Raw genomic sequence first — 52182 nt, forward strand, 5'->3', positions numbered from 1 at the left:
TTTGCTATTGTAAACAAACTAGCCGTCCATTGTCTAAGGAACATCACAAAATGCTCCAGGTCACTCAAAGGCTGCATAATTAAAAATAATAAAAATGGAGAGGGTGGCTCAGCAGTTAAGAGCACTGGCTGCTCTTCTAGAGGTCCTGAGTTCAATTCCCAGCAACCACATGGTGGCTCACAACCATCTATAATAAGATAAGGTGCCCTCTTTTGGCGTGCAGGTGTACATGCAGATAAAGCACTCACACATAAAATAATAATAATAACAACAATAATAATAAATCTTTAAAAGATAGAAAACATGGAAAAGATAAAATTATAAATAACTATAGTGATAAAGATAATACTTACCGGATGGAAACTCTCAGTGCAGTGAATGAATATGAAACATCAAATAGAAATCTAAACCTGAATCCTACAGTGATTCCAGCAGCTTCCAGAAAAATAAACAAAAACAAACAAACAAACAAACAAAACACCTCTGTGCAAAGAGGATGTCAACAGGATGGCCCCAGTTTGAGCATGGAGACAGGGCATTGCCCATAAGCAATCAGTAAAATCATCATCACTCTAGAAGGCTTCTCAGTCAAAGGCTCAACCAAGGACAGTGGTGAGAGAAACACTTTCAGATCAGTTCTCTAAAACCCACCTTCCACTGACCTGTTTCAGGGAAACTAACGCATTGTGTACCCTGGCAAAATGTAACAGTTCATGTATGCATAGCACGTCTGCATAACACTTCGTGGACCAGACACCACTCAAAGTTCTTTACAAACTGCACCACAGTCCTGGGACGCAGACACCATTGTTACTGCCATTTTCCCAATGAAGTTGGGCCCAGAAATGTCAGGTAGTCTGCTCATAGCTTAGCAAGGGGTGGGAGGAGCCAGAATGAAGCCAGAATAGAGGGAAGGGGGCTAGGAAGCCTGGTCATATAGAAAGCGCTCTTCCAGAGTGGTTCCCAGCACCACCTGGTGGCTCACAACTGTCTGTGACTCCATTTGTGAGGAATCCAACACCTCCCGGCCTCCTCAGACAGCAGACATGCACATGGTGCGCAGACAAACGTGCAGGCAAAACATGCATGCTCGTAGAAAGCAACAGATAAATATGTTTTAATCAATAAAGAGGAGAGCAGAGATCAGGAAAGGAGGCCGGGGAGGCCGGGAAGGCCGGGAAGTGGTGGCAGGCACAGCCCAGAGCTGCTCAGCATGGCCATCGATTCTGGAGCTGGAGGATGTGGGACCCGATTTCTAAATCGTCACACACACCTGACTCTTGGGACAATAAGGTTGTACAACATGTGACGGACTGGCGGGGAGTCATTATACGCTGTGTCTCTCTATAGTTATGGCACAATTATGTAAAGGCTGATCACCTACTTTGTAAATAAAGGTTATTGTATGTAATGGGGGCAGAAGGAAGACAGAGTAAAAAAGGGTATGTTCTCAGCAGGATGTAAAATTAAATGGAAAGACAATTGAAAACGTATAAAATCAATTCAAGAATTTCCTAAAGGCATTCTTTAGCGAAAGGGGTAAGTTACAGGTGTTCTTAATGTTTTTGTCTTTAGAATGTGGATTTGGGTGTTGAAGAAAAGGAAATTTTAAGTAGCACCCAACTCTTTTAAGTTATACTAATATAGATAAGGTTCTGTTACTTTTTCAATTAGGCACAAGGAAAAAAAGGACAAACGAAGTTTGGAAGATAACCACCAACTGCAGATGAATGAGGCACAACCTGCCTTAGGTCCCAAAAACCCAGAAATGCTAGTGACTTTTGAAGTTGCTCCAAATGATGGAGAGATGGCACAGCTGTTCTGAACACTTGCTGCTCTTCCAGAGGACCTGAGATCGGTTCCCAGCACCCGACTCCATCTCCAGGGATTTGCTATCTCTGCTTCCATGGGCACTTGCGTTCATTCACAGGCACATTACCACATGCACATCTACATGCTTATACGCAGTTAAAAATAAATCTTTTTTTTTAAAGTTACTTAAACATAGGATGTGACTTGAAATATTGCAAATGATGAGGATTTTAAAAGCTTAAAGCGTAGCCAAGTGTGTTGGCACACATGCTTAATCCCAGCACTTGGGAGGCAGAGGCAGGTGAATCCCGGTGAATTCAAGGCCAGCCTGATCTACATAGTGAGATCTCCGTATTTCTTTTAGGATATTTGTTTCATTCAGATCAGCTGTAGTCAAATGCATATAGCCTATGGTTTCTTGTGTTCAAAATCAGAAGAGAAGTTGTCACCTGTGGATTATAAGAGACAAATGAGGGTTAAGTTCTTTTAGACCTCTTATTTTTATAACAATATTATATATGTTTTTATAATAAGAAGAAAGTTAATGGGAGATATTTAAGGCCTTAGTTATATATTTGGATTTTAAGACTAGAATCAATTACTTTTCATAAATTTATTTATTTTTATGTGTGTGTTTTGCCGGCATGTGTGTATGTGTGTCATGTACATACCTAGTGCCTACAGAGGTCAGAATAGGTCTTTAGATCCCTGGAACTGGAGTTATAAACAGTTGTGAGCATCCATTGGGTACTGGGAACCAAACTCAGGTTTGGTTCTGGAAGAGGAATAGTTGTTCTGACCTGCTAATCCACCTCTCCAACCCCTCAAATACTTTTGATAAAAACAAAATTTTAATTAAAAGGAAAGCATTGAAAAAACAATTTTACAACCCTGTGCTGCTCTTACGGAGGACCCACACTTGGTTCCCAGCACCCACACTGGCCACACGTAACTCCAGCTCCAGAAGACCCCTTATCCTCTACAGGCACTGTACTCATGATTGCAAATGCTGTTCTTATTTCCTCAGATATTGGGGGTTGAGATAAGGGCCATACCCAAGCTGTATGAATACATGGCTTGGGCTGAGGCCAGACCGTTTCTGTCTATCTCTCAGCCTAGGCCTGGAAGCTTCTAACCTCTGTACAATCTAATCTTCTGCAAGCCCAGACCTTGAAGGCTTGAGCTTCCAGTCTCTGTCTGCTAACCTAGAATGTTTCAGACTCTGAGACTTACTGCTGAATAAGCTCACCCTTTCTAGGTCTTTCTGAACTCTGGCTGGCTGGTTCAACTCAACGGTTCTGGCTCAAACTCCTATCCAAGATGACTGATTCAATCTGGCTTCTCTCATCTTCTCACTGAATTGCTCTGCTTGGGAACCTACCTCTGAACTCCACAAACTGAACTGCACTGACTGCATGGACTGAACAGAACTGACTCAACTGCCCTCAGCTGAACTCAGTTCTCCTCCTCCTCCCTGACCTGCTCTTAAGTAACCTCTCTTTCCTGCTCTGTTCTCTTGAGAGTTGGGCGTATTCTATCACTGACTCAAATCTTCCTGATTCAACACTTTGCCTTCCCCTCAATTAGAGGTCACTTTCAAACACAGCTGCTTCCTTCTATAAACTAATATTACTTTCCATTGTTTGAGATTAAAGGTGTGTACTAAGGTGTGTCTTCATTCCAGCCAGATCACATAGACCTAGGAGGTCTTTAGAAGTCATCCCCCACCACAATAGCTATGTTGCTGGATTAAAGTTACCCTACACATAATTAGAAATACAAAGAAATGTTTTTTTAAAAAACTACAACAAAAAGGAAACATCCCTAAGTCATACAAGAATATTTGTTATCGATAAGTGGGTAAAATCCAGTATAACACATTTCAAAAGAATTTACTTTCCTAATTTTGCAGTACTGCAACTCTTCTCAAACAAACTCAAAATCAACACGCTGAGGGCTGGAAATCTGTTGCCTAGAAACTGCCCATTGTGATGGGAGGAGATTACATGATAACATAAAATGGAAAGAAACAGGACCGCCCGTCTGCCGGCCAAAGGAGGGGGAGGGACAATGATAATGTCCTTGGAGTACAGAGAACCGGAGGAAGTTTGCTGAGGGCCCCACACACTCTCATTCTGTGAGCTCTCTGCTCCAGAGAATTCTGGGAATTTCACATCATGGGGTGACTTGATTGAACCTTTTTTCCTTACTCATAATTTCCTTAAATGGCAAAAATGCCTGCGGGCTGTCAACGTTTAACCCAGGTGACCTCATTTGTGTCTCCAAAGGTTCTCTGAGTACTTAACAATGCATTATCACCTCACCTCATCCCATTACAACAGGTTTGAAGAAAATTACATTTCCCGAGATGGAACGTTAGGTGAATCGCAGCTGCAAAGAGCCACGAAGAATGAGGTCTGCAGCCCAACACCCACAGCACACACACACACACACAGGTAAGAAACCCACTCTCAACACAAAGAGAGGCTGTGTCTGTGTGTTACAGACACCCAGCACCAACGAGTGCCCTGGACGGGATCACGACTACCCATTCCAAAGTGTCATGCAGACCTCCGGGCACCCCCTCCCCCAGGTACCCCACAAACCACCACACAACAGCATAGCCCAAAGTCAGCTCGAGACTTTGAAAACAATTGCTGCAATCTGGGGAATCTCTGGAGCCATGATGCTGCCTGGAATGGAGTGGAATGGAGGAAGGAAGCTCTAAGGCCCCTTGCCAAGCCCATGCCAATGAACAAAGGTTGGGAAGATGCTTGGACCAGGCCTGGAATAGATCCTCTGTGCAGTGGTTCTCAACTTGTGGGTCAAGACCCCCAAAGACCATCATAAAATATAGGTATTTACATTACAGTTCACAACGGTGGCAGAATTACAGTGGTGAAGCAGCAACAAAGTAACTTTATGTGGAAAAGGGGGAGGGGCTTGGAACAGGCTGAAAAAAAAGGTCTATAAAAATAGTAATTTCATGGTTGGGGGTGAGGGCGGTCACCATGCCATGAGACACTGTTTTAAAGGGTCACAGCCTTAGGAAGGTTGAGCTCTGGGGTCTTTGTGCAGGAGGGGTCAGCAGTGACAACCCATGGGGTCCCAGATGAAGACTCAGAGGAACCCCCACGGACACTGGAAACCCCAGAGGGAACATGCCATGTGTCAAAACCCGGCAGCAGTTTTGGGGTGTCAGCTGTAACAGCCCCGGGAAAAACTGCTCTCCAGCTGGATGACCTGAGTCTTCGCCCATCTGTCTCATCTACTGTCCCTGGGATTGTCATCCTAGGCTACAGCTGGTTGGTCTAGACAGGTCTAGGTGGCCCTGTTGCCAGAGTAGGGCGCCCAGGCCTACACCAGCCCTGAGGGAGTGGCATTTGGGTGTGAATGTCACCCCACTCTACAGCCTCCCTTGAATACAGTTGCTCTCTATTCTTTCTTGATTTGGTGGGAAGGAAGCCAGAGTGGGTCGTCAAGGACTTACAGCAGCTGGAGCTGGCTGGAGACTCTCTGAGCATCTGGTTTCCCGGCTATTCGGCTCTGCACGTAAACAGCAGGCCTCTGAAGTGCCACCTCCAGCCCCAGGGTCCTGCCACCTCTACAGAACGAAATTCTGTTGCGCTGTAAATGTTTATTCATCAAACATTGATGAGGCCTGCTGGCACCCAAGCAAAACGCTACAGGAAAGAACAAAGATGAAACCCAGAGACCTGACAAAAACCCGCTTATCAGCTAAATTCAGTCACCTGATACTTATCTGTGTGCACGATGCATAAACTCTGCATCTTACTTAAATTACCTGCTGGCCATTCTCTTTTTAAAAGAGGATGGTTGATGGGATTTCCTGCAGCGGGAGCCCCTGGGAACCCAACGCTGACAATCACAGGAGTCTTCACAGCCTGGGGTTGTAGAACTCACTCCTCACCTGGTTCCTCTTATGGAATTATGGGTGGTGAGCCTCCAAGCCCCTTGATAACATTTCACACTTTTAAAAAAGAAGAAAGAAAAAAAGGAAGGAAACAAAGCACAAATAATTTAATTTCTCTGGCAGATGCCAATCTACAGGCGTGGGGAAATGTCCAGGTCTTTTAGCAGAAGGCTCACCTGCATATGTAAAGTAGCGGGGCTGGAGAGATGCTCAGGGGCTGAGAGCAGGCAGAGGATGCAGTTCAGTTCCTGGCCACTTCCATCTGCCTGGTACAACCTCCTGGAAGTCCAGCTCCAGGGGATATGACGTCCTCTTCTGGCCCCCATGAGCACTGCACACGTGTACAAGCTCACACACAGGCACACATAATTAAAATAAAATCTTAAGAAATAAAAATTTAAAAATGCTGGAAGCACTGAGCTGCTGCTGGGGGAAAGGGGCCTTGTGCCTATCAGAATAAAGTTTACCTCAAACCTAATTAGGCTTAATCTTCAGTAGGTACTTGCTCATCATCTTGGGTCTCGTTTCCTGGGTCTCTTTTGTTTTAAGTGTATGGGTGTTTTGCCTGCATGTGTGTCTGTGCAGCTCGTATTTGCAGTGCCTGTGTATATTAGAAGACAGCAGGTCCCCTGGAACTGGAGTTACAGAGAGTAGCAAACTGCCATGTAGGTGCTGGGAATCAAACCAGCATCCTAAGGAAGAGCAGCCAGTGCTTCAACTGCTGAGCCATCTCTTCACCCCTGAAGGGTTGGTTTCTTTTGGCTCCTGTTTTGGAGATTTCAGCCCAGGGTCCATTGGCCCCATTGCTTCGGGACCCATGGCAAACCAGAACATCAGAGCTAAAACACACGCAGAAACTAAAAGCTTGCTGACCGCTGGAGAGAGACCAGTTTCCCACAATCCCCTTCAAGGGCGTGTCTGATGACCTAACGACCTCCCTAGGTCTTAGCTGTTGTACCACCTCCCAATAACATGCAGCTAGGAACAAGGCCTCTTTACTCAGGAGGTTTTGGGGGACAACCCCAAATGGTGCAGGCCATAAAGTGTGCTTCGTTCCCACTGGGTGCTGCTCTTCAGATTTAGAAAGCCCCTCGGATGCCTTTCCCTCCACAGCTCTTCTCCTTGCACCCACAACTGCTAACACACAGCTGTTCCACCTGCCTGGCAAGATGCTTGCTCCTGCCTCCTGTCACATCACCCTCACTTGTCTCCTTAAGAGTTAACTGCTTAGATCCCAGCCACGCTCTCAATTCACACATTTTCAAGGGAAGGAAACCAATTCCCAGAAGGCAATGCTTCCCCAAGGTAACACAAACAATCAATTAGTGACGTCTTCCCTCCTCCCAGTGCTGGTTTCACAGCCAGCGTTAGCTTGAGCATCAAGTACCTTACGGTGCTTTAGGATCCTTAGGTCTGACCATCCCATTCTCCCGACCTCCTATCAGAAGGTCAGCACCACATGCAGGGAGCCTGGCCGTGGCCAACCCTCCTCACTGCCATTTCATTTTGGCTTCTCAGCCACGTTGCCCCAGAACTCAGATAAGGAAAATGACTATGAAACAAGATGACCTTTCCAGGTCATCTGAGGGAAACCAGGGCCCAAACACAAGACAGGAATTGAACCGGAGGCTATGGAGAAATGTTGCTTACTGGCTGGCTCCCTCTGCCTTGCTGGGTTTGCTTTCTTATGCCTCTCTGGGGATGGCTGCCGCTCACGGTGACTGGGCCCGGTACATCAGATAGCAATGAAGAAGCCATGTCACACAGACATGTCCACAAGGCAGCCTGATGGAGGTTGTTGTCAGGGGAGGGTTCCTCTTCCCAGGGGACTCTTGCTCAACAAAAGCTCACCAGACAGACCACAGTCTGTTGTCAGAGTGCTCGGATCTGTGTCACCCATTTTGTGCTATCTGAGCAGACACGGGGCATCCCTCAGTCGTCAACGCTGAGCATCTAGATTTGAGACTAGGAAAGGCCACCTAATCCCTCTCTTCTCTGTTTCATACTACTGAGGAATTAAACACCCACACCCCTCCCTGCCGTGCAGGATAGACTCCGTGGCTTCAAGACTGGGAACACTATGCCTCTCACCTCTCACTAATGTGCCAAAGAGGAAGAAAACGAGTTTATCACAGTTTGTTAAAACTGCCTCATTAACACATGCATCGATGGGTAAATTAAGGGTAGAGAGACTGAGATAGGGCAGCTGTCCATATGCTCCCAGTGAAAGGCAACTGTGTGCAGGATCAGAAATGCTGTGCCTCCCAACACAAATGTACCCAATAATGGAAACTCCTGTTCATCAGAGTCCGCACTCCCCCGGGCAGGGGTGACTGAGTTTAGAACCCAATCCACAAAATTATAGTCTCCTCTGGCCTAAATCAATCTCTTTCTCCCTCTCTCTCCCCCCTCTCTCTCCCTCCCCAAGTGCTCGGGTGACACCCACACAGCACTAGGCCCTGCCATCTTTAAGCAAGTTCTTTCAGATCACTCAGTCTCTTTGAGATAAACACTCCTCCCCTTAGGTCCCCATAATTTTCCGGGACCCCCTGTAAGTAAGATGGTATCTGGGGTGTATGACCACATAGCAGTGGGGTGTGGGGCCTCAATTCCAGCATGAGTATGGGGGTGAAGTGGTATGTAGCTGAGCTCTTCCGGCCCCAGGGCACTTAGGATCTGCAGGTGACTTTAGGAAGGTTCTCATGGCTAGATTAAGAGAGCAGGCCCTTTCTGTGAGTGCTGCTGACATGCTGTGAGGAGTCCTCCTGGTCATCCCTGGCCTACCACCCACCCCACAGCTGTTTATCTGCTGCCATAGCGTGGGTAGTGGCTTACAGTGCTTCCACGAGAGAGGTCTGGCCTTGCTGGCTGTAGCCGTCCGTCCATCTAGGACCCACAGCCCACCTTCTCCACGCCGCGGTATGGGTGTGACATCAGTTCTCTGAGAACCTAGACACTCGGGAAGCAAGGCCATGTTCCCAAATGCTTCAGGAGCCTCCATGCTCTCTAGCTGCTCAGTCCCCTATTCTACTGCAAACCCAGCATTGGCACATGCCCTGACCCTTCCGGCTCAGGTCCTCAGCAGAGCGCCAAGCCCCTCAGCCCTCATCCTCCAGTGCCCTCTGACCTCTTGCTTGGCTGTAATGGCAGGAAGCAGGGGAGTGCTGATAAGAGGGGAACTTATCGAGATGCCTGAGAAAAGCACGGGGCTCAGGGTGTCCTGACCGAGCCACAGCCATCCCTTTCCATTGAGGATCAGCTGGCTGCGCATGTGCAGGCCCCAGGCTTCCGGCAGGGCTTTCTTCCGCTGCGGAGCTTTCCCTAAATAAGGTGGTTTGTGGGATGTCTAAGGAGCTGTGCTTCCCCAGGCCGGAGAGGGGGCTCTGTGGTTAAGGACCTAAACTCAGGTCTCAGTACCCCACCCGGCAAATCGCCGTTGTCTGTAACTCCAACTGCAGGAAGTCAGCTGCCCCCTCCAGGCCTCGGAGGGCACTGCTCACGAGCGGTACACATCCACTCAAGCAAAACACCCATGCACACAAAACAAAATGATCTTTAGGGAAGCTCCCAGCACCCTCCAGGATGTAAAAGACCTGATCACACACCTCCCCCACTCCCCGCACCCCGCAGGAAAACCTTTCCTGCTTCTTCCTTCTTGCCTTCCACCTCTCTCCCTCTCACTACTGTGTCTGTCTCCTTCTCTCCCCCCTCCACGTTTTGACACCCTCTCTCACCTCTCTCCTAAAAAGCCCTCGACAGGAAGAGGTTGCCCCTTGTCTGCAGCAAGCCCCCCCCCCCCCATCCTTATGCGTCTGCCTGGGCGCTCTAGGCTCACCAGTGCTTTCTGAGCAAGCCCCGGGCTCCCTGGCAGCCATCTTGGTGGCACCTCCCCAGTGATATTTGCCCCAGGTCCACAGTCGCCTGACGTTGAACTAGTACCGTTCCACGCCGTAGTCACTCGGAGGCCAAGGTCAGGGCAGCAGCTCCTGAGTGTACTGCCCTGCCAGTCCTCGGGAACTGTCTCCTCAGCGATAACAGCGGCTTCCTGAAACTCAAAACTGGTCCCCGGTGCTAACAAGATTGTCATAGAAATAGAACCTCTGCTTAGCAGAAACCATGGGCAAACCACTTCTGTTTCCAGCTGAGGTGTGATGCCCCTGGCTAACACTGTCCCTGCCACCCGCCATGATCGCCTGCCTGGTCTCAAAAGTTACACCATCTGGGGAGGGGGTGTGAACAAAGTAAGGCTGTCCCACCTCTAGTCAGCTCTGTCTGTGAAAGTTCCCTCTGCCAATCCCACCCTGTCTCGGAGCAGCCATACTGAAGGTCTCCACCAGCCGGATGACAACTTCGGCTTTTGGGTCAGGCACTCCCCCCCCACACACACACACACACATACCCTTCGAGACAAGAAATTCACTATGAGGTGTCAGCCAAAGTCATCCCCAGAAACTTCTCAGATTCTGCTGGGAGAGTTCACATTACACACACACACACACACACACACACACACCACCACCACCACCCCTAAGGCATAGGAAAGCTACAAGTGCCAGGTGAGGCAAGATGTCCCAAAAACTTCAGAGACAGAACAACATTCGGGACCCAGAATCATTTTTAAACAGCGACCCTTCTTGTTAGTTATGCCCGTTACACAAGCCAGCGCATAGTCGCGCATTCAAATCTGCCGGGTTTATAAACCATGCGCTTCGTTTCCTAGCCGAGACCGGGAGGTCGGTATTTGATAACACGTTCAGTGTGGCTCTGTGGTCAGAACCACAAACCACGCGGTAATGCACTGGCAAACGCTATCTTTTATTTTACAAGCACACACTGTTCTCCGTGTCCCAAACGGGGAAATAACTGGCAAGGGTAACAGTGAGGGAGCAAATTGCTCTGTCGTCTGTAACAGGTGGGTCCCGGCTCTGGACGGTGACAGCCTGTTGATGTGACAGACTCTATGGTGCTTGACATTTGCTGTCAACTCGACAGAACCTGGAGTCTCTATGAGACACGCCTCTGGGTGTGTCTATGAGGGAGTTTCCAGAAAGGTTAACAGAGGAGAGAAGGCCCAACCTGAACCTGGGCTGCACTGGGAGCTCTGAGGACAAGCAGGACGTGAGCTGAATGCCGCCATTCCTGTCTCTCTGCTTCCTGACTGCAGATATGCTGTGGCTGCTCGCTTCACACACCAACCCCCAGGTCTTCCCACCATCCATCCTAGCCTCCATGGCTGCCTCCTGGATGGTTTAAAGGGTTGTGGGCTCCAGATTCCTGGGTCAGGAAAGTTGCCCACAAAGCCTCCCGTTTTCCCCATACCCATCAAGGAAGACGTGGGAGAAAGACAAGTGTGGGCTGGAGAGCTGGCTCAGCAGTTAAGAGCTGCTCTTCCCAAGGACCCAGCTTCAGTTCCAAGCACAGTTCACAACTGTCTGCAGCTTCAAGTGTGTTGCTGACCTAAGTCTGGAAGCAGCACCATCTTCTAATGTTCTAGATGTCTCTGGACCACCATGAACATGGCTAGAAGGAGCCCAGGCACCTAGAACATTTGCCACAGGCACGGTCCTTGCTTCATTCTGCCCATTCCCCAGAAGGTGGTACCAAGACTCTGCAGGTCACCACGGAGACAGGGTCCCTCTTGCCTTTCTCGGTGAGGAGAGCAGGAAAGAGCCATACAGAAGGGGAGGGAATGAAAGAGGAGAAGGGGAACAGAGTGTGCAAGACAGGCGATGGAAGAAAAAGTACAAGCTGCCCGCTCCTCCCTGTCGCCCTGTCATTAAAGGTGCTCCTGAGGCCATGAGGCCATGCAGCCGGCTGCAGGACTGCCGGATCTGTTGGACGCAGCCACTTGGAGTCACAACTCAGCCCACAAGAAGATTCATCGTCAATTAAACGCCAACCTGGCCTTTGAAAATCCTTATTTCTGGAAGAGTGAACTGGCTTGCTGTGACTAATGACTTCCAATAAGCTTCAAAGCCTCGGGACCAGCGGCCAGACGTGCGAGAACGTCCAGCAAGGTATGTAATGAAGATGTCATACAGACGGCATCACGTCCTCCTGAGCCACAGACTCGAGACGAACAAGCGCCAGCCTACGCCATGGCTGACCTCAGAACTGGCCCCTAGGAGCAGGGACAATGGGTAACAGTTTTTGTCCAGGGTGTCCATGGGGAACCTTGCACAAGGCAGAGTGTGGAGTGAGGTGGGGTCTCGAGTGAGGGGTGGGGGGTGGCAGCTACGGATGGCTGACAGCAAGCCCAGGGGAGGCAGCTTCCAACAGTTCCTAGACCCTGTTCCCACTTTAACACGTCTACAGGTGAGTCCCAGCTTCGCCCGAGAAAAGCCAGAGATGGGCAAAAGAGACAGCAAGTGCAGCTTGCTTGCTTGCTTTGCTTCCTTTTAATTATTTTTAAGTGTGTGTGTATGAGAGAGAACGTGTGAGTGTATGTCTGTATGAGTGTGTGAATGTGTGACAGAGAGTGTGTGAGTGTGTGAGGGTGTGTGTGAGAGTATGTGTGACTGTATGTGAGTGTGTGTGTGTGTGTATCTGTGTGTGTGTGTAGTGGGGGTAGATACTAAATTCAGGTCCTCTACAAGAGCAGTGCAGGCTCATGAGATTACACACTGAAACAAAGAAAAAATAAAAGTGATACTTGGGTGACTCCAGGCCTCCCCCTAAATCCACTCCCGTTTAACCCAAGTCTGCCAATAGTTGAAAAGCAGGACAGTGGCACCCCCTTCCCAATGGCTAGATCCTGGTTGTGAGTAGCTATGGCTCCTCTAACCACTGTCACTTGGACTTCCTTCCCCTTCTAGACAATGGTGAAACAGTACGGCAGAAGAAAAAAACAAAACAAAACACAAACAAACAAACCCCATCCAACTGCTCACCGTTGGTAGGGCAGCCCCAGGAGTTCCGCCCCCTTGGACAGCTGGCTGGGGTACCACCTGTTCCCCACCAAAGGTTTTGAGACTCCCAAGGGATGAGCAAACTAAGAAAGCCTTAAAAGACAAACCTTAGTCCCTGGGTCTCCTCACCTAGCCAGAACATTGGCAGTTCCATTTACCTTCATAGTAAACAAATCACCCAATGAAACACACAACCCCCACCCCTGTAAAACCCTTAACCCTGTAAGGTTAATACCAAATCAAGAAAAAAGTACATCCTCATCACCACAAAGATGGGGTCCATTTGCTGTCTTTGCACAATGGGTTAAGGAAAAGGGAATCATTCCACAATGTCTGTCCGAGGAATCTGAGCTCTGTCCTTTGTGTATAACGTCAGAATAGGGTTGCAATGAGATCAGGAGAGAGATGTGTTTACAGAAAACAGGAGGGAGGGAGGAGTGTCCACAAGCAAAGCCTTCATGGCCACTTCTCCTTGCTGGCTCTCTTGACACTGGACTGGGCTTTGGGCTTCACGGGTTTGGCCTTCTTGTGTTTGGATGCCTTGACTGCCTTGGCTTTGACAATCTTGGGGTTTGGGGCATGGCAGCCGGCTTCTTCTTGGCCTTCTTGATGGTGTGGCTTTGGGTTTCTTGCTTGGACTTTGGAGGAAAGCCTTCTTGGGCTTGGCTGCCTTCCTTGGAGTGGCGTTTTCTTGACTTCTTGGTCTTCTTGAAAGCCACCGACCTCTTGGACTCATCACCCTTGGCCAGCCTGCAGGAGCCTGAGGCACCCCTTCCTTTGGTTTGCTTGTGAACAGCGGTGGTCACCAGGTGCTTGATGGACAACTTGATCCGGAGTCGGCGTTCTCACCCACCTTGTGGTAGCTCTTGGTGCACTTTTAGATAGACTGGAGCAAGGAGCCGACGCAGTTTTCTCTACCTGGACGGCAGCCACGAGCATGTCCGAACACTTGGGGTAGTCCATGGACTTCTTGGCAGCCTTGGCCTGCTTGGGCTTCGATTCAGGGGTGGACATGGAGTTCTCAGTCATGGTGGCCAGCCTGCTCCAGCTGTTCAAGGAGACTTCCGAAGGGCCAGCCCCCAGGGGAGGCTGGACAGAGCCTGCCTTGGGATGGGCTCTCCCACTGGACTAGCAGGCCAGACCAAAGTACAGCTGCCAGTGACAGGAGCATCAAATGGTTCCTGTCCTTTCCAGCCTGGGTGCGGGCTGCTCTGCAGGGCCCAGCCCCCACAATCCTGTCACCAGCTCTGTGTCTCAAAAACATTATTCTTAATTTTTAAAGCCAGTCACAAATTATGCTGTACTATTCTAACTTTATAAAAATGTCTCGAACAGAATTGTTTGAAGAGACAGAGAACAGTTTAGTGCTCTAGGGCCAGCAAGACACAAGCCACTTGGAAGCAGCACCAAGCCTTGTTCTGGATTGGAAAAAAAAATGTGCTGTAGTAGCTGCTGGTGGTCACACGACCGTGAGTTCACGAAAGACGTGGGGGTTCATAATTTAAGTGGGGCCATCTTCCAGAATGTATCTCAATGAAACACTCAGCCTTGGGGAGAAAAGGAAAGAAAAAGAACCCGCATGGGAGGTCTGACACACACACACACACACACACACACCAGCTCAGGAGTCCTGGAAGTCATCTCTCTAACTCAGGGGACCTCCAGCCACGCCCTTGAACACACACACCTCCGCATCTGAACACAGACCCCTCCCTAACTGCTTCCCAACCAGAGAGTCTGAGAAGCGCTTTCCCTGCACACACCCTCCTCCCCCCACCATAACCGATGTCGTGGACACAGCCTGAGCCCACGGCAACATTTGGAGCCCTCACCGACTCTTGTTGAAAAGCCACTCACTTTACTCCTCTAGTCATAAACTATATTTGCAGAAAATGCTGGTCAGTGTGAATTTTTAATTTTCCTCTCTTTCATACACACCCACAATTCAATGATCAAATTATTAAGCTGCCTGTAATCAAAGATAAAGAGGGGTGTGTGTGTGTGTGTGTGCTCGTGTGTGTGCTCAGCCAGAGATCAGCCTCAGTGTCATTGTTCAAACACCATCAATCTTGGTTGTTTGAGACAGTCTCTCACTGGCCTGGAATTGCCAAGCAGGCTAGGCTAGATAGCCAACAGGCCCCAGGGGTCCGGCTGTCCCGCCTCCGCAGTGTGTGGATTGCTAGTGCAGGCCAGCCTTGTGTACACACCTGGGGATTGGACTCGGGCGCTGCTGACGCAGCAAGCGCTGAGCTCTCTCCACAGCCCCCAGATGGCAAGTTCTAAAGCCCTTTAACAGCTCCTGGTGAAAGTGTGCTCTTATGGCCTGCAGATGGACCTCAAGAAGGCTAATCACTAAGAGACCTTCACTGGAGAAAGGGAGGGAAGGAGGGCTCTGAGTGTTGATGGGAGGGGGGGAAGGGGAGGGAGGGCTGTGAATATGGAGGGTGTGAAGGGGAGGGAGGGCTCTGAGGGTGAAGGGTGAGAAGGGTGAGGGAGGGAGGGCTCTGAGTGTGGAGGGCGACAAGGGGGAGAGCTGTGAGTGTGGAGGGGAGCAGTGTCCACATTCTACAGTGCTCAGAGCTCAAGCACAGCTCCCAGGGACTCGTCTCAAGCACGGCACTGTCTCCACTGAAACAGAAATGGAAGTGTGGGTGAGTAGACTCCACAGAGGTGGGGAAAGGAAACAGGCTACAGAAGAGAGATTCAGCAAGGAAAGGGAAGACAGAAAAAGAGCCCTTGGCCATACGATGCCAGTCACGGCAGGGGTGTCAGTCAAAGCCTGCTCCCACGCTCACTGGCTTCACTAGCTGCATGACTGTCACTGTGAAGGCCCAGATTCCAGGGCAGGGATGGTACTTGCTACTCAAGGTGATGGGGCATCCAGCTTCTAGGATGATCAAAAGCACAGGCCACTTGTGCGTGCTAGGCTAGTGTACTGCCAGTGAGCTATCTGCCAGGACACGTATATACACAGAGATAAAATATGTACACATATCTCAAATACGAATCTATCCCAAGGACAAAATCAGGGAGTTCAATGTCCTCTAGCCAGCACTCTCCTAAACCACAAGCCGTGGCTTTCTCTCAAGCTAGTTAGTCTCCTCTATCATGAAACTTCTCGCTTGGGGTGCCTCATCTGATTCCAGATGGACCACGGACTGCATGTGGACCCAAGAGTCATCTGCAGGATTAACTCACATGTCTAGTGGCTGCACCAGGAAACACAGTGGCATCCTGCACATTTGTCTTCAAGCAGCTTCTCCTTATGGCTAGGCTGGGACAGAATGAAGCAGCTGAAAACAGCAGGTGGGGTGCAGCATGGTGTTCCCAAGGTAACCTAGCTGTTGTGTCCCCTCTGGGTTCCCTGAAGAAAGCATAACCACAGGGCCAGCAGAGGCTGCAAGGCTGCCTGTGACTTGGAAGCAGGATGGTGTCATTTCTGTCCTATTCTGTTGGCCACGGGCCAGCCTAGCTCAGACACGGCAGTGAAAAGTTTTCTACCTGCAGTCGGGAATGGTCTGAATCTGTAGGGAAAGGAACAGCTTACAGATTAACTGCCATTCCTTCCTCTCGTTTCTTTCTAGAACATTAAGTACAGCACAGAGGATGAAGGTAATAGCTGATTGTCTTAAATGTCTTATTGATTCATTTATTTTTTATTTAATGTGCATCTTTTGCCTGCTGCTTATGTCTGTGCACCCTGTCCATGCAGTGCCCAAGGCGGCCAGAAGAGGGTGTCAGATTCCCAGAGACTGGAGTTACAGGTGGTTGGGAGCCACACCATGTGTGTCCCAGGAATCAAACCCAGGTCCTCTGCAAGAGCATCAGGGCTCTTGGCCACCGAGCAGTCTCTCCAGCCCCTGTTTGTATTCAAATTTTAAACTTCATTATTCTACAAATAACATTCATTCATTTCTTCAAATTAGCATATAAACCTAAATAAATAAAAAATATAATAAGTGAATCATCATCATACTGGGCTGAGTACCCACGGGGTTCACATCCACCTGGTAGGGAGCATGCAGACACAGCTGTTGAGCTGTCTCTCCTTTGGCTAGCAGCTCCACCCAGGGTCCCCGTCAGCATTGCTCACGTGAGCTGCAGCGCCCGCTCCCAGATGTCACGTGGACACAGGTCTTAGGCCTTGAGTGGGTTGGAGGAGGCGAACAATTGGAGCAGATGGAGGCTGTGGAGGAAACAATGGCCACCCTGTTTGCTAAGGTGACTGAAGGCACAAACGGGGTAGCCTGTGTGGGCTCAGCCCCCACACACTGACGTCCACGACGATAGCTAACCAGATACAGAACGTTACACCGTGTCTCCAGACTCACAGGATGAATGCTGCATGCTCCTCTCCTCCACAGCTTACTCCTGACCATCAGGGGCCGGTGGCCTTGTTCCCATTCCCCTGATACCAAAATGAGCAAGAATGGACAGCTGGGAGCCCTCCCTCAGCTCCTTGTCAAACAGCCCCAGCTTCACTGCCTGTAATAACAAATGAAAGCTACAATCCTTTGTAGTGATTAGTTTTTGAAGATTTATTTACCTTCATTGCGTGCTCGTGAGCGGTTTTCTGCAGGGATATATGTGTACCAAATCCTGTCTGATGCTCATAGAAGTTAGAACAAACAAGGTTTGTCGGATCACCTGGAACTGGACATACAGATTGTTGTGAGCCACCACGTGGGTGCTAGGAACCAATTGTAGGTCCTCTGGAAGAGCAACCAGTGCTCTTGAACTCTGAGCCGTCTCTCCAGGCCCAAAGTTAGAATTCTTTATGATATAAAAGCTATGGCAGCCCCAGCTCCTACCTACTTTGGCCTGCAAGGTCAGGGTGTCGGAGGTAGTTCTCCTGCCACTCTTCCCATGCCCCATGGAACGATTTCTCACTCTGCGGGGCTGACTTGCTGGCTGGCAGCATCCTGGGCACGGGGAAGGTTTCTGCTGCTGCTGCTGCTCCTCCTGCTGCAGCTCCCGAGCACTTTAAGGTCCCTGGACCTGCTTTGCATCTGTTCTTTTTTACTGTCTCATTATGGCACCCTCAGGATGGATCCTTCGAACTTTTGACAATGAATGAAAAAGAGCTAGGCAGGAGAGACAGTCCTCCATGGCACAAGCTGAATTCCCACCCTACTAGGGGTGGCCTCAAAGAGCCTTCTGTTAGGAGCTGAAGGGTTGAACAGAAGTTAGATTTCCCCTGCTCTTGGTTTGGCTTCTAAACAGTTATCTGGGCCTAGATCCTGACTCCTTTTGAGACCGATTGACAGTGGCAACGTCCCAAACAAGACAGTATCTCCAGAGACTTCTCTCTATTCCTCCGTAACTCCCCTGAAAGATCCAGTCTGGGGTGCTACCTTAGCCCAACTCTGCTGAGCAGAGCTGTCCTATCCACACTACTGCACATGGCCATTAACTCAGTAAGAAGCACACAGACGTTGGATTCTTTAATTTTTAAAAATGTATTTCTTTGCGTGAGTTTTTGTTCTCATGCTTATCTATCGGCCACGTGCATGCAATGCTCACAACTACCAGAAGAGGGCGATGGATCCCAGGGGCCTAGAGCTTCAGACAGTTCTGAGCCACCAGGTAGGTGCCAGGAAGTTCAGAATCCAGGTCCCATGGAAAAGCTCCAAGTGCTCTTAACCACCGAACCATCTCTCCAGCCCAAAGATACTGGAGTTCTTACAAGAAAAATAACAATTCCTGTGGCTGCTACTACTGCTGCTGATGATGATGATGACGCCCAGGAAGTGTGTGCTCCCTCACGGCCTCCACCACACCTCTCACCCTTGGGGATCCAGGCCTGGGCCCTCAGGTAAGCCCTCAGCACTCACACTTTCCACAAGGACAAAGACCGCACTGTTGCTTCCTTACTACAGACTCCTAGCACTGGTTTGTCCATGGCAGATGGCATTTCTCATTATGAGCTTAAAATGCAAACAAATATATTCTAACCTGGCAGCATGCCGATTCTCAGGAGCTGGTGTCAGGGAAGAGGCAAACTCCCCAGCTGATGGCAAACCCTGCTACAGAAAGATGACGCCGTGCACGAGGGAGCCTACAGATCCGGTCTTCTTGTGTCTGACAGAGCATACAGCCCGGGCACACAGGCATGCTTCCTAGGAACACTTGCCTCAGGCTTCCCCAGGTCTTTCTGTCTTGTTTGTTTAACAGTGTGGCTCAAGTTTATCTCTAGCTCTTGCCAGCCTGGGTCCTGGATCCAGGTCCTTCTGAAAGCAAAAGAAAAGCCATACTCAAAAAAAAAAAAAAAAAAAAAAATCATGCCCTCTGTGTATTTGGGGGAGGTAGGGGACACAGTAAGGAAACCGCCAACAGGATTGCTCCATTGTTTGGGAAGGTTTTCATTGAGAGATAGAAAGAGCAGCCAAAGGCATCTGGAAGAGTCCAGAGCAAAGAGAGAAATTAGACTAAACATGGCCAGCACATGGCCAGGGCTATCTGCAAGAGAAGAGAGAATAAGCAGAAACAGAGAACTGAGAAAACAGAAAAATGAGACCAGCAGAAGCAGAGGGGAAAACGATGCATGCCATTAATCTTACCACTTGGGAGGCAGAGGCAGGCAGATCTCTGAGTTCAAGGCCAGCCTGGTCTATGAGTAAAAAAAAAAAAAAAAAAAAAAAAGAGAAATAAAAAGGATGACATCACTGCTCCTAGGTATGGTGGAGGATACGGTTTATTGTAGATATGAGGGAGAGCAGAGAAAGGGGCAGAGACAGAGAAATCTGGATGAGTCTAGAGTGGACATGCCCAGCAAACTGAACCAGGCCGTGTGAGGAGAGGGAGGAAGGCAGAGGGAAACCAAGAAGTCAGGCAGCCAAAGGGCAAAAAGAGGCAAAAAGGGCTGGCGTAGCTAAAATGGCTGGATTATACAGCTGGAGGAAGGACAGCCCAGCCTCTGGGCTGGAGGGGGCAAGCAGTTTGGGCAAACCAGGAGGACCCTGTAACAATTAGGAACTGAGCCATGCTGGGAGAACCCAGCAGCCAGAGTCTGCTTTGATATGTGAGTTGGCATCTCAGCCAGTTGTCCTGAATTTGAGGCCTAACAGTTCACAGAGAGAGTTCCAAGACAGCCAGTGCTACATAGAGAAAGCTGCCTAGAAAAAAACAAAACCAGGGAGATAGAGGGGGAGGGAGAGGGAGAGCGAGAGTATAGTGGTGCTTTCTTGACCTGCCAGCGTTGGAAACCCCTGATGCCAAGGTTGTAGTCCTCTATGCCTGGAAAGCCCTAAACTTCAGGTAAAATAGGTTTACTCCTTTCATTGGCTAAGGTTTCCTCTTCTCTGCAAAGGGAGCCCCGATCCCCACACTCTCTAGCTGAGGAATGTCAAGTGGTCCTTAGGGAATTTACGGGTTCAACTCCTTTTCTCCTGATAAGAACCTGTTCAGCCAGGAGACAAAAAGCGAAAGAAAGAAAGAAAAAAAAAATAGACATGCGGATTCCTGGAATGCCTCTCCATGTAAATGAGGCATCTCAGAACTTTAGGCTATCAGCCAATGGTCTATACTCACCCTGGAACTCTCTAGCTGGTCCTTAATGCTCTATATAGCCTTCATTCATCCTGAATAAAATTGATCTGCCTCCCTGAAGCTGGTCCTGAAAGTCCTCATTTTTGTACTCACCAGGCTTCCAAACATCCCTTCAGCTGCCCCTGCTCCCTTTGCACTCAGGGTCCAACAATAACTGACAATCCCTCTCTCAGCCGGGAAGTCCTGCTTTTCCTTTCCTGCCATCAGATCTTGAGTAAGCCAATCAAAAGGAAGTGAGAAAGAGTGTTTACAAAATATAAGACGAGAGATGAACCGCAAGAACAACAATATCCAAGTCTGGACAGTACTCAGCTCTCTGCTGGCTTAGCAAGCAACCACTGAATATACAAAGACAATCTTCACAGGGTGCACAAAAGATTGTCCAACAGGAGAGAAAAGAGAGGGAGGAGAGGAGAGGAGAGGAAAGGGGAGGTGGGGGGAGGGGAGAGGAGAGGAGAGGGGAGGAGAGGGGAGGGGAGGGAAGAGGAGAAGAGGAGAAAGAGAACTGGGAAGAGGGAGGCCTAGGAAGGTGAGAAGACTAGAATGGACTTTGAAATGTTCAACAGACACTTGTCCCAGGGTTGCCTGGAGGCTGGTGCATGCTTAATATGCAACCACCTGTAGTCATCACCTGTTGTCCCATCTTCCAGAGGTAGGGAAATGACTTCTTTTGCAGATAGGAACCACTTGTACAGTTTCCTGTGGCATGCTGGCTTTAGTCTAATGAGCAGAAATCCCTTTATCATCCAGCTTGAGCTCATTTCTGGATACATGGACTCTCTTCTGGAGTTTGGGTGGATTGGAGTTTCCTTTGGATCTGACAGTGGCCCTAAGTAAAAGTGTGTCAGAAACAAAGGCAAATCTAAGCACTGTGGAGCATGCTCATAGTCATGTGGTCATTGGAAAGCCAAGGCAGGAGAATAACAGAAATAGAGGGTCTGGAGATGGCTCAGCAGTTGAAAACACTCACTGCTCTTCTAGAGGACTGAAGTTCACTTCCCAGCACCCACATGGCAGCTCACACTGTCTGAAACTCCAGTTCTAGGGGATCTGATGCCCTCTCTTGGTCTCCATGGGCACCAGGCACACGTGTGGGAAACATCCATACACATAAAATAAAAGATTAAAAGCAAAACAAAAACCACAATAATAAAACACCTTGCCTGGGCTCCCATGTAAATTTCATAGTCTCTTAGTTTAACTCACCAGAGACAGCAGTCATTCTTTCTTCACTATCCATGTTTTTCCATAAAAGAAAAAAGGATTCAGCCTCCACTTTGGACTACTTCAGCAAGTTTGTGACCAGAGAGCACTCAGACACAGTTTATAACCAATTGAAAGTTTTTATTCCCGCCAGCTTGGACTACACACAGGTATTTGGGGACCCATGTCACCTGAGCATTTAGACCAATGGGTTTTTAAAGGCAAAAGCCCAGGTATCTTGCTCTGAAGCGGGGGCGGGGGGTTCGCACAAGCAGGCCATTGAACAAAAGCTAAGATAAGTTAGCTGGAACATCTTGACCTCCAGTTCCTAGAATAGAGCTGGGTAATTTTCGACAGGGCTGCCCATCAAGGAGGTCAGATTCCAGTTAAACCTAAAATGGCCTCAGCAAGAACCCCTGCACTGTCTTGCCCTGTCAGTTTCTTATCAAGTAAAATACATACTTCCTGTACAGACTAGTAATTGTACACGTTAACATTTATCCAAGAGAAATGAAAGCAAATGTCCACACAAAATCACACACACATACATACACACACTCATGCACACATACTCACACACACATACACACTTTCACACACATACATACATATGCACTCACATAGGCACACAAACATACACACACACACATATATATATACACACTCTCACACACATATACATACACACACGTGCGTGCACTCACACACACACATATACATGCACATTCAGAACAATTATACTTAGAATAACCAAAATTGGAAATAAAAGAACTAACAGCCCCAGGACATTGGGGCCATAGGACAGGGCAGCAGTGAAAGGAACCAGCTGCTGCTCTGTAGGGATAAGTCTGAGAGCAGCGTGCTAAGGGAAGAGGCCAGCCCTAAGAGGACACACCCTGGAGGAATCCGCCTGTGTACAGTACAAAAACCAAAGCCACTGACAGTGACCACAATCCAAACCACGGCTGCTTTTCTGGACACCAGGGGTGGGAGGTTGGGGGGACAGGATGCTCTCTGGGGTAATGGAAATGTCTCATGTCTCAGTGGAGATGGAGGCGGTGTGGGAAAACACGCTGGTCGAAACTCAGCCAATTATGTTCCTAAAATCTGGACATCCCACTGTGCCTAGAAATTATGCCTAGGTTGGGGAGACGGACAAAGAAGCAGCCCCGTGAAGGAGAGCAAGAACAGTGGTCTGTAGTGTCCATCACAATCAGAGCTCCAGGTTAGGTCCTTGTGTTTCTGTGAGGTTTTATTACCATGACATTAGTGCCACCTCTAGACAGGCGATGCCGAACAGAGCAGAGGCAGCCCTGCAGAAAGAACACTTCCTGAGGATGTTTTAAGGCACAATTTTCAGTCTTGAGAGAAACCCAGCAGCTTTCCTCACGAGGAGAGCTAGGAGGATACACGGGGGAGTGGGAGTCACGAGGCAGTGCGTGTCCCAGCCAGTGCCAGGTGCTCAGAGCCCAACCTCACCAGGTGAAGCCATGTCCCCTCTGCTGGCAACAGCAGGAGACATGCAACACTGGATGAAGAGTCCCTCGGTAATTGATGTGGTTGGAAATACAGTGTTCCAAACACCCTGAAGCCGAAAGCTGTGCCAACAAAAGCAAAGGTGGCTGTCCCCCTACTCTGTGCAAATGACACAACTGTTAAAGGACAGACGGCAGCCTTTTTGGCCCTCCCGGGTGCTGTCAGTGCTCTGGCTTGCTTCCTTCTACCTGCTTTTCCATTTCAAATTCATCCTCAATCAAACTGACGGTTTCAAGGTTTCCACGTGACCCCCGGCCTATTTCATCTCTTACTGGTTTTGCCATTTTCACACAAAATTAGCAAAGCAAAAGTAATAGATGATTTGTAAAGACATCACGGAACGTTCTGGAAAGCCAAAATAAGGGACGCTCTGGCTTGTTTAGCAGATTTGTCTCCTTGAATGAGAACATGCGCACGTGTGCTGTTTAATTGTCGCATTTAGATGGTGTCTGGTGGGGAGGGGACACCTGGTAACGAAACACAAAGATGCCTTCTAAGTTCTACTTAGGCTAAATTAACCACATGGCCAACAGAAAGGGTGCTGCCTTTTCCTTAAATACATATATATATATTAGCAGAGATGCCAGCTAAATAAATTCTGTTTAGTGGGAAATGAATTATGTAAATGCAATTTATACCATTAATTCAGCTTGTAAATTTAATCCACTCAGACACAGGAAGGTCTTCGTGCAATGAATATTTCTGAGGCTGTTTAATATGTTAAAATAAATATTGAACAGCTGACAGAAAAACATGTTCCCCACATCACAAAAGCTGTTTTGAAACAATAATTTAAATGCCTGCTGACTATTTACAATCGTGAGTTTTTAACTCTTGGAGAATTTAGATTCCCTCCCTGAGATATACTCAGTGTGCCAGCGGTCCATGCGGCAGGAAGCAAGAACACCTACGGTTCATAAGGGCCGTGGCGTGCACTGGGCGGAGGGAGCACTGGGTGAAAAATAGGTCTGTTTCATGCCACCCAGAGTCAGAAAGAGAGCACATGTATTGAGGGCTTATGTGCTTCCCTAACGCATGTGTCATTCCCCATTGGCCCAGATGAAGGATTTACAATATTAAATATCTAAATATGAATTAGAAGTGGAGCCATGTAGAAGCTCTTTATTTAAATGTAAACAAGACTTAAAGTGATTATATTATATATATAATCATGACCAAAGAATATGAAACAAAAATTGCTTGTTTTGATCTTTGGGGGGGAAAAAGGTGGGGGGAGGGCTTAACAGTTTGGATTTGAAAGCCCCCTAGCTGGGAGACACAGGGGATACTGGGCTCCAATGAGAAGACCTCACTCTAGGTCCTTTCCATTGAGACCTTTGCTGTGGTGCTCAGGGGGTGCTGGGACAGTGAGGCAGAGCCTCTATGAACAGCTTGGCCACGAGTCCTCATGGTTCCCAAGTTTCCGTCACTGTGCAGCCTTAGCACGGAGACACCCAGAAAAGGTAGGACCTGATTTTCTCATCTATGACTTAGAGCGTGTGCAGAGGCCAGGCAGCCTGGTGCCCGGCATTGGTGGGTGAAATCCACCCTCCTTCTCTTCCCCCCTGGAGGAGGATCATTCTCACAGCTTTATTCTCCAATGCTTTGACTGCTAAGTTCACAGAGAATGGAAAGGGGGCTCGTGGGGAAGTAGCTGCCATTGAGTCAGCTATCTGCTGGCAGTCCAGCAGCGGCTCTTATCTAGGTTTCCCAAGTTCCATTATGTTCTCTCAAGGGCACAGTAGCCTGGTAGGGCTCCTGGCTGCCCTAGTAGCAGAGATGAGGACACCGTGGCACTACCAGTCCTGGCTCAAAAGAACAGCCCTCTCCACCCACGGGACGTTCCCAGCACTCACTGCTCAGAGCTTAGATAAAGAGGTTAAAGAAAAAATAACTTCAGTATAAATGACAAAGATAATATTTATCTTGAAATGCATGGGAGCTTTAAAATGGATCAGACTTAGCGGGGAACCAACGAAAACAGTCAACATGAAAGTAAATTTTAAAAGGATGAGCAGTAGCTAAGATCCTTGGCTGCTGCCTAGTTCTGGTTTTCAGTTGCTTAACATCTGGCACGTCCAAACACCATACTTTACGCACGGGTGTCCATTGCTCACTGTGTGTGGCTGTTCAGGGTGTGTACTGGACAACTCAGGGACAGTTCACAGATGGCAATGGGAACTCTAGAACAGAGAGTGAGGTACAGACGGCAGAGACGAATGTCCCAAATCCTGGGTTCCCGAGGAGCCATCAGAACCTGGAACACTGTACTTGCTAACACTTACACTTACTAACACAAGCAACAGTTAGTAAGCTGAGGACTCAAAGCCCAAATTTTCCTAAATCCCAAAATTCCTTTAACTGGGAGTTATAGGATCCAGTTTCTAAACGGCGATCAAATGTACAGAGGGCCAGCCTCCTGGCGAACCTGGCTGCTCTGCTGGGAGGCAGACCCAACGCTGTGGGCCGTGGAGAGTGCAGCAAAAGCTTACTCCTGACCCACAGACACTCTCCAGGGGGAGAGCAGGCCTCACGCTGCCCCTCCCCCAATGCTGAAGCCGGAAATGTGCTTGTTGAGCCCGCCACAGCCCCCTGTGAGACTAGCAGAGAGGTCCTAGGGACCACAGGAAGTATGGAGGAGGGGCTGTCTCATCAGGGCTGTGTGGCCCTGAGAGGGAGCAGGGACCAGCTGAACAGGTCACCATGGAGGAACCCTGGTTCTTCCACCAAGGTGGCAGGAAAAGCTCAGGCTAATCCAGGACTCCTGCCCAGCAGCAGCGCCAGGCAAGACCAGGGGCTGACTGGAAAGCTTGGGGTCTGGGCATGGTGGGAGGGAATGTGAGCCTAGTGCAGGTGGGGATGTTCCAAACAGGGAATGGATGGACGAGCAAAGACTTCTCAGGGCCCAGAACGGGACTGCAGTATAAGCACTTGGATTCTCAGCCTCAGTTTCACTGCTTCTGCTGCCTAAATCTCGAGCCCTAAAAAGCACACACATACACACACATATACACACATACATACATACACACATATGCACACACATACACACACTTGTAGCTCTCTGCCTTGCCCAGTGCTTTGGCAACTAACTGTACCGGCTTTGTCTGATGCTCTACCTCAGCCCCTTGTGGACTTTCCTGCTGGACACACAGGCTCCAACACCCACACTTGTCCTCACTTATCTGGTCCCCTTCTCTGACTCTTAGAAAGAAACACTAGACTGCCTAGGAAGAGGCCCAGCAGATATGGCACGGCTCCCTGGCAGTCAGAGAAGCTGTATCTTCTGGCACGTCCCCGCCTGTGTCCAGCTGCCCACAGGAGGACTAGCTTGAAACTCTGCTCACTGCCTGCCTTCCCGCCCCAGTCACGTCCCCAAACCTTGCCTGTGTTTCCTTTGCCAACTTATAGCGGGATCAGCTTGGAGTGGGGATCTGGAATAACATAATGGCCCAGCAACATGGACCTCTCAGTCCCTGCCTGCCCCCTAATTCCCTCCTACAGAGACAGGCTATCCTCTGGGCTGCCTCTGTGCACAGCTTCCCACCGGCTCCTACAAGACAGCTTCCTCCTCCAGAGGGGACCCTCCAGGTTCTTACATGGCAGCATGAACATTTCAAGTGCAGAACATGAGCCGCCCAACTCAGAGGATTCCCCCAGGCCTCCCAACTGTGGCAGCAAAGCCACGGCTCCTCCTGCTTGACGGCAGATGAAGGGTTTAACATAGGGTCAAAGGTGATTCATCAAAATACTCCCTACAAGCTCTGACCAGTCAGGACAGGGGACAACCATGAGCAGCAGTGTGGCAGTACCGGTGGGAAGCAGCTGAGCAGGAGGCGTCCAGCAGAGGAAGTCTCCGGCCCAGTGCGGAGGCAGGAGGCCAGAGGCAGGCTGATGGTCAGGAGGCCCTGTGCTTTCTGATCAGATTGCAGCCAGCCCTCCCACAGCGGGGAGGAGGGGCTTCTCTGTGCCTGTGCTACACAGTCTGTCGGGAACCATTTCACCTTTAAAATGCCCTCAGATCTCCATCCCACCCATCCTTTCCAGACTGTGCTTACACTTCAACCTTGGTCGGTGCCTTCAAACAAGAGGCGCTGCCTTGTGCTGAGGTGCTTGAGATTCTGTATTCAGGTTCTATCCCCTACCCTCTGGAATACTGGGCAGGATAGTCTGAGGGTCAGCAAAAGGGCCAGTCCCTTAAATAAGAGTCCCTAGCCCAAGCAGTGTGCATGCCTGTGCCAATGTGCACAAGTGATGCCTGCTTCCTCTCAACATGAGGTGCCAAGTAAATGCCATCCAGCTTCCTCTTTGGTCCTCCAGAGTCCTGCAGCACGAGGTTGCTCTGCCCCATCTTCTACAGATGCCAGGGCTAGGCGCCCCGGGTGCCACTCTTCCAAGTGCTAAGTGCTGCTAATAGCAAAGCTCAAAATGCGGGAGGCAGAGACACCCCGGTGGGCACGCAGCAGGCCTACCCACTGTGCTTGCATGCTTTGGGTACACTTATAGTCCAGCCAGCGTTCGTGCAGAAAGGGCCCCTCCAGCAGAGACAAGGAAGCCAGCGGGTGGAGCAGTGAGAAGGACAGTAGCTACTGTTTCCTCTGCAAATCTCTTCTCCATCTCCAAAATGGACGTGTCATTACCTTCTCCCCAGGCTATTGCTGCAATTACAGACAGCAAAGAGAAGGACTCCACCCAGCACCTGGCATTGGAGACTGTTTCTAGGACAGATAACCCAATGGCTTGGTGATTATTTCAACATCTTCTACCTCAGCCCTCTGCAAATGTTGTGAAGAGAAAAACCACGGAGACTTTTTTTTTTTGTAATCTTTCCCGGCTTCAGTCTTTGAATAATGAGAAAATAGCCAAATTATGTTGATCGGGAAAGAGAATAAAGAGTCTGGGTGATTGTCACATGGGCTGAGTTTTGCCCAACATCAGACAGAAGAGTAAATGAAAAATGTGCTTTTTCTCTGAGCATCAGCAAAGATTTAATGAGGAGTAATCTTGAGGTTACACAAGCTCATCAGTACACTGACTGGGACGGACAGGTAAATAGCAGGCCAGGTCTAAGCACTTGGAACCACCTGTGACACAACTTCGTGGCTGCGATGCTGGTGTCACCTGTGTCCTGCTCGGTCCCTCTTGCGTTTTACTGAGCATATGACCTCCCAAAATAGAGACCAGTCTCCTTTGCAAAATTTACTCAAGTTGCAGAGTTCTGGCCAAAGAAATATAAATATAAGAGGGTGTGGCATGTGCAACTTAACAGAACTGTCCTTAAGACAGTAGCCAGGCTTTTTGGCTACTCTATTGGGTTCTTTTCCCTACCTCCCTACAGCACCCCAATACTATGTAGGAGAGAAAGACGGTTATAGTGGAAAGGGGGAAATTGATATTGTTAGACTACTTCCTGCTGTTTAGGAGTGTCAAGCTCTTTGGAGCAAGTTTGATCTTCATAGTCAGGATATCCAGCAACCAGCAATCCAGCAAACAGCAACAGCAGCAGGAGCAAGAAGGGGGAGCAGGAGCCGCCCCACACCCTCTGAGGGATGGGGTTAAAGTAAGGGTTAGGGCTCTTGAATTTGTACCCTCTCAAGAGTCCCCGGAATTCCAGATGTAAACTATCTTCTGCTGGGAAAATCATGCCCCTGATGGAGCATGAGACAAATCATTGTCAGCTGCTATGGACGGTCATACCTGGGATTAAAACAAACAACAAAACAAAACAAAACAAAAACATATTTACAATGTGGCTGGGTTTTTTAAGAAACCAAAGTTCCCGCTACCAAAATATTCTCTGTCTCCTCCTGCAGCTGAAGTGTGGACATAATAGTTGGAGCTGCAGCAGCCTTCTTGGACAATGACAGAACAGGAAAATGAAGAGCAACATGAAGAAAGAACACAAGATCCCCTGTGTTATGAATTATCACACAAATATGAGACAATTTACCCAGAATTTCACATAAGAAAAAAATCAACTATTTTCAGGCAGTTGTTATTTTGGATTCTCTGTCCTCATCCTAACCCAAACCTAATCATTTTTTATGGCACAACACACAAGTATCTATGAAATGCACAATTTCTTAATTTTTTTTATTTGCCTCAAAATCAGATGCTAAGAAACGTTGCTTGATTTCCTTTGTTTTCTGGCTCTGTTGCCAGCCAAAGTCTCCCCTTATAAAATAACAATGCCATTACAGTCATCACCTATATAAAAACTTGAAAAATAAAATGATAATAGTGTGTTTTTTAAAAGAGAAGAAACCTGCTTTGTCTGTATAAAAACAATCTTGTTTTTCCTACTTGATTCTTGGGGCATCTGTATGCTTAGCAGCTCTTTCATGTCAGCCTCCCTCTTTCTCCCTTCTCCCCAGCCCATCTGTTCTCTCCCTCTCCTCCTTTCCTCTCTCCCTTTTTATATAAACTAAAACTTTGCTTCATAAACGCTTTATAAACTTCCTCTGCTCCCTCCCTCCTCTCTTTTCTTTCCTTCCTTCCTTCCTTCCTTCCTTCCTTCCTTCCTTCCTTCCTTCCTTCTCTCCATTTACTTTGTTTTTTCTTTAAGGACTTTTAATGATACCTACCTTTGAGACACTAACAGAGCACACCTAAGGGGATAACGAGGAGGATTTGATCATGTAAAATTGCAAGATTCTTCACTTGTGGATTCCAGGGAGCCACTAAAGCGCCTGGGGGGCTTCACACTGGCAGACCTCAGCAGCGCTGCCATCCACAGCCCCTTTGTGATTTGCCTTCCACCTGAGTGGGTCCCTCTTCACTGTGGACTCACTGCTAAGCCCAGGCTGGGCTCGAACTCACGGTCCTCCCGCTTCAGCCTCCTGATTGCTGGATTACAGGCCTGTGCCATAACTCCCAGCTTCGGTTTATAAACTTCTGGTGATATACATGGAATCACAGGTAGAGTTATCAATTCAAATTGTGTAATAAACACTAAAATACAAGCCAATGACACAGATCCGTGCTATTGTTTTTAAGTTGAGTTCAAACTTCTGTTTGGCAAGGCAGGTGGTTCCCAGGAAGCACCACCAGAGAACCAGGCAACATGAAGGCCATTATCTGGGGAGGTTCCATAAACACAATATTGCCATGCCCAGATTGCCATGCCTAGACTGCCATGCCCAGCCTGAGCCTCAGGGCTCCATTGGCTAACTGCCCTTTCTTCATAGTTTAAACACTCTTATAGACAGAGAATTCACTCCCTGGCACTGCAAGCAAGCCTGCTGTGCACAGTGAGCCAAGCCAGCTTCCACTATCTGAGACACACACACACACACACACACACACACACACACACCAAGCAGGCAGTCAGGGACCTGTATGGTTAGAAGCCATCAGCAGAGACATCTGCTGATGTCTCACCGGCAAAATATTTGTGGCACTTTAGGACACACTATTGAAGTGACCTGAGGAGAACATGCCTTTGCATAAAAGGACTTTTTGGTCAGGTGGGATAGACATCTACCTACATCCCATACGTTTTGAGGTTTCAGGAGACCCTCAACAGACAGCTCCTGCTGCTGCTTCCCCCATGCCCTCTGCACAGCTCATTTCCTTCGTGAGCTGCAGTGCCAACGTCCTTTCTGACAGCCAAGCATAAGGAGCTACATAGCAGCAGCCTGTAGTTTCTAAGCAGCCGCTTAGCAGACGAGGCAAAGCCAGGAGCCCGTATGTAATATCTTCCACTATTTACAACACACATGCCCTGGCCCTGATGGCAAAGCCAAGGCTGCATGCCCAGGGTAAGCTCCAGGAAGGACACAAAACAGTGCATGATCAACATCCACGGGGCTGATGAAAGAGAAAGTAATACAACAAGCGAAAATAATACAATGGAAGAAGAGAATAAGAGACAGAGAGTTAAGAACAGGAATGCATTTCTGATTCTGCTCCCAGGAGGGAGGATGATGAAGGAAGCAGGAAAAATTAAGTGATTCTCTGCAACAAAGTTTGCCTCTGGATAAAGTGGGGAGATGGCTCAGTGGGTAAAGGCACCTGCCCCTTAGGATCTGAATTCAATGCCTGGAGCCCTCACGTTGAAAGAATTGATAACTCTAGCAAGTTGTCCTCTATCGTCCACACATGCACCATGACACACACACACACACACACACACACACACACAGTGCACAAAAGATAAATGAGAGGAAAAAATATCCTTTAAAATCTATTTCAAGTAAAGGCCAGGAGTAAATTATTTGGGGCATAAAGTGTGTGGAGCATCTCTAAGCAGTGAAGATGTGAGAAGACTGTGACATGAGCATCCGGACTTCGGCGCTACATCTTCGTGAACTCAGGGAATACTCTAGATGTCAGAGCGTGACAGATCCCTCTCAGAGACCAATCCTGCCTGTGAGTGCTGAGTGTTCAGCATAAACAGTACAGGGAGGGCAGCCTCGTGCAGGCTTTGCAGGAGCTACCTAAAAAGACTCTGACCCAGAACCCTCTGGCTTGGGGCCTCAAATCTGAACTGTGAGACTCAGCTGAAGGTTAGGAAGTCCATACTTGTGGGTCCTTTCTGCTGGAGGCAAGGGTGACACTGCCATGCTCACCAAGGACTTTGCCATCTCAAGTGCAACAGCAAGTCATGGGTACACACCACAGAATCTAACCTGGAAGACAGGTGCTGCATTCCAGCTGCTGCCCTGGGGAGGCCCCACATGGGACGTGGGGGTTCCTCTCTAGACAGTGTCAGTCAGGTAGATCTCGGAGGGGGAGCAGGCCCGAGGAAGTGGGTTTGTGGATGGAATGCAGCAAGCTTCTAAAACCTACACACGAAGCTTGATTGTGCCAGGCACAGTGGTGCACGCCTTTGGGCCCAGCCCTGGAGAGCAGAAGCAAGCGGATCTCTGTGAGTTCCAGCCCAGCCCAGCCCAGGCGACATCCTACATTCCAGGCCAGCCAAGACATAGTGAGACCCTGTCTCAATGCAAAGTGTACAAAGAAAGAAAGAAAAGCAGCTGCTGCTGGGTTTGGTTGTGAGAAGACTCTGAGAGTCCTTGCTCATCGCTTCCTGGCTCAGAGGCAACAGGATGGGGGCTGCCCTCCTGCAGCTGAGTTTCCATGAGCATGTGCGTGAAGACACACATCTCCAAGCTCCCTACGCACTGCTTCCCCTCCCTCTGTCTGCCTGGATCCAGACCCGGGTATATGTCTCCATCACTCACTCCATGAGCCTGCTTGGCTCCTTCCCTCAGGAAAACACTACCATGTGGGACCAGGTATCAGGAACAGCCTCCCAGGAGCCATGCTGGCCACCTCTCAACAAGGCCAGGCTCCACTCTAATCTAATCTGTCACTCACTGAATCTACAGATACAACACTGTTGATGACGAGAAATACAAATACGTGTGTGTGTGTGTGTGTGTGTGTGTGTGTGTGTGTATTCATGCAGGCACATACCTGTACACACATACAATGAATAGGTAATCTCACAGACACTTCAAGGCCACAACGGCTTGGGATAGTGGAATGGAGTCACATACCAGGGAATTTCCGCCAGATTCTTTGCATATTTGGGCTGTGTGACAAACTGCACACGACGGCTCCTCCCGTTTGCCATGGGAGGGCCTATTTGGCTGCCACCTCATCAGACCCACCAGTAACAAACCTGTCCTGGCCAACGGGGCTGTTTTTGGAGCGGGGCAGCCTGATGCAATTTGATGCTAGTTTAACCAGTGTTCCTCCGAGGCAGCCGCACCTCTGTGACTGACAAAGGCTCAGCGGAATCCGGAAGGTCAGGTTCACATGGAACCAACAGACTTTTCTAGCCAGATGTGGTGGTGTAAGCCTAGAAACCCAACAATGAGTGTGCTGAGGACTGTAAGTTCAAGGTCTGTCTGGGAGTCACGGGGGACCTTATCTCAGTGAAGGAGAAAGAGGAGGTAAGGAGGAGGGGGAGGAAGGTGATGGCAAACAAAACCCGTGCACTGTAAATACACCAAGTAGCCAGCACTGCTGGGCAGCCACAGCTACTACCCTGACTTCAAGCACTGTTCACTATCTTTGGCAAACTTGTCACCTAAGTCAAAGGAAAGAGATGTGATCCCTGCCCCCATCCTTCAACATTCAAAGCATGCATGGCTAACAACAACAAAAAAAAAAAAAAAAAAAAAAGTCCTGCAAAATTCTCTGCTAATTATAGAAATAAGAGCATAGAATCCAAGTGGGTTCCCTAGTAAGGGGAACAGGGACTGTCTCTGACATGAACTCATTGGCCGCCTCTTTGACCTCCCCCGCCTCCTCCCCAGGGAAGAGCAGCCTTGCTAGGCCACAGAGGAGGACATTGCAGCCAGTCCTAAAGAGACCTGATAAGCTAGGGTCAGATGGAAGGGGAGGAGGTCCTCCCTATCAGTGGACTTAGAGAGGGGCATCGAGGAGATGAAGGAGGGAGGGAGGGTGAGATTGGGAGGGAATGAGGGAGGGGGCTACAGCTGGGATACAAAGTATATAAACTGTAATTAATATAAAAAATAAAAATTTAATTAAAAAAGAAACTAAACAAGGAACAGGAAAAAAAAAGAACATAGAAAGCACACTTATTAACAGGACTTATTCTAGAGCCAAATGGGGAAGCTAGTTGGCTCAGAGGTCACTTGCCAAAGGGTCTTAAATTTAGCACTCTGACATCATCTCCCAATGACGCTGATGGACATTTAGGCAAAGGCACATTGACAGTGCTGGGGGGGGAAAGGGCCATCATACAATTTTAAAGCTGTTCCATTTCTGGATCCTATCACCTATCATGAATTAATATTGTAAAGAAATCTTACCATCTCATGAATTCAAAATGAAATGACCTCACAACATTTTTGTGTGACTCGTCACACAGTTAAATACAAGCTACATGTCTCTACTCACACGTTTGAAATGAACACTGCTCTGTCAGTAGCCCTTTGCTGGCCCTCTCTATTTTTTACTATACCTGAGTTTCAACACTCTGGAGGCTGAGGAGAAGGTTTTCATGCATACATGAGGACCTGAGTTCAAATCCCAAGCACCCCTGTAAAAAGCCAGGCACACCCACACTTGTGTGCCCATAATTAAAATAAAATAAAATGTCTCTAAATAGAGAAGTATCCCTGGCCTCACATATTTTTTTTCAAAAGCCAAATCCTTCACAGTGACAGCCCTAGATGCAGGGTGGGTCAGGTCCCGTGTGCTGCTGAGAGAACCCTGAAGACTAGAGGGGCAGGGGCCCGGGAGGCGTTCCTGCCAGCAAGGCTCTCTCTGAAGTACTTCATTCCTGTGGCCATTAATGCGCCCCCACGGTCCTACAGAGGGCCCCTGAGTCATCACACCATTCTCTTGCCCGACTTCCTTTCCGCCTTCAGCCAGTGTCCGAGCCTCACAGCTGTCTAGACAGCCTGTTGGAAGTGTCCTTTTCTCCTGGTGGAGGGTGTGTCTCAGGCTAGTGGTCAGCCCCAGCCTGTTAGGCATGCGCACTGAGGCCCTCACCCAGCTCTGTTGCCCGAAGCAGGCTCTCTCCAGGGAACAGCACAGCTTCTCCATCATCACCTGTCCTGGCTTCTGAGGAACTATTGAGAGTCTTGCCTTTAAACACACACACAGACACACAGACACACAGACACACACAGACACACACACACACACACACTTCCAGCTAAGATCTGTGCCCATAACATAATGCTTGGGGTGTGATCATTTACAAAGATGACTTCGACTCACAATGCTGTAGACTGGGAACCCCAAGAAGATTGCCACAGTGGCAGCTGCCTCTTTTCCTTTAAAAAAAAAAAAAAAAAAAGTAGGTGAGCATATAAAATATGGATTGCATTATGGCATTTTCATGCGTGTATGTCATACACTTTGTTCTAATTCATTTCCTTCCCTCATTATCCTCCTACGATCGTTCCTTCCTCCCAGAGTCCCCTTCTGCTTTCTTATCCCAGGTTCTGTCAGACTTTGACTTTTTTTCCCCTCCCCTCACTTAACATCTCTTCCTCCCCTGTCATGGTCCACTTTCTATTCTAGCTTCATGCCTACGTGTGCAAACCTGCCTGCATGCCGTGCACGAACGTGCGCACACACGCACACGCACACGCACACGCACACACAAACACACTTAAAAATAGGTTCCACCAGCATTGTGGTGCACACCTTTAATCAATCCCAGCACTAAGAGGCAGAGACAGGCAGATCTCTGTGAGTTCAAGGTCGTACTGGTCTACAGGAAGTTCCAGGCCAGCTAGAGCTAAAGAGTGAGAGCTTGCCAAAAAAAAAAAAAAAAAAAAAGTTTTTTAAATTTAAAAAATTAAAAAATAAAAACCCTGGGATCTACAGATAAGGCAAACTCGGAATCAGGCTCTCTCAATCTGGCCTATTTAACTTAACATAATCATTTCCTGTTCCATCCAGTTTTCTGCAAATGTCATGATTTCCGTACGGTTGTATGAACTTCTGTTGTGTATCTGGGCCGTGGCCATTCTAGGTCGGAAGCAGAGAATTATCGACTAACAGTGACTTCGCCAAGTGCTTCAGTTCTGTCGACTCAGTTGGTGCGGGTCGTTCTTTGGCTCTCAGCCTGTGAGTGCCTTTACCACTGAGGTGTGTTTCTTAGAGACAACAGGTAGCTAGCTAAGTGTAGGTTTTCTACGCAGCCGCCGTGCCTCTGTCTCTCTATCAGCGACGCTCACATTTACAGTTACTCCTGAAGGAGGCTTTTCCTAACTCCTGTCATTCTGTTTGTTAGCCCTTCTCCAGCTGGCCCCATTTCTCCCTTCTTTCTCTTGGCACAGGAGGAGGCTTGCTATCTTTACTGCATTCGATAGGATGGATTCCTTTGTAGCGTTTTTTTGTTTCTCTACCCCAGTCTTTCATACTCTCAGCATTTCCCACACATAAATACAGTACTTGGGATATACTCTACCCCATTTTCCTTTGCTCCCCCCCACACGCCTAACCCTTCCACAAGCCCCGCCCTACTTCAATCTCTTTTGTGTGGGAGACTGTTTAGTTAGGGGAGAGTTCTTTACCTAAGCAACCGTAATCCTCCAGGATTGGTGGGGTCCCGTGAGTCCTGCCCCCATCCATGCCGCAAACTTCTGCTTGTAAGCCTGGTAGCACTCAAAGGGCGCAAGCGTGAGGTCGCAAACCATCTGTCCTCCTCTGGGAATCACCGATGGGGAAGTGTTTTGACGGTAATCGGATTAAAATGCTTTCCTAGGGCTGCGTGCCTTCCCTGGCTCTTGTGCGTAGACCAGCAAAGAACACGGAAGTGCAGGTACCTCTGCTGCAGGGTGTAGAGCCTTCGGGCTGTGAGCGCAGGCGCGGTGCCCCCTGGATCACACAACAGTTCTGCCTTAGGCTTCTTGAGAAGCCTTTGAGATGATTGCCAAAGCGGCTACACCAGTTTCTACTCCCACGCATACTTTCCCTACATCCCTGACCGCATTTGCTGCTGGTGGGTTTTGTTTTTTGTTTTGTTTTTTTGTTTGTTTGTTTTTATTGGTGGTAGCCATTCTGACAGAGGTGCATCTTGGAGCCATTTTAATTTGCATTCCTTTCATAGCTAATAATGTTCAAAAATAGTTGCTGGATACTTGTATTTCTTCTTTTTGAGAATTCTCTGCTCATTTCATAACCTTTTCTTTTTAATTGGGCTTTTTGTTTTCTTGCTTAGTTTTCCCAGTTCTTTGTATATTTGAGATATTAATCCTCTTGTGTATGTACACCTATCAGATTTTCTAGCTAGAAGTATCTTTAATGCTTTCAATACAAAGAAAAATTTTATCTCAGGTGATAGGAAAGCATATTAGCCCAATTTGAGCATTGCACATTATATATGCATTCTGGATATCATATTGTACCTCATAAATATGTACAATTCCTATGTTTCAGTTATCTTAGCTAGGGTTTCTATCGCTATAACAAAAACTTGAGGAAGAAAGGATTCATTTCACTTACACTTCCGTATCTTGCTCAGCCCGCTTTCTCAGAGAACCTAGAACCACCAGCCCAGGCCTGGCACCACCCTCAGTGCTCCAGGCCCTCCCACATAAATCATTATTCAAGAAAATGTACCACAGGCTTGCTCACAGGGCAACTTGTGGCAGCATTTCTCAGCTGAAGCTCATACCTCCAAAATGACACTAGTTTGTGTCAAGTTGGCACAAAACTGGCCAGCACATCAGTTAAAAAGTAATTTTTGAGGAGAGGGGTGGGAATATGAACAAAGTATAATGACATATGACTCAGATGCCAAAATGAATTTGTATGCTAAATTAAAATTTAATGAAAAGGGAAAGGTTAATGCTTTAAAAATAATAATTTTGGATACAGCTTGCTGGGCTGAACTCTCAGAACTTCTAAATCATGTAGTCTTGGAAATGGCCAAGAAACCTGACTTCTTTCAAGCTCAAGGTAATTCTGATGCTCATGCTGTGCCCAGCCCTCCCAGGCAAGTAACTTGGGCCTGATTCCCAGCTTCCTCATTTCTCCCACAGGACAGAAAGATGTTACACTAAAAATAAATCCCAGAAAAGCTTAGTTCTCGGTTTTGTGTACCGAATCTCCAAAGAACTGTGTGTTTACTGCCAAGGATGGAGTCCCTGTATTTCTGAACTTTCAATATGAAGCGTCTTTTCAAAAGGCCATCTTAGGAATATCTTTTTTCCACTTTGCCACCTAAAATTATACACACACACACACACACACACACACACACACAGAGTAGGAAGAACTTTATATAATTTATATTTCTTTTGACTTTTCAGCCTTTCCAAACTTCTGATGTTGCCACTTCCTCCTCCAGAGGCTGACTACCAAGACCCAGCTATCGAAGGATTGAGGTTCAGCCATTAAAAGCTCCCTTTGGCTCACCTGATTAACATGCCCAGTTAAAATTAAACACCTCATCCTATCGTGGGGTTTCCCCTGTGACCTCATAAGCCACCATTTGCCTGTGGTTCATGCCTGTCTCTTCTCTATCCAGAGTCAGTTCTTCATTACATATCCCCAGCCCCACCCTCTAACCCTCTCCCCTCCCTTCACCCCTCCCCACACATGATACCACCACCACCCAAGACAAATACCCCTTCCTTCTCTCCCTTGTTTCCTCCCCTTCTCACTTACCCTCTGTCTATTGTCTTTGTCTCTTATTCCCCACCCTTTGTCCTTCTGGGGCAGATAAATCTCCTTTGTGCTGAGAACTTGATCTTGGGTCCAGTACTGGTCCCTTGGGGCTAGAGAGATGGCTCAGAGGTTAAGAGCACTGGCTGCTCTTCCAGAGGTCCTGAGTTCAATTCCCAGCACCCACATCGTGGTTCACAACCATCTATACCGGGATCTGATGCCCTCTTCTGTCATACAGGCACACATGCAAATAAAACACTCATATGTATAAATACTGGTCCCTTTACATGGTGGCGCACACCTTTGATCTCAGTGCACAGGAGGCAGAGGCAGGCAGATCTCGGTGAGTTCGAGCCCAGCCTGGTTTACAAAGTGAGTCTAGACCAGCCAAGGCTACACAGAGAAAACCTGTCTTGAAACAAAACAATCAAAAAGATGTAACCAAATTTTCTTGTTTCTCCATAACCTAAAGATTTAAGAACTTATTTTCAGGAATGCTTAGCACTGATTCACTTCTGTTTAGCGCTCAATGTTACAGTTCACCTTGAGATGTAGAGTCTGATACTGTCAGCCCCAGGGTCCCTCTAGTCTATGCCCTGCCTGACTGATGGGGTTTTCCAAGCACTTGGTTCCCCAGCCACCTTGCCTGCTCCCTGCTTCCTTCTGCCCAGATCTTCTGGAGCCAGAAATGCTAGACAGCAATGGCTTCTGAGTGGAATGCCCTTATCTCCTTATGACTGGACAGGAACACAGCTGGCCACCAACTCTGCTTTCAGTCACGGTCTCATAGAAAAGCAAGCATGTTTGTACATCCCATAACCCCAGTACTCGGTCCAGGAGGATCATAGCTTCAAAGCCAACCTGGAGAACATACCAAGTACAAGGTCAGCTTGGACCATACCTCAAAGGAAAAAAAAAGAAGAAGAAGAAGAAAGGAAGGAAGGAAGAAGGAAGGAAGGAAGGAAGGAAGGAAGGAAGGAAGGAAGGAAGGAAGGAGCTGTCCCATCAATCCAGACAATTCCTAAACTTACTGTAAGACCTGACTAAGTAGCTGAAAAAATAATAATAATGACCTTAGTTTAAGCTGAAAAATAATCTTACCCACTTTCACACACATTTGAGTAACATTTTACAATGCCAGTCTCTGACATGTTCTACTTCCTGTTCATGCAAAACCGTACATGCTTTTTCTTTGTTACATTTCTTAATTTTATGGGTATTTTCTTTTTCTTTATGGATTTTTCTTTTTTATGTCAGGAAGCAATACCGAGTCGAAAGCTCAGGCAGAGTGTATCACTCCTGTCCTCCAAACAGCAGGGATGCATCTCTGCCTTGTGTAAACACGGAGTGGTGAGCAGCAAAACCCTGGAAAGCTACATTCTCTTGATTATTGTTAATTCATCACCAATTTAAAACACGCGCAGCCACTTACTCCTCCATGTAAATTGAAAATGAAATGAAATAATAATTCTGCTTTGTTGAACAAAAACATCAGCCACAGCAAGACAAGGTTCTTCTTAATGACCTAAAACTATGTGGTTTGGTTTGGTTTGGTTTTTTTCTAAAAGAAGAAGGCCTTTAAAGGGCAATGGCAACTCAGTGTTTCCCCAGAGATGGTAATTAGAAATGAATTAGAGCTTCCAACAGAGTGAAAACAAGAAGGGCTCTGTTTACATCTCACACAAGCTACAGCCTGGTTTCTGAACCTTCATTATGGAGTGCCATCTCCCTGCAGTACCCTACAAATGGATGCGATTTGCAGCCTTAGTTCAACTGAGATTTGAGATGCTGTGGTAATTGTGATTTCTAATCTAAGGAGAACTAGTCATGCTCTATCTAAACCAACTTCAGCATCAAAATAGCATTTCTACCATTTCTTCTTTGCTCCCTTTTAAAGCATTCCAGCATTCCTGAAGACTTTTCTACAGCCTCATTGAGAATCAATCTGTGTCATTTTAAGTAGACTCATTCCTGGGAGTGTTCTGCTCTGAACATTATACTTAAGAATTCATCCGGGGCTGGCAAGATGGCTCAGCTGGTAAAGGCACCTGCCTCCAAGCCTGATGAACCCATAATGGTGGAGAGGAAGAACTAACTCCCACTAGTTGTAATCATGAAATCATGGCAAGAGATGCTTCAGATGCTTCAGGTGCCATCTCTCACAGACACTTTAAGTCATGTGTTTAAAGCATGCACATGCCACTCTATGACAGCCACACGAACCTCCATTTCCATTCAAGCCCTGAGGCCTGAGAAGAGGTTTCATTGCAATTATATTAAAACTTTGGTGGGACATGGTACCGCACGCCTGTAATCCCAACACTCAGGAAGGTAAGGCAGGGATCACGCAGATTCAAGGCCAGCTTGGGCTATATGATAAGACCTTGTTGACAGAAAGAAAGAGAAAAAGAAAGGAAGAAGGAAGGAAGGAAGGAAGGAAGGAAGGAAGGAAGGAAGGAAGGCCAACCACTGGCTTTGGAATTTATTTAGGGGGTGCATTATGATGCTGGTGATGGCAGCGTTTCACACACAGAAATGGGCCCCCACCCCCACTCCCCACCATCATCTTGAGCCCACTCCCATCATCTCCGGAGGAATCTTTGCCCTTATGATGACGTGCTCTTTGCTGATGATTCTGAAAACATGGCTGCTTTTCTGAGAATGGCGCTTTAGTGATGGACTTTAGTTCCCCATCACCGAAGTCTGCTTACATCTAAGCTGCCTCAGGATGGAGGCACTATGGCTTTTAGCTCTTGGGTTTTTGCTTGAGAAGTGTAGTTTAAAAAAAAAGAAGAAGAAGGAAAGAAAGAAAAGGATGCCCTGCTCTAGTCTATCCACCTGACCTCTCCCCGAAGCAGGGTCTCAGCATCACTCTGAGGGAATATAGCAGTCAGATAGCCATGACAGGTAGACAGAGAAAACAACCATAGATAAGCAAGACATACTTCAGGCTTTGTTTTCAGCCAGGACAGAGACCTAGCAGACTTTCATTTATCAAAGTGGGCCCCTTTCAGGTGCCTTGCCTAAACAGGCCTTGGACATGAGCTGTGAACCAATTAGCCCACTTTTCTTTGTCGGGGATGACCAATGTAGAACATCAGGGGGCAGGAGGACGACCCATGCTAGGCCACCAAAACCATTTAAAACCCCCAGCCTCCAAGGGTAGAATGGATTTTTAGTTTTCAAATCCCCTTTTCTGTTGTTGGTGGGTGGGTGGTTCTTCAGTTTCAGTAAAATCTGTTACCTGTTGCTGCCTGCTTATCTGAGATTTTTTTTTCTGCTTCTTAATTCTTTCATTAGTAGAGAAGACAAACAAATTTTGCATTTGTCTTGATTTCTAAACTGAGTTTCTAAGTTCTGATGCAAAAACTCCTACTTCAGTTCTGGTTTTAGCTTGATCCTCTTCAGGCATAGAAAGATCTGAAAGAGACCTTCTCTTTCATCCCTACCCATAACTGAGTGAACCATAGTATTGGGAAAGGTTGCAAAAGCCTTTGGTGGGCATTCTACAGCGGTTCTCCTTTACTCAGAGTGGGATTAAACAAAAGATCTTGAAAAAGAAAGTACTTCTGTTTATCCTGAGACATGTACAAAAATATCTCAGACCGGAAGAACAGGAAATCAGCAGAAAGCAAAGCAGATGATGTAAGCAGCTGCCTACTGTGAGTCAGAGCTGACCACTGTAGCCATGAGTCCTGTGAGGTGGACACCAACTGGATCGCTGGTAACGGTCCCTCCTGTGGATCAAGTGATTTTCTATAATAATCTCTACTTTCTTGTCTTAATCGTTGTGATGGCTAGTTTTGTGATTTGACGAAAACCAGAGCCATTTAGGAAGAGGGAACTTTGATTGAGAAAACATCCCCTTCTGGTAGCATTTCGGGCAAATCAGAAATACATTTTTTTTTTTTGAGACAAACTTGTTTAGTTTAGTTTTTATGAGACAGGGAAGTGGAGCATCCCCTGATCTGTTTCAGGCCTAGAAGGACCACAGAGAGTTTTCTTGACCCAGACAGTGGTTGCCTTCTACAGAGCATTTGTACTTACTGTAGCACACTTCCTCTAAGTAACCATGATGAAATTAATAGGACTGAAACAATCACCTTTCCATTTTTCTTCCCCGCTCCATTCCTCTTGGTCTCTCTCTCTCTCTTTAAGCTTGAAGAGTCGTAGAAAAGGGGGTTGCTTTGGTTACCATTACATCAACCTAACCTCATATCCTTTCATAAGTATAACATTAATTCAGAGTGATTCTGATTATACCCCAGTCCTGATCAAACCTAATTACAATTTAGTGCGGGGTCCCTATCATGGCTACGTCTAAGTAATGGAGCCTGTATTCTAGCCGGCTGTGTTTTGTTAATGAATAGGAGGCATGAGAGGCCCACACATTGTCTCCAGTGACCACTCTTGCATCATGGGAGCAAACCACATTGATCAGCACACTGAGACAGTTATTATCCATTATTCTGTCTCATAATTAGCAAACACCTGGCACTCTGGCAGTCGGGAGCGCTTTGCTCCCAGCTCCAACAGTATGCCATGTCTATTCGCCTTCATTAAAGGAAGAAAATTGTGAGACAGGGGCTGGGGGGAGACAGGGAGATGCTGTGGCTGGTTTTAAGTCTCTTTGTTGTTTGCGAGCAGCAGACAGTGACCGAGCCCTTGCAAATGTTAGGCACAGGTTGCCTAGAACTGGATTTCGAAATGTTATCTTTTTACTTTCAAAAGAACTTGGCAGACCAAGTTGCTCCTGGTTCCAGATGAATGAGACCATGAGGACCCAGAAAGGCCAAAAAAAAAAAAAAAAAAAAAAAAAAAAAAAAAAAAGGCCACATTGTCATCTTCCCAGCAGCATAAAATCAGAAAAATCAGTCACATTTCACCAACCTGCCTGAGGCTTTCAGCTGGCTGAGCTTCTTGTGACTTAGAAACTTATCGACAGTGTTGGCTCCACTTGAAGGAGTCATGCAATTTGCCTGATCATGCTGCTGCTGCTGCTGCTGCTGCTGCTGCTGCTGCTGTTGAATCAAGTGTAACTTGGTTCACTCACGATCATTTTTTTTTCTAGGGGAATGAAATTTATTAAAGATCAGTGTGGACCCATCCAAAACAGAGCACATCTGATTCCCAAGAGGCACAGGGTTCATTTTGTACATAACACCTCAGAGCTTCAGGGCTTGTTCTCGCCAGTCCGATGCCTCTAAACTCGGCTTAGACTGGGGTTCTTGTCAGCCCTCCCCCTCAAATTGGCTTTCTACCCAAGTCACCAAAGGACAAACAAGACTCAGAGACGGTTTGGATTAACTTCAGGAAGCAGCATATAAAATTCACGGGTTCCCAACTATAAACACCCACCTGGGCGCCACCTTGACTTAAGTTCACACTGATTGCCCTCTGACCCCAGGTGCTGGCACGAACATGACCCCAGCCTCCTGTCCCACCACCAGAATCAATCACTGAGCACGGTCAAGACGGTCAAGACATGAGCCAGGAGAGCTGAGGCCTTCCTAAGGTGAAAAAGAAGAAGAAAAAGAAAAGAAAAACTGCATTTGCCTCCATTTCACCAGGCAAATGTTAACAGTAGCTACAGTTGTCCAACAATTTTCCATTGTTACAACAAAATTCCTAAGATAAATCATCTTAAAGAAAAAATTATCTGGGGTCACTGTTTTTAGGCCTGTGATAAGGGAGAAAAATAACTGCAGAAGGGCAACGTAAGGAAAGCAGCTCATCCTGTGGGCACCACGAAGCCAACAAAGCAAAGCTGGAAGCAGGGAAGAAATACCCAGACCCTTGCTTGCTTGTTCCCAACTAGCTTTCTTCCTTCTTATACTGTTCAGGAGCCCCTGGCCAGGGAATGGCGACACCCGCAATGGGCTGGTTCTTCCTATATAAATTAATAGTTAGGGTGATCCCTCGAAGACAGATGAAAGGCCAATGTGGTCTGATTACTCCTCCTTAGAACTCTCTTCCCATGGGATTCTAGATTGTCAAGTGGAAAGTTAAGACGGCAGGACGGGCCACACCATCACATGATGGAAAGGTTCTAACTCATCGGTTTTTCGCCCTAAGTCCTTGATATCTGTCGTCTCTCTCTGCTCCGAAGAGGGCAACTTAAGCCTGCAAAACAAATCCAGCTTCCTTAACTGTATCTGTAAAATGGACCTGAAAAGGGATGTTCCAAAGCACGGAGGGCTTCAAAGGGCCTTCTCTCTGCACAGTAGCGGGCCTGTCTACTCACCATTCAGCACCCAACTCAGTGCTACAGCAACCTGGTTTTATTACCCAGGTCTTCCAGGTAATAAAGAGGAGCCTAGGAAGTGCTTATCTAAGGAGGAGAGCAGAATGTCCATCTGTGTATGCTAGGGTGCTGCTGTATAGACAGACAACCATCTGATGACTTATAGACGGAAGAAAATTAATCTACATTAATCTGTTTAATTTTTTTCTGCTCTTTGATCCACTATTCACTCAAAAGCAACAAACACTTGTTGGAGAAGTATTGTAAAAGCCAAGAGGCTCTGGGAACAAAGGGGTAAACAAAATGTCAGTGGCTTCTGAATTTATAGAATTTACATGCAGTAGGAAGTGTCGGAGCAACTCATTCGTTTCTAATTGGGGATAAGGCCTACTCCATGGGACAGAACCCTTGTCTGGCACCATTATCAGAGCCAGGGAGGGACCTATGGCTAGGCAGGTCATATATGCTAGGGATCAGAATATTATTATTCTGCTGAGTGGACAGAGTATTAAACTGACTCCTAACGCCTTATCATTATACCCAGAGATTAATAACTCTCTCAGCCTTCATCAGAGAAGATTTTACAGTGGATGCAGTTAACATGGAAACGCACAACTAGTCCCAAGCGCAGAAGATATGAGCCCTAAATGGGACTTCTATATTACAGCGCCTCCCTCTAAGGCTGAGGCAGAAGACTTATAAAAGCCAGAGGCAGTAGATGGCTACCTCAAATAACGTCCTCTGAGCAGTGAGATTGCACATGTGAACTCACGGCCATTTTGACGGCTTCAGAGCTGTGTAAGACAGGAGCCCAGCATGGGGAGGGCTGGTGAAGAGTTTCCGCCCCTAGCTGAGAAGTTTCCGGTAAGTGGTTGGTACTGAAGGGGAGCCTGCTTTCTTTAAGGATGTTGCCCCTCCTAGGCCAGCTCTGCTCTAGCATGTGGCCTCACACCCAGGAGTACATGACAGCACAAGTTGGACTCATTGTGTTATTAAAAAAAAGAAGAAAAGGAGAAAAGAAAAGAAAAGAAAAGAAAAGAAAAGAAAAGAAAAGAAAAAAGTGAAGTGAAGAGAAGAGAAGAGAAGAGAAAAGAAAAGAAGAGAAAAGAAAAGGAGGACACGAAATGGGGAGGCGGAGGGGGAGGGCTGGATCTGGGAGGAGTTATAGGTAGAAATAGGGGTAAAAATGATCAAAACATATGGTCTGGAATTCTCAACGAAGCAGCACAGATTTATTTATTTTTCAGAAATAACTTGATTACAGAGTGTTCTGCGGAGAGACGAGACGCGCGGTGGTAAACCGGCCGGCGAGTTACATCTGCCAATCTAGGCGTCTGACCTCCGCGCAGGAGTGCTCCTTGGAGTCTTAGTTAGTGTTTTGCTTGGTTGCTGTTTGCCGTTTTTTCAGTATCAGTTAGTGAATTTGACTTAAATATGTAAAAACAAATGGTGTCGGCGTACGCCTACACGCATCAACCCACACTTAGAAGCGTCCTTGGATAACTCCGCGACACCGTCACAAAGCGCTGAGACGAACCGCTGAAGGGGAGGAAAGGTCAACGCCGGCTCACAGGCCTGGGCTGTTCAGGCGGAAGCAGGCGCTGGAGGAAACGTCTGGCCGAGAGACAAAGGAGAGAGGCGAGGGGTCAGGGGCGTACCCACAGTGCTAACCTCTGTCCATCACCTCCCACGGTGCCACGGACAAAGCCACCGGGGAGCATCAAAACCACAGACAACTCGGTGTACATGTTCCGTGCATTGTAAAGACATGTTTGGCTTGCTGCTCCCTGGCTCCACAGATGCCCAAGGGATGCCTGAGTCTCCTCCCTGGGTGTCCCTCCCTCACGCTCGGTGGCCTCTGCAGCTCTGATTTCCATCATTCTAGGTTTTTTTTCTTTTCTTTCCTTTTCTCAGCTCATGACAGGGGAATCCTGCCATGTGGCTCTCTGTGTAGTCCCTCTCGCGGACAAGAATGTTGTGTAGAACTTTGTTCTTTTTAACGGCTGAGTAGTATTCCATTGCGTGACTACAGTGAAGTTCCTAAATCCCTTTTCTTGTTGACAGTTAGATCACTTTAGAGTTCACTACTTATGAATTAGGTGGCCATAACTGCCACTCCCTGCGGTCTCGAGACAGATATACTGATTACAGCTTTTTGGCAAACTCCTGGGAGTAGAGTGACGGGTTTTAGGGTAGATATGCTGAAACGGACACAAGGTTTTCTGAAATTGTTGATACTACAAAATATTCCCACCTGCGAATTATGAAAAACTCGACCGCTACTTGCCAACGTTCACCGCTAACATCCCTTCCCTGGAGAACACGTGAATAATGTCTACCCCTCCTAAACCTGAGGTAGGATTCCACCAGAGTCCACCCCGGGGGAGCCACTGGGTTACTTACAGAGCGTGGGTGAGGGGTTATGCCAAGGAGTGTGGGTGACCCCATCGTGGCCACACTGGAAGGTCTGCGCCTAGCGTGAATGATGGTGTCAGAGCCCCACTTTGTCCCTCTCCAGCCTACAGCCTCTAGCCCCTCCACGCGGCCATGTGCAATCGGGGGCCGAACTGCATACTGCTAGTTGGCAGAGGGGCGGGGCGCTGAGGGGAGGGCCATGGCCCTCCTCGAACCCTCCTTCAGTGAGGAAAGGTCAAGAGTCAACAGGCCCGGCTGCCATGAGTTTTTGCAAGTGGTCACAGATGGCTCATGGAGAAGATGGCTGCCGTTCGGCTCAGCGGAGAGTCCCAAGCAACCGCTGGCTGTGCTGTCAGACTTTAATCTTAGCCATTCTGCTAGCCACGTGGCCTCTCCTGTGATTTGCACTTATATAGGCGAGCCTTTATTGTGTACTAGGCAGCCATTCACGTTTCTAATCTTTTGTCTATGTTCTTACTGTGTGCTTTTTAGTTTTGCTATAGATCTGTGGGAACGTTTAACGTGTCAAGAAGCAAACCCTCTCTTAGCTACACTTCCGTGCCTGTGCTCACACCGTGTGACCTGGCTTTTATTTCATTAATAATTCTTTTCACAGGCAGCCTCTTTAAATCTTGATAGCATCCAATACATCAATGTGTCTGTCAGGTTCTGCAGGGAAACAGAACTGCTGGAATGAGTGTATACAGATCAAAGGGGATTTATTAGCTGGGCTGACGTGACATGATCCAGGGGGTTCAACAAGGACTGTCTCATGCCTGAGGGGCTGAGAGCCCAGGAGGCTGATGTCTCAGTGTCCATCGCTGGAGACCTAGAAGATTCCAGCGAGCTGACGGTCTTCAGTCTGTGTTGGAATCCTGAAGAAGTGGGTACTAGCACACTGAAGGAAGGCCTCCGCAGCAGGGTAGCTGGCCGCGCCAGGGAGAGTGGAGGCGAGCAGGCAAAAAGCAGAGATTCCTTCTCCCACATTCTTCTATCTGGGCTGCTACCGAAATGCCAAGTCAAAGTGGAGTCTTCCTGCCTCAAATAGTCTGATCAGGGGAACCCCTTCCCAGCCAGCGGCTGGGGTTTTAGTTGATTGCTGAAGCAGTCAGGTTGACAACCAAGATCAGCCTTCAGAACCAACTTATTTTGTCTGCTTGGAGATTTTTATGTCTTTTTATGAAATGCTTATCCATTCAAATTTAGGGTTTTCTCCTCTTTAAGTAAAATTTCTTCGGCTGTGGATTTCAAATTCAGACTATGATCACCTTGAATTAATTTTTATGTGGAAGGAGATGGGTATTCATTAAGAGTTTTTATTTTCATGTGTGCTACTAGTCTCATGTCATGTGTAGAAAATATCCTCCTTTCTCTACTGAACCACCCATGGCACTTGCACAAAATACATTATCAAAGCTAAACAGTAAAATCAGTTGTAGACCTGGCAGAGGGGCAGAAGCGGGAGAAGTGCACAGACAGCGTGGACTGCGCATCGAGTGTGAGGCCAGTGTAAGCACACACACGCTTGCACATGCGTGCACACATGCGTTTGTATGTTGTGTGCTGCATGTGCTCATTTCTACAAACCCAAAGTTATCTTAGCCATCTAAGATGACACATGTATTTACACTTTGGATATCCTAGGCCTCTAAACTTTCACTTTTTTGTTTGTTTGTTTGTTTGTTTGTTTTTTCCTGAGACGGGTTTTCCCTACATAGCTCCGGCTGTCCTGGAACTCACTCTGTAGACCAGCCTGGACTTGAACTCACAGAAATCCTCAGGCCTCTGCCTCCCAAGTGCTGGGATTACAGGGATGTGCCACTATACCTCACTACCACATCAATTTTGGAACATTATTTCTGCACTATTATAAAGTCATAAAGTCGACCTAAATTTCACAAGCCAATCTACTAGGGAGGCAGTGTGCGCGCAGGGCCAAAGGCAGCTGGGTCTGAGGCAGCCCGACCCCAGCTGAGCCCTGCCAAGGATGACACCTTCCTAGAAGCCGATTCTCAAATTGTGACCAGAGGTGACTTAAAGAAGGAAGACTGTATTTAGGCTGTGGCTCATGATCACAAGGGTGGGAGGACTGGGGGCGTGGCCTCTGGGCGTGGGGCGTGGCCTCCGCTGTGACTTCCTCAGCTCTGGGCAGATGAGGTGGCAGACAGAAATGAGGGTGGACTACGATGATGGAAAGGCCTCTCCCTGGATGTCCCGTAACCTCAGCCCCACCCGTGGGGGAAGAGTTTGCGCCCGTGGAAGACATGTTACATCCATTCTGCTCCAGGGCCCCAGAGCTTCCCAGCCATCCAGAGTTTCATAGCATTGACAGTTTCAACACCTCAAAAATCCAAAGCGTGTTCTGAGACATAAGGCAATCTGTTAACTGAGAATGTGAGCAGAAGGTACCCACCCCCAACAAATAACAGCACAGTCAGTCCCGTTCCAGAAGAGAAGAACGCCGCCATAACAAGACAAGAGCAGACCTGAGCAAGGTACTCAGAGAGGCCAACACAGAACCCTGTGGCCCCACACCTGGCATCTGGGGGTAGTCCTGACAGTCTAGCTCTGCTGCCCGTGGCACATGAGGCCTCTGCGTGGGGCCGGCCCCACTCGGTGCCTGTAGCCCTCCTTACTGCATGCCCCACGTTTGCGCACCTCCACCATCCTGGGGTCCCTGCTGTAGTTTTCCGGTTACACAGGAGCTCCATGCAGGGGTCCAACCTTGCCGCACACTGCCGGACCCTTGGGGGCTTTCTGAGACCTGACCGCCAGCCCCGATAACACCCTCACTCTCCATCATCCGTGCCTGAGATGGTTAATCTCGCTTCTCAGCCTGGCTGGGTCTGAAGCAGCTAACAGGCAAGACGCAATGGTGAGGGATTTTCCTCCATCAGCCTCAGGGCAGCCGCACCTCCCAGCGCGGTCCAGAGGAAACCGAGCCTGAGAAAGAAAAGCTCGGGCTTTTTGCAGCGTCTCTTCACAGAGTGCTGGAACGTTCATCTACCCTGCTGACCTCTTACTGTTGCCGCCGTTCTTTGCTAATATTAGCACCCAGGGTTCTCGGCCTTCTGACATGCGCTGAAGACTTGAGGATCCCCAGGCGTCCTCCAGGCCTCTGGTGCTGCTCCGGGACTGCTGTTTGGACTCCTAAAATGAGCAGCTACGGGATTCCCAGCCCCCCTCCAGCATGAGCACAGCCACTGGAGAATAGACAACCCCATGTAAGCCAGCCTAATAAAACCCCGTTTTTTATACTCACCTCATCAGTTCTGTTCCTCTAGAGAATCCTGTGTAACACATTAACTATCTGCGGCCCAGACCCTCCGGAGACAGGCTCGGTGAAAGTCTAAGATGACCTTGATCGACACCTGATGATCAGAAAACAGGGAAATGAGAGACCTGTCACTGATCCATTAAAAAAAAATTTTTTTTTTTTTAAAGATAGCATATGGCTATCTACCTCAGTAGCCCACCATAGTACATGAGCAAAGGTTACTGTCGATGCTGGGGAAAGGGCAAGACCCGGGTGTGATGGGTCTGGAAAAGCTGAGCCACCACGGCCGCTTCTAGAAAACATCTTCTGAAGTGGCTCCCAACCCCTCTCCCCGGAGCAGGATACAGCTGCCATCCCTGGCTACTGAACCCTCCTCCCTTCACCAGCAGCCTCATGATTGTCCTGAAACACGTGCCATGGAGGTCTTCAGCTGGAGCTGAAATCCACTTCACTCATCACCAGGAACCACAATAGCGTGTCAGTCGGCAAAAGTGGGAAATGGGCTGTCAGAGTCTTAGCATATGTGCTGCCGAAGCAAGCACAACTATTAGAGTCTTAACTCGGAATCCCAAGATCTCAAGTCCTGGAATTATTTAGCCCTTAGAAGATAAGGTTAGAATAGGCTAAGCATTTTTAAAATAATCTCTTTACTATTGCTTATTTTTGGTCAGGGTGGTTTTTTTGTTTTTTGTTTTTTGTTTTTTAAGTTTTGCTTACTTTTGCTTGTAAGTAGGTGTGCGTTCTTGCTTGTCAGTACGTGTTCCACGCACTTGAGGTGCCGGTAGAATCGACAGGAGGCATCAGATCCCCTGGGACTGAGTTCCAGATGATTGTGAACCGCCATGGGTGCTGGGAATAAACGAGGAGCTCTGAAAGAGCAGCTGGGGCTCCTCACCCTGAAGCCATCTCCCTCTGGGCCAGGATTAATCATTTAAGATCTGGTTTTACCAACAAAACTACCAAGAGTTGTTAAAGATCGCCATTTCAAAGCCCTGAGAAAGATTTGTTTGAAGAACTCTTAGGCTTATAAATGGCAAAGCAAGGTTATGGTTTTACTTGACAACAAAAAGGAATAACGTACAGATATGAGCCACAACATGGATGAACCTTTAAGGATTATGCTAAGTGAAAGAATCAGGTCTCAAAACACCATATATTCTATGATGCCATTTATGTAAAATTTCCAAAAAGAGGAACTGTTTTCACCCTGGCTGTGGCAATGGACACACAAGTCTGAGAATTACTGACAAGCGTTGGGCTGTACCCTCTAAGCTGGGGTGGCTGCACGGTGTAAGCTTTCATTTTCTGTGACTGCTGCAACAAGACACCACAGACCTGCTGTCTCGAAGCAGCAGCAAAATCTATGCTCTCCTGTTCTGGAGGCCAGAAGTCCAAAGTGACATGTCGACGAAGCACAGTCCAGGTGTTGACGTGGTCATGCTGCCATGGAGGGCAAGAACCACCGCTGACGCTCTCTGGCATGTGCCCTCACCAGTCCTGTCCCCATTATCTTCCATCTTTACAGAGCGTCCCCCACCCCCGTGTCATCGCGCTCTGCTGCTCTGTGAAGGTGCAGATGGCCTTAAGATAACCTCCCAATGTAAAAAATCCAAACTCGGCCCATCTGTTAAGCCCCTTCTTTCTTACAGGACAACCTAAGTTCCAGACATTAGACCAGCTGGTGTAAAAGGGACAAGGGTCATTTCTCAGCCGTCCACACCGTGTGGGAATTAAATCTCGATAAAGCCTCTTTCCAAATAGGCAAAAACATTATGAATAGGTAAAATAATAATAATAATAACCACAAAGATGTTATACCTGTGCTATAGACTCAAAACTGTCAAGAAACAGTGAGAGATGGCAAATGATTTGCCTACAAATGTTATCTTGATTCAAATAAACCAACAATAAAAGGACATTTTGGAGACAAATGAAGAAAGCTGAGTATGGACTGGGTATTAGCTAACGCTGAGAAATTACTTGCCTGGTAGAGGTGTGGCGGGGGTGTGTTAAGATCCTCTCTGTTAGAATGTATGCAGTGTCTGGGCTACGCCTTTCAGAATTCTGGCGAAGAAGGGGGAAAGAGAGTGAGTGGAATCCGGATGTAAGCCACTGGGAAGTGAGCTGGGGCTGGCCGGGAAGGGAGAATGCTCCTCTCTTCCTTCTCACAGGTTTGAACTTTTTCTTTTTAAAG

At 47.9% G+C, this 52182-nt stretch overlaps 2 long non-coding RNA genes and 1 pseudogene across 2 annotated transcripts in view; all 3 read right to left on the reverse strand.

The window, feature by feature from the left end:
- The window catches only part of LOC132653142 (uncharacterized), an 11528-nt gene extending 2876 nt beyond the window's left edge, over positions 1-8652 (reverse strand). Inside the window, exons 1-3 of the long non-coding RNA XR_009590877.1 lie at positions 5923-8652; positions 5618-5803; positions 1-2261 (exon numbers count right to left, since the gene is read on the reverse strand). The exon at positions 1-2261 is cut by the window's left edge and continues 2876 nt beyond it. This is a non-coding gene — a long non-coding RNA (uncharacterized LOC132653142). The remainder of the gene's footprint in view (positions 2262-5617; positions 5804-5922) is intronic.
- A 4311-nt stretch (positions 8653-12963) lies between these two features.
- On the reverse strand, positions 12964-13801 carry LOC110559048 (histone H1.0-like; annotated as a pseudogene).
- A 31865-nt stretch (positions 13802-45666) lies between these two features.
- On the reverse strand, positions 45667-50824 carry LOC132652797 (uncharacterized). The gene is made up of 3 exons (XR_009590355.1): positions 50706-50824; positions 49974-50082; positions 45667-45910 (listed from the first exon to the last, which is right to left on the reverse strand). It is a non-coding gene; the product is annotated as an uncharacterized LOC132652797 (long non-coding RNA).
- Positions 50825-52182: the final 1358 nt, after the last annotated feature.

Source organism: Meriones unguiculatus, chromosome 3 (assembly GCF_030254825.1).
Source record: "Meriones unguiculatus strain TT.TT164.6M chromosome 3, Bangor_MerUng_6.1, whole genome shotgun sequence".
NCBI lineage: Eukaryota > Metazoa > Chordata > Mammalia > Rodentia > Muridae > Meriones > Meriones unguiculatus.